This window comes from Aegilops tauschii, chromosome 3, assembly GCF_002575655.3.
Source record: "Aegilops tauschii subsp. strangulata cultivar AL8/78 chromosome 3, Aet v6.0, whole genome shotgun sequence".
Taxonomy (NCBI): domain Eukaryota; kingdom Viridiplantae; phylum Streptophyta; class Magnoliopsida; order Poales; family Poaceae; genus Aegilops; species Aegilops tauschii.
The window spans coordinates 372,553,374-372,625,462 of NC_053037.3; the positions used below are offsets into that span (position 1 = coordinate 372,553,374).

The following is a 72,089-nucleotide window of genomic DNA, read 5'->3' on the forward strand; positions in this document are numbered from 1 at the left end:
CGCATTAATGGATGGACGGACGTGGAATTTTCTTGGTGATGTCGCTTGCATGCATGGAATTCCATTCTCTTTCTACTTGTTTTTTTTCTGTTAGCGACGCCCTGCCGACCAGGCGGATACATATGAACAGCCTCCATTACGACGGAAAATACACTGGAGCTCCTGGTGCTCCACACCTTCATATAAATATTAAATTAAAAAAGGAAACTCAATTCAATGTTTTTTAGAATTTGGGGATATCAAACCTGGGTGTCCAATCTACTCACGTGTGAAGTTTCCTGAAAAGATATCAGGAAATGTATCCATGTCGAAGAAAATACAGTCCGGCCTACGATCCGTCCAAACAATATTTTTTCTATACGTTGGATTATTTTTGTCTTTTCATCGAGAATACATTTTCTGATATTTTTCACAAAACTTCACATGAGAGTAGATTGAACACCTAGGTTTGATATCCCAAAATTTCAGTTTTTTTAATTTCCCTAGTTTGTTGTATGAATTTAATACTCATATAGGGGGTGGAGCACCCGAGTGCTCCAACTCCTCTTCCCCAATACAACACTATTTCACATATTAAGAACTGAATTACACATCTTTCTAGGTTAAGACAAGATTATTGCATTTTAAAGCTTGACATGAATAAAATAGAGTAAAATAACACTAAACATCATCTTTCCAGGTTTTAAGAGAATGACTAACCTAGCGGACCATAGATACATGTCCGTAGTTTTTAGAAGTCTCGAAACGAACGCAGTGGAACAATGACAAGAAGAGCTCAAGCACATCCATGGAGTCAACAAAGACATACTTCAGCACCTCTTGCATCATCCCCTTTCGCGCTTCCCTGAAGTCTTACGGCCAAGACATGCACATATGAGATACTAAGCCCTTATTCTCTTCAACCCTATAGGATTCTTCAAAAATCATATTCCCTCCAGCCCATATTAATTGTCGCTCAAATGAATGTAGCACTGAAATAAATCTAGATACATATGTTTAAGCGACAACTAATATGGATCAGGGAGTACTAATATGCTATCTAGTAACCATACTAAACGGTCTATCTTGAAAATGGTGAACCCATCGGGAACCAACCATATTTCAAATCCAACATATAGGAGAGGTTCTCTTCCTACCATCTTCACTAGCCTTTCTCCCAGGATGATGCAGGCTTGTGAGTGGTGGATATGCAACATTCGCTCCCTTTTGAATGCTCGCATGAGCTGCCCAATATGATTGTGATATATTTTCGTGTAATGATCATATTAGCTGCTGAACATGATTATGATATTGTGTCTTGATGGTTATTGAAACATCAATATCTTTAGATATAGTTACTTGATTTGATATTAATTTTGTTAGATGTGTGTTGGATCCTTGTTCATGTAAGTAATCAAGGCATGAGTATTTCAATCTCTGCTACAATATGTGAAGGTCATGTACACTGAAACCAAATAGGCAATGGATCATCAACAAGGATCTAGGATCAAAACTAGATGCCTATGAACAAAACAATTTATTAGCATGGGTGGGTGGGAATTAAGTTATGTTGCCATCTCTCGGCTAATATTCATGAATTCCCACTAACCAAACATGGAATAAAGATATCTCTCAAATTCTCATGTGTAATACTCAGTCGGCACCAAACAGGGGATTTAGAATAAAATGGCCTTCCCACGTCTAATCTCTTCATATAACTCCCTCCTCTAAATTCCTCTACCCCTTCCCAAAGGTTACCGAACATGTTGTAAGGGTCACCTCTTTTGACCTTATGTTTTTTTTTCAGAAACAGGCTTATGGAAAGTGGTGGAAATAAGCACCGGTAAGAGGAAACCTCATGAAACTACTTTTCCTGTTCTTTCAGCTTAAGAAATTTTGGATTTTATCTATGTTAAGCTTTGCAAAGCCTCTAATACCCCTCGACTTCAACTATGTGTTGATTTATAGATAATATATTAGCAATTTATCGTTATTATACCGCATAAATGAGCAAAAAAAGAATCTCAAACATCATTTATATCATGAGTGCATTTTGTGTCATGTTTTTCTTAGCTTTTTTTGCATCATAGTCGCATGATGTTTTGTATTTTACCACGTTTGCGCATACCTTTTTGCCAGCTTTCGCCAGGACTACAAGGAAGCAAGAGATTTGGAGCATTGAATGGGGAACACCAATGTTTGGTGTAAATTATGCTAATTAGACGTCATAAAAGCCTACCATACGAAGAGATAAGCACATGGGAAGAAACCAGGTTGCATTCTCCACTCAAGAAGAGTAGAAGATATTCATACGAGTCGACAGCTCGTACAACAACGGTAGTATCGTTCAGATCTCGGATGCGATGAATGGATAGACTCCAGCCCGCAAAACAAAAGCAAAAAACCTCACTTCTAGAAGACATCCGGAGGGGGAATTGGTAGAAGGGCACCACCTCGCCACACCTTCGATCATGAAGTTCACACCATAAATCATCATCAACATCATCCACATCCTAGACATCAACTCCTTCATTCATCTCGTTGTAATCCCAAACATAGTGTGAATTTGTATGCATATCACATCAATCATTGATCTTCTATTGACATGAACACATCGATGATGTCTTGTGTCTCTATGTCTGATTAATTCCCTAGTTCTCATGGACACGGACGAACCTTATCATTTATATGATATGAACGCCAGTAAGATATATGATCCTCGTAATACGATTCTGGTAATATTCTTCTTTATATTGTGTGTTTGTCGATTGCACGACATTTAGCCCATTGGGATTTGAAGGATATTATTATCTTTGTGATGTGGGGTTAGAGATAAAATGGTGACAAAGGCTACCCATCTTCTTAGAGGATCATTGGTATGTAAATAATGGTGACCCATGTGTTTTATGCGGCGTCCACAGGGACACCCTTATTGATCATCGTACTCCGTCGGTAGGTATTGGAGGGATAGTGTTGGCGTCTGTGACGCGGAGTTGCGGTAGTATGCACATAGCCCACACAATACACATATAACATGGATTACATATGTCAATCAAAGATTGTGTTTCTACACAATCAAGTACCATAAATACAAGTGGTGAATCTGAACTCCCTGAGAACGCCTTTAGCCTTAGATGCAGTTTTCATCATTTCCATTACTCTCTTGTTCTTGATTACTATCCTTCTGCACTTTAATTCTTGCTCTTGCACATAGACTCTTGCAATATTTCCTTCTTCACATCGCTTTTGCTTGGGATCAAATATAACTTGCAAACACACTCGGGTAAATCTCTATAAGGGGCAAAAGACCAGTTCCTTGGCCCTCTGTGGGATCGACACTCTTATGTTGAAAACAACTACAACTAAATTATGTGCAATTGCAGGACATCAAGCTATTTTCTTGTTTCATTGTCGGGAAGCTCTCATTTGGTCATTGTTACAAGTTGAAAGTGTATTTATCTCTAAATGGTATTTTGTGTGATGATAATGCGGTTAGTAGAAGTAATGACGGTTGCTAAGATTTATCTCAGGTCATTGGTTCCTTGGATATTTATCGTGGAGATGGTTCAACACCCTCCCCCCCCCCCCCCCACTTCAAAAAAAATCAAAGGCATATCCCATGGGTTGTCCTGGTTGTCCAAAGAGATATGCGCCCACCGAACTACTACCTGATATCCAAGCAAATCTACCAAGGACAGATCTGCCGGGGACACACCTCCACATGCCCACCGACGATGCTAGACACATTACCGGGATGGGGGCTAGGCGGGGAGAACCTTATTCCATCTTCAGGGAGCCGACGCCTTCTTGTCTCCCTGAGCAGGACACAAACCCTAAAAAACTCAAAGGGACATCTAAAAACATAGCCCTCCTGCTGGCAAGGGCCGGGATCCACCGCGCAGCCATGACCCTAAGGCCACCGGAGACGAGGTGGACCGGCGCCCTAAGCTTTTCTTGAGGGAGGAGGCGGTTTCCTGAGAACTTTTGATCTTTGTATCATGAGCTTTGTTAATGGAGTTGGATCTTGTGATGCCCATCTATCCTCTTTTTTTATTGAATTGAGTCTTGCTCCTCTATGAGTTTCTTTATGTTGATAGTATCTTTTAGGAACGGTGGGCAGAAGGGAAATTCGCAGGAGCACGCACCTGCCAAGCCCTTGTCCGACTGCTCGATTGCCTCGCGATTCGTGAAGTAGTTCAATCCTACACAAGGGCACAATAAGTTTTAAGTTTTTGTCGTTGAAACTTATGCTTTTTTATCTGAAACTTGCGATTTTCTCGCTCTGTTTTACAAGTTTCATAGATAAATTTTTTAAGATATTTTTTTGTTGATCGTAGGCACAAAAATCATGATTTTATCGTTTGCACGTACTAAGTTTCAAGAGTTAAAACTTAACACTTATTTTTTGATGTTAACTCTTATTTTTTAAATTCATCAAAACGTATTCAAAATGGATCTTATTTGAAAGTCCTAGTCACGAGAAACACGAATATGAAAACATAACTTAATTTGGACTTTATATTCAAAAGATATAAAAAAATTAAAATCAAAAGACGAAAAAAAGCATGCGCAAGGGACTCGGTGCCCCCCGCACTTGCCTGTCAGAAATCCTGTCCCGTGACCACAAGCATGCTACAAGCCGGTGGCGCTTGACCATAGCCCCTCCTAGGGCGCCGGTGTGGGGGTCACGGTGGAGGCTTCAGACTCAATTCTCAGTAGCAAGGTGGCCGGAGCATGGTGCCGGGCGGCTAGAGTGCAGGTGCTAGGGCGTTCCCACTAGGAATCGTGGAAGAAAATTTTGACGCTCGTGGGTTTGGCTGAATCTTTTGGGATGGAGGGGCTATATTTAGGCTCACTCCAAAAACATTTTGGGATTTGAAAGCCTATTCGCGATCAGTCAGATGGATATAGTGACAATTAACCAGAAGAAAAAAAAAACTGTCTACCTACCATAATCTGCTAAGGGCAAAACTGTCGCTGGCTAGCATGCAAAGCCGGGCTTTGTTGAGGATTTATCCCGTTTAACTTCAAGGGTAAGACTACAATGATGTTCAAAATCACTCTACCTACTTGCTACAACCTCTAGGATAAAAGGTGCAGTTACAAAGAACAGGGGTCACAGATCATCAGGAACTTAACAATATACTATCAAGGTTCTACCCCATGTTAAAAGCAATATCTGAACAATCATCCTGAGAATTATCTTGATAGCCTAATATATGATATCTACTTCCTATATTGCGAGGAATATATTAAGTCGGACCTGAAAGGTCTACATAGTACCTCAGGTTTTCAGGTTCTATTGAAAACACATCAGATATTTAGCAACCATCCTATTCATGTTAGTAATCCGTTATTGCTGTCTACGACCAACCTCCATGGAACCTAGCCCTTGTCTCTAGTCCATCAGGACCTTCAAACGAACCGGTCCGCACCGAGTTTTGGCGATCCATCACTGTGGGTTGCACTTGTGTGTCCCCCTTCCGGGTTATCAATGTGCCGGATGTATGCGTGAGGCCATAGACCTGTCGTTGAAGAATGTAAAATCATCAATAATCTTGACAAAGATAAAAGAAGATAATGATCCTAGCTTTCCAACAGAGCAAATTACAGTAGAGTATGAGATAGCCCTGCTACATCAAACTCCGGTCTTGAATTACCTAGTAGTTTATAATATATCCCCCCACAATAAAAAATACATCAATATAAGCATTTCTCGCCATGTGCATAGCACATGATTAATATAAAAAATTGGTGTGAAGGGCACCCGTTGTCAATTGTGGTGAAAAAACATAAAGATTAGTTTGAGCACTTCAAGGGATATCGTTGAAGAGTTTGTTACCAAATTATGTGATGAACTGGAAATTGGACACAAAACCTCCACGTTATCTGTTTTCATACATGCTACTGTATCATCAGTGGTGCATAACAACCCAAGTATATTACAGAACACACAATGAAAACCTTTGCTCTGATGATTTTGTACAAATGAGTATGTGGTTATAATGCCTGAAGGCTAGACCTTGATGCCAATTTTCACTATTGCAAAGCACTTTCCAATTAACACCAGTGGTTTCTAAGAACTATTCCCTAACTCAGTGGAGTCTTGCGAGTTACCCTAAAAGAAGTATGAAGCATACCATTTTCATCAGACGGCAGTGGAAAAAATTGCAGGTAGCACAAAGAGGCAACCACCAGTCCTGCAGAATTTTAGTTAACACATTAGATTATCAAGAATTACATGTACAACACTTTTAAATTCTATCTTTATTTGTTTTGCAACGTAATCTTTAATAGATAACCATGTCAGACCTACCCAGAACTCCACCAGTGCACACATCTTGCCAATGATGCCGGTAGTCGTCTACTCGAGAAACAGCCACTAAGGCTGCACCAAGCAGAGGGAGAAAAATAATGCAGAGTTTTGCAACATGGCCTCTTCGATCAAAAACTTTGATTTTTCCAGCTAGATACCATGAGAGGAACCCGAGGCCAGCAAAAGACACTGAGAAACAGAAAATTTGTGAGTCGTTCACCTCAAGAACAGGTAGCATGTAAAAGCTCTTGCAGTTTAGAGTATCAGCAGTCATAGTTTTTGCATTGCTGAGGTAAAAGGGAACTGACGAACATGCTTTCACTTACAAGAAGTATGACCACTTGGGAAACTCTTGTGACCTTCTTTGATATCACTCGCTTTACCATGACACAGGACGCCCGTAGTAAAATTGTCATAGGCCTGAACATCAAGCAAAGCCAGAAGTTGCATAGAAAGGTCAGATGAAATCGTGCGAAGGGCTCCACTCAAACAATCATTGAAAGATCAACCAAAGGTGAGCACATTACAGGTACTCCGTCAGGAAAACAGCGCCAAAAGAAATCTGGACGTGGCCGACCAACACCATCCTTAATCGCATCAGTTAAAACTGCAGTTATAGCCACTGAAAAGAGGAGACCTGGTAGGACAAGCTAGATTTCTTATTAATTGCATAAGAATAAGATATCACAAACTTGCATGGAAGAATATGAACGAACCTAGTATGGCATGATGCAAATCATAGATATTCCTCCTCTTGATGTATATACTGGTCATGATAATCATAGGTCCAATGATACCATATATCTGCATAATCACGATAATTCAAGACAATGTAGGAGGTTCATGAAAATAAACAGGATAGAACTAAGAGTTAAAAATATATACCGGCACCGTCCAAAATGGCACCGTGTTGTCTTTCATGGGATATCGGAGATCCGTGAGCATGTCCGATCCAACAAATCGATGGAATGGTTCTATTTTATTTAGTACTCCATCCACCACAACTAGAATAACCAGCACAATCCAGTCATACATATGTAGCCTTGCAATTTTAGCTCCATGCGATGTTACATAGGGTGGTGGAACTGCCACACGAATAGGTGCTGATGGAGATGGCATCGCTTCCTGAGTTTTGATCTGTCAATCCATCCACCGAATAGATTTAAGAAACTAGTAAATAAATTATAGCAAACATGCCTATTTGTCAAAGAAACAATAAACTTTCAATCACCACATTCAAGAACCTTGAGCATCGAAGAGATGGTCAAGGCAATACTTGCACCTGTTTCTATGTTGTAGACTAGCAACCCAGGAACAAGGGTTCTTTAGCATCAGCTAAGTTATGAAATTTGACTATTTGGGAAAATATACAGTTTGAGTGAGAATCTTGTTAGGGGATGAAAATCTAAACTGATTCATTTTTGTTACTCTTACTCACAGAACATGCGCCCTGTGTGCTGTAGATGTTCAAGGGAGATATAGTGTCCTAGAACAGTCACGTGATTGTAAGTGATAACATGGGCTGCAGCAAACATAACAAAATAGAACAAACATAACAAAATAGGACGAGGCAAAACTAGAACAATCTGTCATTATCAGCACACAACAGAAGGTACGAACAGAAATAGAGGTCCTCGATTAAACTATATAGCACTAATAAGTAAACAAACTAACTAAACATGGTGATGCCAATAATCAACAATTCACCAGACATCACATTTCTTTTGCTTAAACAGTGTAGTAAGTGATAAGATGGGCTGCAGTAAAGATATGTGTGACACTGCGCCACGGCAGACAAGGGGAATGCCGTGCAGTTATGTTGCAAAATTGTTGCAGGTTCAGTATCAAGTGGAAGTTGCAAGAACAAAGGAGGAACAGAAACTCCTTCGCGTTATTTGCAACCCTGCCTAGTGCAATCAGGGCATGGTGGCTTCCATTGGTGGCACAAACACAGTGCGCACAAGGCGCTCGACTATTTGACGCCCCCAGCCACCGAGGCCTTGGCCTTCATGGTGCGAAATTAGTCACCACAAGTTCACGAGAGGAACGCGCATACACATCAGATCCGGGATAAGATCGAACCTGTAGCAAAGCTAGCTCCTCAGAAAAGAAGCACCGATTTGCCTGATCGCCTCCTCCCCTTCCCTCGGCACGGCTGTGAGAAAATAAGAAGGCGAATCAACCACCATCCACAGGTAGTCATGCCATTACGCAAAATGTGGAGAAGGGGTGTGTAACCAACCTGCGACCCCACGATCTTTCCACGTTCGTTTCCCTCTTCTTGCAGCGGTTGACATCAGGCGATGCGGCGAAGGGAAGAAGAAGAAAGGGTCTCCGGGAATTCGTCGTTGGCTGGCCATCTCGATGTTTTCCATTGGCGAATTTCTTGACCAACGACAAACGTGGGCGCGCAGGGAAGGAGGGGGACGAGGAGCCCGCCAGGGGGCAGGCGCTGATGAAAGACTCGCGAAATTTGGGGGGTGCCGGCGGGCGGCAGTTGGAACTTGACCGGTATAGGCGGAGAGCTCGGTTCCGCGTCCGTTAACAGATCCGCATCCTACTCCCTCCATTCAGAAAAGAAGGATAAAAAACGCGAGCAAGACGTTATTTAAAAAAAATTCTAACTTTTTAGTTTTAAAAAGTCTAAAAAAATACACGTGTGTACATAAGGATGGATGTATCGTACGTGTGTTAAAAATTCATGCTGAAATACTATGAATTTGCGAGCTGCACAAAAGAACAAATTCGTTGATTTTAAGACTGAATAGTTAATGAGCTGAAAGCTACAAATTTGTTTGATTCTTCTGTAGCCCGCAATCGAACAAATTCACCGTCAAAAATTTACACACATGTACATGACATTCCTCTGCATATATGGATTTTTTTTCTTCATAGTATTTTAAAAGAGTAAAGTACACCACAAGTTCTAAATCTATTTGAGGGGTGTCAAGTTAGTCCTAAATTATCATGCTTTTACCCAAGATTGTGGATGTTGTTCGGATTGAGTAATTTAGACCCATCTACCTGTTGAATGTTAGTTTTAAAATCTTCACAAAGATGGGCACTAATAGATTGTCTACTATTGCTCATATGGTTTTGCGCCCAACACAGACTGTCTTTATGCCTGGTCACAATATTCTTGAGGGAGTGGTTGTCCTTCATGAGACGGTCCATGAGCTCCACGCTAAGAAACTTGATGGAGTTTCATTTAAGGTGGACTCTGAAAATGCATATGACAAAATCAAGTGGCATTTTCTTTAACAAGCCCTCCGCATGAAAGATTTTGCGGCTGAATAAAGGAAACAAGTGGCTTCCTACGTTCAAGGCAGGAGTGTTGGGGTTAAGGTGAACGATGAAATCAGTCATTATTTCCAAACCCGGAAGGGACCGAGGCAAGGTGATCCCATGTCACCAATCTTATTTCATATTGTAGTGGATATGTTGGCTATTCTCATAGCAAGAGCTAAGGAGGATGGTCGGGTTGGGGGGCTGAAAGAGCATGGTGCCCCATGTTTGGTTTTGTTAATTGATGACAATCTCTATGGACTAATGGTTGTCTTGAGTTATATTTGAAGGGTTTGTCCATATGCTTTTCTCGAAGTCCATTTGTTGGTTTCAAGGAGTTTATGTGTTGACCAAGGTGCTATTCAAGGAATTATCCAAAGAGTGGTCATATAGAAGACATGATTCAAGGTTCATCAAGACTAAGTCAAAGAGTGAATCAAGTCGATCAACACACAAAGCGTAGAAGATGTACCGAGAGGTATCAAGTGATCCCATGCTATGGTAAGTATTGTCCATTACGCTTTGTGTACTAACCCATGTCTACGTGAGAATTCTATATGGGGTTAGATTGCGGTGTGCAAGTTCAAGTGGAGCAACACGAAGAGATCATGCTTGAAGCTTGCCATCCATTGTGATAACAATGGACTTGTGAAGATGTGCAAAGAGTGACTCACCCATAGTGGAGTATGAGGGAGCAATCAACTAGTCTTCACCGAGCCAACGCAATCAAGAAAGGTGGTCCAACTTAAGGAAGTCAAGATCGTCATAATCTAACTCAAGTGGACTATGTGCAAGGCAAAGGTTTGCCCTTGAGAGATTTTCTATTTTTACCTGTCTCATGGTGGTAGTGAACTATGTGCAAGGCAAATGTTTGCCCTTAATAGATTTTCTATTTTACCTGTCTCATGGTGGTAGTTGGGAGACCAGGTTATAGGATCGATTATCGTACTATCAAGGGGGGCTCTCAAGTTAGTAGCTTGATCGTATCGTTCGTAGAGAGATCAAACCATTGCATTCTTGTATCATCTTTCTTGGTTCTTGTTTGGTGTTTCTCTTTGTGAGTTTTAGAGCTTATGCTCATCTTCATGAGAAGCTTGAGTTCATAGAAAACGGAGTTCATATGCATCTTCTATGATGTTTTCGATGTTGGAGTTTATGTCGGTTCTTCACTGATGGAGGTTTCACACCTCTATATCATAGGCATACTCCCCATGCCACTTCTTACTATAACTAGTCGCTGTTGGATACTACTTGTTGTCTTCTATCCAACAAGCTAGAGTTTGCTGATTTCGAAGTCTGTTTGCAGGAGTTATAGCAATTTCAGTTTTGGAGCTTCCTTCTGTTTTGCTTGGGCAGTTTCTCAGTTTAAGTGGTAGTACGGCTCCCCCGAGCGGTACTTCTGCTTCCTTCTACTGCAACCACTTCTGCTTAATTTTATGCTTCTATTGCCCAAACTGCTCGAGCGGTAGTGCCTCTCTGGCAGAACTACCGCTCTTGTTTTTCTGTCTCGTTGGGCTGTTAGTACCGCTTGAGCATGACTTGTGGGCATAACGGTTGGATTGGGGGGGGCTTCTTCCCCAATGGTCCCTATCCTTTGAGCTCGTGTTTGCCACCCATTGTTGACCTTCTTTGAGCTTGCTACCTCTCAATCCCTCCCATGGTTCTTGCTAGTTTTTGAGGGAAAAGAGAGAGGAGGTCTAAATTCACATTTCCAACAATCATTTTCTAATGAGGACATCAATACCATTGTGACACCCACACCCCCTACTGCTACATATACTGGACCAATTACTAGAGCTCACGCACGCCAATTAAATTATGAGGTACTTCCGTTTCTTGGTAATGATTCTAATGTTCATGAGAATATGATGCTGCCTAAATTGGATACATTTGTTTTGCTTACAAATGAAGGGCCTAGCATGGATAAGAGGGATGAACACTGGAGCAAGACCAAGCATGGAGATGATGGCATGCGCAAGGGGAACAAGAACGGAGTTACAAGTGATGATTTCAGGACTTTGAAGCCACCAAAATCAATCTAGACCCCGTTCCGGCACCCTATCGGAGGGGGAAATCATCACCGGTGGCCATCTTCATCATCCCGGCGGCCACCATGATGAGGAGGGAGTAGTCCACCCTCGGGGCCGAGGGTTTGTACCAATATCTATGTGTTTAATCTCTCTCTCTCTCTCTCTCTCTCGTGTTCTTGAGATGTCACGATCTTGATGTACCACGGGCTTTGTTAATATAGTTGGATCATATGGTGTTTTTCCCTCTCTATCTTGTTGTGAATTGAGGTTTCCCTTTGAGATTTTGTTTTATCGAATAGAATACTTGTATGGATTTGAGAGCACTTGATGTATGTCTTGCTATGAATACTCGTGGTGACAATGGGGGTATCATATTGATTCACTTGATATGTGTTTTGGCACTCAACTTGCGGATTCCCGAGGTGACATTGGTGTAATCTATGCATAGGGATTGATGCACGTTCTCATCTTTGTTTCTCCGGTAGAAATCTTGAGGCACTCTTTGAGGTTCTTTGTGTTGGATTGGGTATTATGAATCTGAAATTGTTTGATGCATATCATATAATCAACTCACGGATACTCGCGGTGACATTGGAGTATCTAGGTGACATTAGAGTTGGTTGATGTGTATCATATGGTGTTATTTTAGTACGAACTCTTGGTTAGATCGGTCAGAAAGAATAGCTTGGTGTTATTTTAGTTCGAACTCTAGGATAGATTGATCAGAAAGAATAGCTTTAATGTGGTTTCGTACCCTACAAACAATTTCTTCTTATGTTCTCCGCTAGATAGGAACTTCGGAGTGATTCTTCATCGCACTTTGAGGGATGGGTATATGATCCAATTATATTAGCATTGTTGAGAGATTGCCCTAGCGAAGGTACGCACCCTAGGCCTCATTTTCAAGCATTGCAATACCATTTGTGCTCACTTTTGTTACTCGCTACCTTGCTGTTTTTTATTGTTACTATTACAAAAATGAATATCTACTATCATTACTACACTTGTATCACCATCTCTTCGCCGAACTAGTGCACCTATACAAATTACCATTGTGTTTGGTGTGTTGGGGACACAACAGACGTTTTGTTATTTGGTTGCAGGGTTGTTTGAAAGAGACCATCTTCATCCTACGCCTCCCACGGATTGATAAACCTTAGGTCATCCACTTGAGGGAAAATTGCTACTGTCCTACAAAACTCTACGCTTGGAGGCCCAACACGAGTCTACAAGAATAAAGGTGTGTAGTAGACATCAGGCTTACCCCGCATCTGGTTGATGGAGGTGTGTCTATCCTCTAGTATGCAGACGACACAATCCTTTTTATGGAACATAACTTTCAAAAAGCAATAATATGAGGTTGATTATGTGTCTCTTCAAACAACTTTTGGACCTCAAAATTAATTTCCACAAAAATGAGCTCTTCTATTTTGGTATGGCCAAAGAGGAGGAGAGTCGGTACAAACAAATATTTGGCTGCGAGGTGGGATCCCTTCTTTTATCATATCTCGAGATTTCATTCATCACCGTAAGCTCACCAACAAGACGCTCAACAGTTGGAAGGGCAAGCTCTTGTCATATGAGGGACGACTTACCCTCATCAACGTTGTCCTTACTAGTCTACTGATATTCATGTTATCCTTTTTTAAGATACCTAAAGGGGTCTTGAAAAGGCTAGACTTTTATCGGTCCAGGTTCTTTTGGAAATGCGAAGACAAGAAGCGGAAGTACATACTTGCTAAAGGGGAAATTCTGTGTAGGCCTAAGGGTCAAGGTGGGTTGGGCATTGAGAGTCTCAAAATAAAAAAAAACAAGTGCTTACTCAACAAATGGTTGTATAAGCTACTTAATGAGGAATGTGTTTGGCAAGAGTTGCTGCATAACAAATACCTGAACTCCAAAATGTTATCCCAAGTAGATGCTAAGCCTATTGATTCATTGTTTTGGAGGGGCTTGATGAAATCAAGTCATCCTTTTTCAAGACATGTTCCTTTAAGATTGGTGGCGGCTAATTGACAAGTTTTTGGGAAGATACCTGGTTGGGTGACACTCCATTAGCTCTACAATACCCAACCCTGGATAATATTGTGTTCAGAAAAGAGGATTCTGTGGCTTTTGTTCTTGGGGATAGCCCTCTGAACATCCAATTTCGCAGGGCATTATTGGGCTACAAATGGACTAAGTGGATCCATTTGGTTTCTAGATTGATGTCAATTAATCTAACTTGGATGCCATATTCATTTTAGTGGAGGTTAACCACTAATGGTGTTTTTAATGTGAAGTCTATATATGAGGATCTTGTGGGTTCTAGACCAAATTTTTGCAGGGAACATATTTGGAAAACAAAGGTTCCTTCCAAGATCAAAGTTTTCATGTGGTTTTTTGCAGAAAGAGGTTGTTCTTACCAAAGATAACCTTTTAAGCGTAACTGGCATGGCAGCAAAAAATGTTGTTTTGTGGTCAGGGGAGACAATTCATCATTTTTGTTGTCATGTCCGTTTACAACATTAATCTGTTGCATGATTCATGTTACATAAAATTTAGCACCACAAACGAGTATTTCAAATCTGTTTGGAAACTGGTTAGGTGGCGTTCATCATAAGTTGAAGGGCCAAATCCGTGTAGGCGTTTGTGCACATTCTTTGAGCAATATGGAATTGTTGGAATGGTTTCATCTTTAATACATCATCTTCTCCAAATTTCTTGCAGGTTATCTACAGAGCTACAACTTCAATCCCTATGTGGTCATCACCAACAGTGTGTGGACGCGCGAGCGATTATGTCCTTTGGGTGTAGTGTTGGGAAACGTTGCATGGAAAACAAACAAAATTCTATGCACACGCAAGATCTATCAAGGATATGCATAGCAACGAGAGGGGAGAGTGTGTCTACGTACCCTCGTAGACCGTAAACGGAAGCGTTTCACTACGCGGTTGATGTAGTCGGACTTTCTTCGCGATCCAACAGATCTAGTACCGAACGTACGGCACCTCCGCGTTTAGCACACGTTCAGCTCGGTGCCGTCCCTTGCCTTCTTGATCAAGCAAGACGTCGAGGTAGTAAATGAGTTCCGTCAGCACGACAACGTGGTGACGATGATGATGAAGTGATCTCCGCAGGGCTTCGCCTAAGCACTACGAAAATATGACCGGAGTGTAAATGGTGGAGGGGGGGCGCCGCACACGGCTAGGCAATTGCCTTGGGTGTGCTAGGCGCCCCCTCCCACCTATATATAGGTGGGAGGGGGAGGGGAGGCAGCCTGGCGCACCAGATAGGTGGCCGGCCGGCCCTAGGGCTCCTGCCCTGGCCGCGCCCCCCTGCTTTGTATTCCCAAGGGGGAAGGAAAGAGGAGGGAGAGGGAAGGAAGTGGGAATCCTAATCCACACTTTCCTTTCCCTTCCCCCTTTCCTTCTCCTCATTAGACTAGCCTGCTATGGGGGCGCACCAGCCCCTTGTGGCTGGTGCGTTTCCTCTCTTGGCCCATAAGGCCCATATCTTTGCCGGGGGTGCCTGAAACTCCTTTCCGATGACCCGATAAGTACCCGGTACCCCCGAAACACTTTCGGTGTCCGAATACTATCATCCTATATATAAATCTTTACCTCTCAACCATTTCGAGACTCCTCATCATGTCTGTGATCTCATCCGAGACTCCGAACAACATTCGGTCACCAAATCACATTACTTATATAATATTATATCATCAACGAACGTTAAGCATGCGGACCCTACGGGTTCGAGAACTATGTAGACATGACCGAGACACCTCTCTGGTCAATAATTAATAGCGAACTTGGATGCCTATATTGGTTCCTACATATTTGGTAACCCACAAGTATAGGGGTTCGCAATAGTTTTCGAGGGTAGAGTATTCAACCCAAATTTATAGATTCGACACAAGGGGAGCCAAAGAATATTTGTAAGTATTAGCAGCTGAGTTGTCAATTCAACCACTCCTGGAGATTAATTATTTGCAGCAAAGTGATCATTAGCAAAGTAGTGTGATAGTTTTCATAGTAGTAGCAACAGCAGTTGTAACGGTAACAGTGATAGCAATGATTTTGTAGCAAGTGCAACAGTAACAACAGCAGTAGTAACTTAGCAAGATCAATATGTAGGAAAATCATAGGCATTGGATCGGCGATTTGTTGGATGATATTCATCATGTGACAGTTATAACCTAGGGCGATACGGCACTAGCTCCAGTTCATAAATATAATGTAGGCATGCATTCCGTAAATGGTCATACGTGCTTATGGAAAGAACTTGCATGACATCTTTTGTCCTACCCTCCCGTGGCAGTGGGGTCCTATTGGAAACTAAGGGCTATTAAGGTCTCCTTTTAATAGAGAACCGGAAAAAAGCATTAATACATGGTGAATACATGAACTCCTCAAACTACGGTCATCACCGTGAAGTGTCCCGACAATTGTCACTCCGGGGTTGCCGGATCATAACACGTAGTAGGTGATAACTTGCAAGATCGGATCTAGAACATAGATATAATGGTGATAACATAAACGGTTCAGATCTGAAATCATGGCCCGGGCCCAAAGTGACAAGCATTAAGCATGGCAAAGTCATAGCAACATCAATCTCAGAACGTAATGGATACTAGGGATCAAGCCCTAAAAAAACTAACTCGGTTACATGATGAATCTCATCCAACTCCTCACCGACCAGCGAGCCTTCGAAGGAATTACTCACTCCCGGTGGGGAGCATCATGGAATTGGTGATGGAGAAGGGTTGGTGATGACGAAGATCGAAGATCCCCGTCTCTAGAGCCCCAAACGGACTCCAGATCTTGCCTCCTGATGAAGAACACGAGATCGCGGCGGCTCCGTCTCGTGGAACCTGATAATTCTTTCTCCCTGATTTTTTCTGGAAAAATGCGATTTTATAGCGTCGGTTTCAGGGTATGCGGGGCCACCAGGTGGGGACAGCTCACCTGGGCGCGCCTGGAGGGGGTGGCGCGCCCTAGTGGGTTGTGCCCACCCAGGTGCCCCCCTCCGGTGGTTCTTGGCTCCAGAAATTATCTTTTATTGTAAAAAAACCCCCGCAAAGTTTCGTTCCAATCCGAGAACTTTTATTTCTGCACAAAAACAACACCATGGTAGTTCTGCTGAAAACACGCCAGTATGGGTTAGTTTCATTTAAATCATGCAAATTAGAGTCCAAAACAAGAGGAAAAGCGTTAGGAAAAGTAGATACGACAGAGACGTATCAACTCCCCCAAGCTTAAACCATTGCTTGTCCTCAAGCAATTCAGTTGATAAACTGAAAGTGAAAAAGAAAAACTTTTACGAACTCTTTTGCTCTTGTTTGCATAAATAAGTGTCACGCCCAAGATGCGATTCTATCCCAATCACGTGATGAATTCATGATCGGGGCACAATCGCATTTCGAGCGCATAGCAAGGTGGATATCATGAATGACAAACAAGACATCCCCGAATCAGCATAGCCAAGGATTCTTTAAGACACCTCACGACCACTGTAAATCGACCGTGAAAAACAAACCACTAGACGTTGGACCCCAATATCAAATCATACATCTGTGGAAAAGAAATCTTAGGTAACTACTTGAATTCCCACCTATTAACTCCCGAAACTTTCTGGTTATGCAATCCAGTGTTGGGGATACAGGGAGGCACAAATATCTCACACAACTAACAAGCCCTATGCTCCAACTGTATCAATCCTTCAACACATAACCAAGAAACCTTCGGAAATTGTGTACCTCAGACCTTCGAAAACATCCGATATACTAGTTGTGGCAATACATCTGATCACTCTCCCCAGTACTGGGTGTCGTCAAACTACTCTCACCACAAAGAGTATAGAAGCGTTTTCGATGCCGGCGACCTCTGGTATTCCAGAACTGAAACGATAAACACTGTGACAAAAACACATTGGAGCTCAACTCCCTAGGACACTGCCACAACCCCTAAATGTCAGGAGGCACCAAGACAGAATTCCCGTCACAATGATATCGCAACGATCCAACAATACCCGCGTGATCCTAAAAAAAAGTTTTGAGTGAAAAGGAGGAGAGTGAAAGTCAAAACATCTACGTCAGGAGTCCTCACCAGAGCGATGAGGGGGATAAGGAATAAAAAGAATTCCTACTCTCCGATATAACTAGACTCAAAATTGTTTTTTCTAGACTCAACAATGGTAGCGGTTCGATCAATCAAGGGGGCTCCTAAGGTCGGTAAGGCTCTGATACCAACTTGTAACGCCCCGGACGATCCCGCCAGGAGTAACGACTACCGGCGGGTGCGTCCGGGGCGTTACAATAAGCTTAAACAACACCCAGGTTTTCATCCAATATTATAACTAACCATGTCGACAATAACTCTTAAAAATTATATTAACTCATATCAATGACATAGTCAGCTAGCGAGCAATAATAAGAAATCTCAAACAACAACACGTTGTCAAAACAACCATGATATAATATGACATTAGTGGTATCTCGCTAGCCCTTTCTGAGACCGCAAAACATAAATGCAGAACACCTCCAAAGTTCAAGCAACGACTAAACATTGTAATTCATGATAGAAAAGATCCAGTCATGATGCACCCAACATTAGCTACACACAATGCATAAGCATGACATCAGTGCTCTCAGGTTCTGGCGCTTATTTTAGAAGGTGATGACACAACATAAAAGTAAATAGATAGTCCCTTCACAGAGGGAAGCAGTGATTTGCAGTGGTGCTAGAGCTCAATTTTTAAAACAAAGGTAAATGATCTTTTGAGAAATGCACCCTTCTTGTTTACTTCGCAACCATCAATTATCAATATCTTCCATGCTAAACACATTAGCGGCGGTTCCCAAGCGATAAAGTAAAGGTTATTGCTCCATAGAAGTTTTTGTTTGATTAATTGTAAGCTCTTTTTGCAATTTGGCACTGGGCATCCCTATTACCGCCCCCTTCTCGTGCAATGGCGAGTAAATAAACACCCAACCTGGGAATAACCCACTTAGCATGAAAGATACCGACTACCTCCTGTCACTCTATGAACAATCCAGGCACACAAAAAGGATATTTATTTGAAGTTTTTAGAGGTGGCACATGCAAATTTACTTAGGATGGCAGGGTAATACCGCATATAGGTAGACATGGTGGACTCATCTAGAATAACTTGGGTTTCAGGTTTTGGATGTACAAGCAGAATTCCCACTTAGTACAGGCGAAGGCTAGCAAATAGGTTGAGAAGCTATCGGCCAGCTAGAGTGTAACAGCCTGGATTTTGGCCCTTTTCTTTTTCTTTTAATTTAATTGGTTTTTGCTCTGTTTTTCTTTTTGGAGTGGTTCTGTGGCCTTGTCACCTGGGAAATCATCCTCTTTTTCCCTCCCAAGTGGCTCATCATTCTCAAAACCTTGCCAAGATCATGTCACTCCACTGCTTGACCAAACCCTAATTTCTTTTTCTCAGGAATATTCCTTTTTCTATTAAAGGAATAACCCTGTCTGCCCTAGGTTGTGAAGCAACCTTTATTTCCATCACTCCTAAAATTCCCAAATAATTCTCAAAAATTGTTTGGATCATATCTTTCTCAAATATGGCAAAATATTTCATTTGTCATGTTTATCATCATGCTCAAATAATTCATTTCCTATTCTGCCCTAAATGGCACATTGTGAAGCAAGTGCTATTTTAATTTTCCCAATTGATCTCCAACTCCTTGGACACCTTTTCCTGTCCATATAATTCCCACATGCCAAAATGCAACCTCATTTGCCTAGTAATTATTTAATTATGATTTTCCAAAGTTTCTTCCCAAAAAAAAGCTTTGTGAAGGAGGTGCAAGCTAGGAATATCAAAATGAGTTGCCATTTTGCATGATCCCTCATATCATCGTATCATAGCCCTCCACAAAGTAGAGCTCATTTCATGCCTCCATGTGAGCTCATATTCAATTCTTTGATTCTACCCAAAATTTCAGTTTGTGAAGAAACTATATTTTATCTTGCTCCATTATGGCTTTCAATTTTTCTAGGCCTTCTATTATCCATATAACCTACCTCCACCCATTTTGGGGATAGTTCATCAAGCCATTATTCCTCTAGAATTTTTGCAAGTTTCTGGTCAGAAAGGATGTTTGTGAAGCAAGTACCATTTTGGTGAATCCAATTGGTATGAAACTTATACAGCATCTTTATATGATCAAATAATGAAGGATTGCCAAACTTGAGCTCAATTGGCCACACCATTTGAGTGCATCATCCAAATCTCATTTCTGGACCATTTTGGTCAGTTGCAAAGCAACTATGATTTATATTGATCCAATTATTCTCCAAATTACCAGGATGAAAGTCCTTCTTTACCTAAACCTCTCAGACAACTCCATTGGATCCAAAACCCTTCCTCTTGATCACTAGTGCTCACCCAAGTTTACTGCAGTAAACTTCAGAGGGTTCTTACCGTTTAACAAGATCACTTTTAACCAATCTACCACCGTAGAGGAGACCTACCCTGGATGAACTTACCACTAGACATCATGTTCAAGCCTGTCGCCCCCGCTACATGCCAGTGCACGCGCTCTGTGTGCAGTGGCCGCGCCCAGTGGCTGTTTGTGCTTCGACCCCTCCTCCTCTCATCGTCTTCGCGCGCGTGAGCATGTCCAAGAGTTTTACCGCGTCGTCGCCGTCGTCCTTGACCTCTCTCCCTCTTAGTAAAACCGCTCACCGACGCTCGCCGCCGAACGCCCACGAGAGCACAGTGCTCCGTTTGGCTCTGCTCGTTGCCGTCGTCATCCTCCCCGTGCTCCCTTGGCCGCCTCTGCCCCGTGAGAGACTCCACTGTGCCTCCCTCGTCGCCTGCCTCCGAGCTCATGCGCGTGGGCACGCGTCCGCGGCGCCGGCCACGCGTCCGCGGCGACGCCAGCACGGCTCCCCCTCCCGTCGGCTATATAAGCCACCCCGAGCTCCCTAGACCGCACCAGACTCCTCACCTCTCCCCTCTAGGCCTCCCCGACCACCCAAACGAGCTCGCGGAGCTCTCGTTGCCCTCCCATGGCCGAAGCTTCGCCGCGGTGCTCCGCTCAAATCCGGCCGACCCGAGCCACCCCTCCACTCCCTGATCTTACCCTAGTATTCCCCGTGCTCCTGCGAGTCTCCTCAACCCCAAGCCTTGCCGCCGGAGCAGCCACATCGCCATTCCCGCATCTGCCCGAACCGCCGTCCGCCGGAGTTCATGTCGTCGTCGCCTCAGTCCATTCTGGAGCCCGTGACCTCCACCTTCGGGTGCGGCTCCTCCTGCTGAGCTCGCCCATAGGTCGAGCGAGGCGAGGGATGGCCGGAGCCGGCCGGACGAGCCCCCGCGCCGGCGACGTCCCTCTGCTCCGCGGGCGCGAGCGAGGTAGATGAAGACGACGACCCCCCCTGCGAACTGGCCGCGGGCCCCGCGCGTCAGCCCCTCAGCCGTTGACCCGCCAGCCATGTCAGATAAGTGGAGACGAATTTCCAGCTTTCCGTTTTCTCCTTCCAAAAGCGTATTTCGCCTCTATTTCAGCTAAAATACGCTTCCCTTATCTGAAAGCGTATTATGTATCTGTTTCAGCAAGGAATACGTTTTCCCTGAAGCCAAGGCGTATTCTTTAAAGTACGCTTTCCGTTTTTCTGCCCAGGCCCAATTTGTTAAGATTTTTCTTACAGATAGGCCCCTGACAGAGAAACAAGTGTATCTTTTTACTCCTAGCTCCGAATCAGGTGAATCCAAAGCTCACTTCTTCGTTTCGTCGAGCCCGTTCTGATGGAATCATTTTCAGCATGTTTTGACATTCTGAAAATGACCATTTTGCCCCTGCCTTATTTAGCCCCCTCCGAGAGAGAACGTTTTCGACGATCCTTTCCGCGAGCTTCTCGCACTTCTTTTCGGTGATTTCTTCCACCCCAGGCAAGCCACACCCTCCATTTGCATGATTGCAATGCAGTGACATGGTTTCTTTATTTAAACTTGTTTAAAATATTGTGTTAGCTAGGTATGATTTGTTCATGGCATTTCTCGGAGTATTGTTTGATCTTGATATTGCCATGATATTGCTTGGAGTTCTAGGATTAATATTTTGATGATTATGTGGATGACATGTGCCTTCGGATTCTTAGTGGTTATTATGATTATTTTTCATGATGGTATCTGGTGATATTTTGGAGTATTACTTTGGATACCATGCTGCCTTTGGATTATTAGTGGTTAGTATGATTATTTTTCATGATGCTAGTTGACGTTCTGTTGCTTGGAGTATTATTTTCGGAGATGATGTTTACATGTGGATCTTAGCCGAATAGCTTTATTCTTGTTATTGGAGTAGTAGGATTATTGATTTTCGGATTCATCATGACAGTAGTGTTGTGCTACCCTTGGAGTATTTTGAGATGAGGAGATTATGCTTGGATTATTTGTTGGATATTGCTATGACTTGGATTATAGGTTGATAGATGATATTGGAGTATCAATTACCACAGTTATATTTTTGGGGATAAATTCCGTCATTAAGTTGGTCAGGTGCCACCGAACCGGGCTTTTCCAGTGCAACCACATTTGCCTTTATGGGAAGGCCCTAATGCGGTCTATTGTCATGTCTCTCGCCGGTGCCTCCAACGAGGGAAGGTTATGGGCGTGCGTACCCTGGCCCGGTAAGCAGACATAACCTTGTGTGCCCGTTGTTGTTGTTATGGATCTGGTCCCCGTGAGGGACGTTTTGGCCACGACAGTGGTCGGTGTGTCTTTGGTAGACACGGGGCCACCCAGGACCAAACCCAGAAGGGATGTTGGTCGGAGTGGCCGGGAGAGTGTCATGGCAGTAGATCGGTTTTGTCGGAACGCCGTTGGTCCACCCGAATGGGAGTACGAGGTCATGGGTTCTATGGTGTGGGTACAATGTGCTACCTCTGCAGAGTGTATTAATCTATCGATAGTCGTGTCCTCGGTCATGGGCATGGGTTCGTACTAGGTCCCACCGTTTGATCAACACTCACATGACGGAATGACTTATAGGTGATTTATATGATGATATATTGTGAGCAGTAACAGTTTGGCAGGATGTTGATGATGATGTTGGAGACCAAGTGTTGGTCATGGTTGTGATCGCCGGAAAGATCACAGTTTGAGACCAAGTGTTGGTTATGGTAGTGATCGCCGGAAAGATCACCGTGTGGTTTTGATCATGAGTTGATCGAGATGGTATATTGCTTGGCCGGTTAGCTAAGAGAGATATGGTTATGGAGATCTAAGATGGCGATTTATCAGCACCGTATTAGTTTCATCTCATGCTTAGTAGTTGCTTCATCATGGTAGTTGTTAATCAATTAACCTGTTAATGCTATGTTATTGTCTTGCCTTGATGTTTATGGTTTTTGTGAGCTTGCAAGTACATTCAATGTACTGACCTGGTGTGTCATGCCAGATTGCAGGTGATGTCATGATTGCTTGATTGCTTGTCGAGGTTGCCGTGCGTGCGAGCTAGATCGTGTCCCAGCCAGAGTCCCTGCGGAGTGGAGTTCACCACCTTCGTCGTTGTTCCGCTGCTAGAAGTATTCCGCTGCTACGAGTTGTTCCGCTGCTAGCATAGAGCAAGTATAGTATCGCAGGCGTGGTGTCGCAGTGCTGATGTGCTTCTTTGTAACATCAGACCCTTCTAATTTTTATTCTTGTAATAAGAGATGATTTGTTCTATGTCAAGCAGTGCCGTATTCCAGAGACTTCTCCTCGATCTCTGGGCTGGAATACGGGGCGTTCCGGTTTCTCTGAGCCGGGGTGCCACATAGAGAGCAACAACGGTCATGAAGATGCATTATGCGTAAGTAACATTGGATACTAGCATGAGTAGGATATGAACACAATGAACATAAATATCATAGAGGCTATGTTGGTTTTGATTCAACTACATGCATGAACATGTGCCAAGTCAAGCCACTCGAACATTCTGAGGAGGATACCATATCATCATACTACATCACAATCATTTTAACGCAATGTTGACATCCAAGATAAATCATTATCCACACCTAGCTACTTATGCATGGCATGAGAAACTATAATCTCTAATGGTCATTGCAAACATGTTTAATCATAATAGGCTGAATCATGGATACTAGGTTAAACATATTTACAAAAACAGAACAAGTCGAGTTCATACCCGTTTCTCTCTGCCACGACCAGTTCATCAAATATCGTCATTATTGCCTTTCACTTGCACGACCGAATGATATGAAAATAATAACAGTGCAAGAGTGCCATGGACTAAGCTGAAATCTGCAAACATTTTATTCAAAAGAAGAAGACAAGGTAATATGGGCTCTCTGTTAGATCAAAAATAATGCATATGAGAGCCACTCAACATTTTCATCATGGTCTTCTCCTCGGTACGACTCAATAAAAAGAAAAGATATTAAGAGAAACACACTGAAATATTCTCGGAGTTTTTTGGTTTTCTGAAAAAAGGAACTGAAAAAGAAAAAAAAGAAAAACGAGAAAAACTATTTACACGGGAAAGCTCCCAACAAGTAAAAGAAGAACAAGGAAATCTTTTTGGGTTTTCTTCTTTAATTACTACAACTAACTATGCTAGAAAGGAAACCGAAAAGAAGCAAGCAACATATTTTTGGGTTTTCTCAAAGTTTATAAAACACACAAGAAGAAAGCAAGAAAATAAATTAAACATGGATTATACAATGAAAAAGTGTGAACACCGACAACTGAAATGTGTGAGCATGAATGTAATGTTGGTGAGAAATACGTACCCCCCCAAGCTTAGGCTTTTGGCCTAACTTGGTAATCAGTCAGTAGCCTGCATAGTGATTGGAGTAATAGCTCACGGAGGCTCTCGGTGCGGATGCCTCAGCCTGTCTTGCGGCCACAACCGCCGCGTTATGAGCTCGGGCCTCGCTCTCGAGAACAAAATATCTTCCCCTACTGTGAACATCAAAGAGAGTAGGCGCAGGCAAATATGTGTGCACACCAGAAATTTGATTAAACAAAAACTTATAGGTGAAATTATGGGGCTCACCTCTAGGGATCTTATGACGTTTCATAGCATGAAAGTCTAAATACTGAGTGGGTAAATGTTGGGGAACGTAGCATGTGATACGTCTCCGTCGTATCTACTTTTCCAAACACTTTTGCCCTTGTTTTGGACTCTAACTTGCATGATTTGAATGGAACTAACCCGGACTGACGCTATTTTCAGCAGAATTGACATGGTGTTATTTTTGTGCAGAAACAAAAGTTCTCGGAATGACCTAAAAATCATCGGAGAATTATTTTGGGACATATAAAAAATACTGGCGAAAGAATCAAGGCCAGGGGGCCCACACCCTGTCCACGAGGGTGGGAGGCGCGCCTGCCCCCTGGGCGCGCCCCCTGCCTCGTGGGCCCCCCGGAGGTCCACCGACCTCAACTCCAACTCCATATATTGGTGTTCGGGGAGAAAAAATCAGAGAGAAGGATTCATCGCTTTATTACGATATGGAGCCGCCGCCAAGCCCTAACTCTCTCGGGAGGGCTGATCTGGAGTCCGTTCGAGGCTCCGGAGAGGGGATTCCGTCGCCATCGTCATCATCAACCATCCTCCATCACCAATTTCATGATGCTCACCGCCGTGCGTGAGTAATTCCATCATAGGCTTGCTGGACGGTGATGGGTTGGATGAGATTTATCATGTAATCGAGTTAGTTTTGTTAGGGTTTGATACCTAGTATCCACTAGGTTCTGAGATTGATGTTGCTATGACTTTGCTATGCTTAATGCTTGTCACTAGGGCCCGAGTGCCATGATTTCAGATCTGAACCTATTATGTTTTCATGAATATATGTGAGTTCTTGATCCTATCTTGCAAGTCCATAGTCACCTACTATGTGTTATGATCCGGCAACCCCGAAGTGACAATAATCGGGACCACTCCCGGTGATGACCGTAGTTTGAGGAGTTCATGTATTCACCATGTGTTAATGCTTTGGTCCGGTACTCTATTAAAAGGAGGCCTTAATATCCCTTAGTTTCCAATAGGACCCCGCTGCCACGGGAGGGTAGGACAAAAGATGTCATGCAAGTTCTTTTCCATAAGCACGTATGACTATATTCGGAATACATGCCTACATTACATTGATGAATTGGAGCTAGTTCTGTGTCACCCTATGTTATAACTGTTGCATGAATAATCGCATCCGGCATAATTCTCCATCACCGATCCAATGCCTACGAGCTTTTCACATATTGTTCTCCGTTTAGTTACTTTTCCGTTGCCACTGTTACAATCACTACATTACTACTATTGTTACCTTTGCCACTGTTACCGTTACTTTCATACTACTTTGCTACTAATACTTTGCTGCAGATATTAATTTATCCAGGTGTGGTTGAATTGACAACTCAACTGCTAATACTTGAGAATATTCTTTGGCTCCCCTTGTGTCGAATCAATAAATTTGGGTTGAATACTCTACCCTCGAAAACTGTTGCGATCCCCTATACTTGTGGGTTATCAAGACTATTTTCTGGCGCCGTTGCCGGGGAGCATAGCTCTATTCTTTGAGTCACTTGGGATTTATATCTGCTGGTCACTATGAGGAACTTGAAAGACGACAAAACTAAAATTTATCCCTCAACTACGAGGGGAGGTAAGGAACTGCCATCTAGCTCTGCACTTGATTCACCTTCTGTTTTGAGTAAGCTTGCGACATCTAAACCTGCTTCTGCTATTAATTCTGATATGTCGCATGTTATTGATGATGCCACTTCTGCTATGTATGATACTTATGATGAAACCACTTCTATGCTTGATACTACTGTGCCACTTGGTGAATTTCTTGATGAACAACTTGCTAGGGCTAGAGAGAATGAAATTATTGAAACTGATAATATAGATGAAAGTGATGATGAGGATTCTCCCCCTAGATATGAATTGCCTGTTGTGCCTGAGGGTTATGTTATGGATGAAGAAACTGCTAGAGATTTTCTTGCTTGCAATGATAGAAGTGATCTTAAGAAATTATTAGCTAAGCTGAAACAAAAATCTCTGAATGCTAGAATGAAATATGATCCTGCTTATGCTACTTCACCTATCTTTTTTACCGATAAGGATTATGAATTCTCTGTCGACCCTGATATAATTACTTTGGTTGAATCTGATCCTTTCTATGGCTATGAATCTGAAATTGTTGTGGCACATCTTACCAAATTAAATGATATAGCTACCCTGTTCATTAATGATGAGAAAACTCGCTACTATTATATCCTTAAATTATTTCCGTTCTCATTAAAGGGTGATGCTAAGATATGGTTTAATTCTCTTGATCCTGGCTGTGTGCGTAGTCCCCAGGATATGATTTATTACTTCTCTGCTAAATATTTCCCTGCTCATAAGAAACAAGCTGCTTTAAGGGAAATATATAATTTTGTGCAAATTGAAGAAGAAAGTCTCCCACAAGCTTGGGGGAGGCTTCTCCAATTACTTAATGCTTTGCCTGATCATCCTCTCAAGAAAAATGAAATAGTTGATATCTTTTATAATGGACTAACCGATGCTTCCAGAGACCACCTGGATAGTTGTGCTGGTTGTGTTTTCAGGGAAAGAACTGTCGATCAAGCTGAAATTCTATTGAATAATATGTTGACTAATGAAAATAATTGGAAACTTCCTGAACTAAGTCCTAAGCCAACTCCGAAGAAAAGGGGTATTCTATTTCTCAGTCCTGAAGATATGCAAGAGGCAGAGAAATCTATGAAGGAAAACGGTATTAAAGCTGAAGATGTTAAGAATTTACCTCCTGTTGAAGAAATACATGGTCTTAATTTACCGCCTGTGGAAGAAACACATGGTCTTGATAACCCGACACAGGTAGTAAAGGTAAATTCTCTCTATAGATATGATAAAGCTGAAATCCCTCCTACTAAGTTTGCTAGCCAATGTTTAGATGAGTTTGATATTTTTATGGTTAAGCAAGAAGATTTCAATGCTTATTTTGGTAGGGAATTAAAACGCAATGCTTATATGATTGAACACTTGAGTGATTACATGTCTAGAGTTAAAGGTGAACTTAAACTCATTAGTAAACATGCTTCTGTGGTTACCACTCAAGTTGAACAAGTACTTAAAGCTCAGAATGATTTGCTCAATGAATTGAATAGTAAGAATAATGACTTTGCTGTTAGAGTTGCAACTAGAGGGGGTAAAGTGACTCAGGAACCTTTGTATCCTGAGGGCCACCCTAAGAGAATTGAGCAGGATTCTCAGAGAAATAATGTTGATACACCTAGTCCTTCTAAGAAGAAGAAAAAGAAAAATGATAGGACTTTGCATGCTTCTAGTGAACCTGTTGTAGACACACCTGAGAATCCCAATGATATTTCTATTTCTGATGCTGAAACACAATCTGGTAATGAACATGAACCTAGTGATAATGTTAATGATGATGTTCATGTTGATGCTCAACCTAGCAATGATAATGAAGTAGAAATTGAACCTGCTGTTGATCTTGATAACCCACAATCAAAGAATAAACGTTATGATAAGAGAGACTTTGTTGCTAGGAAGCACGGTAAAGAAAGAACCATGGGTTCAGAAACCCATGCCTTTTCCTCCTAAACCATCCAAGAAAAAGGATGATGAGGATTTTGAGCGCTTTGCTGAAATGATTAGACCTATCTTTTTGCGTATGCGTTTAACTGATATGCTCAAATGAATCCTTATGCTAAGTATATGAAAGAAATTGTTACAAATAAAAGAAAGATACCGGAAGCTGAAATTTCCACCATGCTTGCTAATTATACTTTTAAGGGTGGAATACCTAAGAAACTTGGAGATCCAGGAGTACCAACTATACCATGCTCCATCAAAAGAAACTATGTTAGAACTGCTTTATGTGATCTTGGAGCCGGTGTTAGTGTTATGCCTCTCTCTTTATATCGTAGACTTGATTTGAATAAGTTGACACCTACTGAAATATCTTTGCAAATGGTTGATAAATCAACTGCTATACCTGCCGATATTTGTAAGGATGTGCCTGTTGTGGTTGCAAACGTTACTATTTTAACGGACTTTGTTATTCTTGATATTCCCGAGGATGATAGTATGTCTATTATTCTTGGAAGACCCTTTTTGAATACTGCAGGGGCTGTTATTGATTGCAACAAAGGCAATGTCACTTTTCACGTTAATGGCAATGAGCATACGGTACACTTTCCGAGGAAACAACCTCAAGTTCATAGTATAAACTCTATTGGAAAAATTCCATCGATTATTTTCGGAGGTTTTGAATTTCCTCTTCCTACTGTCAAGAAGAGATATGATATTCTTATTATTGGGGATGTGCATATCCCCGTTGAGGTAACATAGTGTTATTCGAAATTTCTCCGGTTCCATGTTATTCGGAATGAGTTTGTTAACAAGACTTGATCAACCTTGTTAGTGGATTCCTTTTGATGAGCATGAGATGGATGAAGTTAGAAAGCACAACCTTCTGTACCCTCCTTTTACTTTCTGTTATTTAGATTAAATAAAGCAAAAATAGTATTTTCTGTCTGTTTTCTGAATTATCCATGCAATAAAAAAATGCCCCAAAAATAAAAGTTCTCTAAATGCCCCGAAATTGAAATATGATTTTTTCTGGAATATTTGAGAATATCTGGCACTGAGAACACAGCAGGGGGAGCAAGCACCTGGCCACGAGGGTCCAGGGCGCGCCCCCTGCCTCGTGGGCCCATGGTGGCTCCCCTCCACTTATTCCTGCACCCACACACTCCTTCTTCCTCCCAAAAAATCACCAACTAGCTCAAGCACGAGTTCTAGCTCATTTTGCTGCGATTTTCAATCTCCTTGCTCAAAGCTCCACTCATAAAACTGCTTTGGGGGATTGTTCTTTGGTATGTGACTCCTCCAATGGTCCAATTAGTTTTTGTTCTAGTGCTTTATTCATTGCAAATTTTTTCTGCCTAGGCGACCCTGTTTTTGAGCTTGCATGTCAAATTTATATGGTCCCAAGTAGTTCTAATGCATGATATGGCCTCTAGGCACTTGTGGGAGTAGTTACTATCAATTTTGTTGAGTTTGGTTCACTTTTATTTGAAGTTACTAATAATTTCAGAAATTTTCAAAAAATGATGAAGAGATTTTTGAGGGGCTCTTCGAGCCGAAGCTCGAAGGATAAGCAAAGTGTAGAAGAAGAGAGGCCCAAATATAATCTCCCTCGCACCGCGGAGGTTCGGCCGTGTGAATGGCCTTGTGATGATTTATTGAGAGTAGCCGGGATTTATGATGATTTTTATGAGTTGGCTGAGAATGCAGGAATCACCGACTTCCTCAACGACCAACGCGAATAGTATCTCCTTCTCACTAATATTTTTGTGCAAAATTTTCATTTCCATGCTAGGAGGTCACCACCTTCGGTGGATTTCTATTTATATGATGAGTATAAGGAGATGGCCCTCTCCGAATTTTGTGAGGTTTGCAAACTGCCCTTTTTGGGCAGCGTAGAGGAACCACATCGTAACGATGTGGAGGGGTTTATTGATACAATTGCTGTAGGGGAAACTAGGAAGGTTTCTGATGCAAGAATTACTAGCATCCATTTTCCTGTTCTACGTTATTTTGCAATATTTGTTAGTAGATGCTTGATTGGTCGCGGAAACTGTGGCAACCTAAGTGCCCCTGATATTGTTCTTTTGTGCCATGCCCTGTTTCGTGATGACACATTTAGTATGGGCGCTATTGTTGCAAAGAGGTTAAATCTTAACCGTACTAAGGGCCCCATCTTGGGAGGCATCTTCGCCTCGCGGCTCGCTGCGTACTTTAACATACCTATCAGGCATTATGAGAAAGAAGAAAAGTTGTTGCCTACTGTTTTTCTAGACTACAAGAGTATGGTTGAACATGATTTCATTGTTAAGAACAAGAAAAAGGAGCTTAACTATAGACTGATATTTGATAAAAATCACCCTGAGACTATTACTTTGCCTGCTCCTTCCTTGTTTAACTTATCTGTAGGCAAGTACCTTGTTCCGCTAGAGGCCATTCACGCCTACCGAAACCCCACATCAGCTACAGAGCCAGATCCGGAACCACAATTTGTTCCTTCACGCCAGTATGTTTACCAGTGGGACCCGGAGGAGATGGCCAGCTAGTGGCAACCCCGAGGCTTCATCTCAGTATGACCCCAACTACAACTTTGGATATCCGCCAGGCCAGCCGTGGCAGTAGACCAACTTAGGCCAAAAGCCTAAGCTTGGGGGAGTACGTATTTCTCACCGACATTACATTCATGTTCACACACTCATTGCTAGTTGTCGGTGCTCATACTTTTTCACTGTAATATCGATGCTAGTTTATTTTCTTTTTCTTGCTTTCTTCTTGTGTGTTTGAAAAACTTTATGAAAAACAAAAAAAATAGTAGTAGCTTTTAGCTAGTTTACTTTCTTGCCTGTAGTAGTGATAATTAAAAGAAAACCCAAAAAGATTTCCCATTCTTCTTTTGCTTGTTGGGAGCTTTCCCGTGTAAATAGTTTTATTTCTTTTCTTTGGGGGTCGAGAGGAGAAGACCATAATGAAAATGTTGAAGTGGCTCTTATATGCATTATTGTTGATTTAACCAAGAGCCCATATTATCTTGTCTTCTCCTTTGTATTGAATGCCTGCAGATTCCAGCTTAGTCCAATGCACGTGCACTATTATTATTATTCACATCGTTCGGTCGTGCAAGTGAAAGGCAATAATGACGATATATGATGAAATGATTGAGATGAGGGAAGCTGGTATGAACTCGACCTCTCTTGTTTTTGTAAATATGATTAGTTCATCGTTCCCGATTCAGCCTATTATGAATAAACATGTTTGCAATGACAATTAGAGATTATAGTTGCTTATGCCATGCTTAATTAGCTAGAAGTTTATAATGGTTTACCTTGCGTGCCAACATGCTATTAAAATGGTTGTGATGTGGTATAGTAGGGTGGTATCCTCCTTTGAATGATTCAAGTGACTTGACTTGGCACATGTTCACACATGTAGTTGAAACAAAATCAACATAGCCTCCATGATATTTATGTTCATGGTGGATTATATCCTACTCATGCTTGCACTCAATGTTTATTAATTTTAATGCATGTTCATGACTGTTGTCGCTCTCTAGCTGGTCGCTTCCCAGTCTTTTTCTAGCCTTCACTTGTACTAAGCGGGAATGCTGCTTGTGCATCCAATCCCTTAAACCCCAAAGTTATTCCATATGAGTCCACCATACCTTCCTATATGCGGTATCTACCTGCCATTCCAAGTAAATTTGTATGTGCCAAACTCTAAACCTTCAAATGAAATTCTGTTTTGTATGCTCGAATAGCTCATGTATCAACTAGGGCTGTCTGTATCTTCCATGCTAGGCGGGTTATTCTCAAGAGGAGTGGACTCCGCTCCTCACTCACGAGAAAATGGCTGGTCACCAGGATGCCCAGTCCCATGCTTTATGCAAATCAAATCGAAATAATTGCAAATAAAACTCCCCCGGGACTCTTGCTAGTTGGAGGCACTCGTTGTTTCGAGCAAGCCATGGATTGATGCTTGTTGGTGGTGGGGGAGTATAAACTTTACCATTCTGCTTGGGAACCGCCTATAATGTGTGTAGCATGGAAGATATCGCCATCTCTCGGTTGTTATGCTGACAATGAAAGTATACCACTCAAAATATTATTTATCTCTATTTCAAAAACCAAGCTCTGGCACCTCTACAAATCTCTGCTTCCCTCTGCGAAGGGCCTATCTATTTACTTTTATGTTGAGTCATCACCCTCTTATTAAAAAGCACCAGCTGGATAGCACTGCTGTCATTTGCGTCCATTACTGTAATTTATATTGAGTATGACTATGACTGGATCTCTTTTACCATGAATTACAATGTTTAGTCAGTCCTTGATCTTTAAAGGTGCTCTGCATTTATGTTTTGCGGTCTCAGAAAGGGCTAGCGAGATACCATCCAGTTATATCATATCATGATTGTTTTGAGAAAGTGTTGTCATCCGAGATTTTTTATTATTGCTCGCTAGTTGATCATGCCATTGACATGAGTAAACATGAGACCTAAGTGTTATTGTGAATATGGTTAGTTCATAATCTTTGCTAAAAACTTGAATGCTGGCTTTACATATTTACAACAACAAGAGCAAACAGAGTTTGTAAAAGTTTTTCTTTATCACTTTCAGTTTATCAACTGAATTGCTTGAGGACAAGCAAAGGTTTAAGCTTGGGGGAGTTGATACGTCTCCGTCGTATCTACTTTTCCAAACACTTTTGCCCTTGTTTTGGACTCTAACTTGCATGATTTGAATGGAACTAACCCGGACTGATGCTGTTTTCAGCAGAATTGCCATGGTGTTATTTTTGTGCAGAAACAAAAGTTCTCGAAATGACCTGAAAATCAACGGAGAATAATTTTGGAATATACAAAAAATATTGGCGAAAGAATCAATGCCAGGGGGCCCACACCTTGTCCACGAGGGTGGGAGGCGCGCCTGCCCTCGGTGCGCCCCCTGGAGCTCCACCGACCTCAACTCCAACTCCATATATTCGTGTTCGGGGAGAAAAAAAATCGAAGAGAAGGATTCATCGCGTTTTATGATACGGAGCTGCCGCCAAGCCCTAACTCTCTCGGGAGGGCTGTTCTGGAGTCCGTTCAGGGCTCCGGAGAGGGGAATCCGTCGCCATCGTCGTCATCAACCATCCTCCATCACCAATTTCATGATGCTCACCGCCGTGCGTGAGTAATTCCATCGTAGGCTTGCTGGACGGTGATGGGTTGGATGAGATTTATCATGTAATCGAGTTAGTTTTGTTAGGGTTTGATACCTAGTATCCACTATGTTCTGAGATTGATGTTGCTATGACTTTGCTATGCTTAATGCTTGTCACTAGGGCCCGAGTGCCATGATTTCAGATCTGAACCTATTATGTTTTCATGAATATATGTGAGTTCTTGATCCTATCTTGCAAGTCTATAGTCACCTACTATGTGTTATGATCCGGCAACCCCGAAGTGACAATAATCAGGACCACTCCCGGTGATGATCGTAGTTTGAGGAGTTCATGTATTCACCATGTGTTAATGCTTTGGTCCGGTACTCTATTAAAAGGAGGCCTTAATATCCCTTAGTTTCCAATAGGACCTCGCTTCCACGGGAGGGTAGGACAAAAGATGTCATGCAAGTTCTTTTCCATAAGCACGTATGACTATATTCGGAATACATGCCTACATTACATTGATGAATTGGAGCTAGTTCTGTGTCACCCTATGTTATAACTGTTGCATGAATAATCGCATCCGGCATAATTCTCCATCACCGATCCAATGCCTGCGAGCTTTTCACATATTGTTCTCCGTTTAGTTACTTTTCCGTTGCCACTGTTACAATCACTACATTACTGCTACTGTTACGTTTGCCACTATTACCGTTACTTTCATACTACTTTGATACTAAATACTTTGCTGCAGATATTAAGTTATCCAGGTGTGGTTGAATTGACAACTCAACTGCTAATACTTGAGAATATTCTTTGGCTCCCCTTGTGTCGAATCAATAAATTTGGGTTGAATACTATACCCTCGAAAACTGTTGCGATCCCCTATACTTGTGGGTTATCAGCATGCAATTTCAAAAAAAATCCTATGCTCATGCATAGCGACGAGAGGGGGAGAGTGTGTCCACGTACCCTCATAGACCGAAAGCGGAAGCGTTAGGTTAACGCGGTTGATGTAGTCGAACGTCTTCACGATCCAACTAATCCAAGTACCGAACGTACGGATCCTCCGAGTTCAGCACACGTTCAGCTCGATGACATCCCTCGAACTCTTGATCCAGCAGAGGGTCGAGGGAGAGTTCCGTCAGCACGATGGCGTGGTGACGGTGATGGTGATGTGATCCGTGCAGGGCTTCGCCTAAGCACTACGACGCTATGACCGGAGGAGGAAACTGTGGAGAGAGACACCGCACACGGCTTGGAACAATTGTTGTGTCGCCAAGGCGCCCCTTCTTTTCCTTCTCATGGAGGGGGGAAGGGGGAAATGAGAGGGAGTAGGAGAAGGAAAGGGGGGTGGCGCCCCCTTTCCTAATCCAATTCGGCCTCCTCCCTTGTGGGGGGCGCACCAGCCCCTTGTGGGCTGGTTAGCCTCCCTCCTATGGCCCATATCTTTCCCCGGGGGGTTCCCGTAACCCCTCCGGTACTCCGGTATGTACCCGATACACTCCGGAACCCTTCCGGTGTGCGAATACTACCTTCCAATATACCAATCTTTACCTCTTGACCATTTTGAGACTCCTCGTCATGTCCGTGATCTCATCCGGGACTCCGAACAAATTTCGGTCACCAAAACACATAACTCATAATACAAATCGTCATCGAACGTTAAGCGTGCGAACCCTACGGGTTCGAGAACTATGTAGACATGACCGATACACATCTCCGGTAAATAACCAATAGCGGAACCTGGATGCTCATATTGGTTCCTACATATTCTATGAAGATCTTTATCGGTCAAACCGCAATGACAACATACGTCGTTCCCTTTGTCATCGGTATGTTACTTGCCTGAGATTCAATCGTCGGTATCCTTATACCTAGTTCAATCTCGTTACCGGCAAGTCTCTTTACTCGTTCCGTAATGCATCATCCCGCAACTAACTCATTAGTCACATTGCTTGCAAGGCTTATAGTGATGTGCATTACCGAGAGGGCCTAGAGATACCTCTCCGATACTCGGAGTGACAAATCCTAATCTCGATCTATGCCAACCTAATAAACACCTTCGGAGACACCTGTAGAGCATCTTTATAATCACCTAGTTACGTTGTGATGTTTGATAGCACACAAGGTGTTCCTCCGGTATTCGGGAGTTGCATAATCTCATAGTCAAAGGAATATGTATAAGTAATGAAGAAAGCAATAGCAATAAAACTTAACGATCATTATGCTAAGCTAACAGATGGGTCTTGTCCATCACATCATTCTCCTAATGATGTGATCCCGTTCATCAAATGACAACACATGTCTATGGTTAGGAAACTTAACCATCTTTGATTAACGAGCTAGTCAAGGATAGGCATACTAGGGACACTTTGTTTTGTCTATGTATTCACACATGTATCAAGTTTCCAGTTAATACAATTATAGCATGAATAATAAACATTTATCATGATATAAGGAAATATAAAATAACAACTTTATTATTGCCTCTAGGGCATATTTCCTTTAGTCTCCCACTTGCACTAGAGTCAATAATCTAGTTCACATCACCATGTGATTTAACACCAATAGTTCACATCACCATGTGATTAACACCCAAAGGGTTTACTAGAGTCAGCAATCTAGTTCACATCGCCATGTGATTAACACCCAAAGAGTACTAAGGTGTGATCATGTTTTGCTTGTGAGAGAAGTTTAGTCAACGGGTCTGCCACATTCAGAGCCGTATGTCTTTTGCAAATTTTCTATGTCTACAATGTTCTGCATGGAGCTACTCTAGCTAATTGCTCCCACTTTCAATATGTCTCCAGATTGAGACTTAGAGTCATCTGGATTGATTTAAAAGCTTGCATCGACATAACTCTTTACGACGAACTCTTTATCACCTCCATAACCGAGAAATATTTTCTTAGTCCTCTTAGGTAACTAAGGATAACTTTGACCGCTGTCCAGTGATCCACTCCTGGATTACTATCGTACCTCCTTGCCAAACTCATGGAAAGGTACACAATAGGTCTGGTACACAGCATAGCATACTTCATAGAACCTATGACTGAGGCATAGGGAACGACTTTCATTATCTTTCTATTTTCTGCCGTGGTCGGGTTTTGAGTCTTACTCAACTTCACACCTTGCAACACAGGCAAGAACTCCTTCTTTGACTGTTCCATTTTGAACTACTTCAAAATCTTGTCAAGGTATGTACTCATCGAAAGTCTTATCAAGCGTCTTGATCTATCTCTATAGATCTTGATGCCCAATATGTAAGCAGCTTCACCGAGGTCTTTCTTTGAAAAATTCCTTTCAAACACTCCTTTATGCTTTCCAGAAAATTCTACATCATTTCTAATCAACAATATGTCATTCACATATACTTATCAGAAAGGCTGTAGTGCTCCCACTCACTTTCTTGTAAATACAGGCTTCACCGCAAGTCTGTATAAAACTATATGCTTTGATCAACTCATCAAAGCGTATATTCCAACTCCGAGATGCTTGCACCAGTCCATAGATGGATCGCTGGAGCTTGCACACTTTGTTAGCACCTTTAGGATCGACAAAACCTTTTGGTTGCATCATATACAACTCTTCTTTAAGAAATCCATTAAGGAATGAAGTTTTGACATCCATTTGTCAAATTTCATAAAATGTGGCAATTGCTAACATGATTCGGACAGACTTAAGCATCACTATGAGTGAGAAAATCTCATCGTAACCAACACCTTGAACTTGTCGAAAACCTTTTGCAACAAGTCGAGCTTTGTAGATAGTAACACTACCATCACCGTCCGTCTTCCTCTTGAAGATCCATTTATTCTCAATGGCTTGCCGATCATCAGGCAAGTCCACCAAAGTCCACACTCTGTTCTCATACATGGATCATATCTCAGATTTCGTGGCCTCAAGGCATTTATCGGAATCTGGGCTCATCATCGCTTCCTCATAGTTCGTAGGTTCGTCATGGTCTAGTAACATGACTTCTAGAACAGGATTACCATAGCACTCTGGTGCGGAACATGCTCCTGTTGACCTACGAGGTTTGGTAGTAACTTGATCTGAAGTTTCATGATCATCATTAGCTTCCTCACTAATTGGTGTAGGAATCACTGGAACTGATTTCTGTGACGAACTACTTTCCACTTCAAGAGAAGGTACAATTACCTCATCAAGTTCTACTTTCCTCCCACTCACTTCTTTCGAGAGACACTCCTTCTCTAGAAAGGATCCATTCTTAGCAACGAATATCTTGCCTTCGGATCTGTGATAGAAGGTGTACCCAACAGTCTCCTTTGGGTATCCTATGAAGACACATTTCTCCGATTTGGGTTCGAGCTTATCAGGTTGAAGCTTTTTCACATAAGCATCGCAACCCCAAACAAGAAACGACAACTTAGGTTTCTTGCCAAACCACAGTTCATATGGTGTCGTCTCAACAGATTTAGATGGTGCCCTATTTAACGTGAAAGCATCAATCTCTAAAGCATAACCCCAAAACGATAATGGCAAATCGGTAAGAGACATCATAGATCGCACCATATCTAATAAAGTACGGTTACGACGTTCGGACACACCATTACACTGTGGTGTTCTAGGTGGCGTGAGTTGCGAAACTATTCCACATTGTTTCAAATGAAGACCAAACTCATAACTCAAATATTCACCTCCACGATTAGATCGTAGAAACTTTATTTTCTTGTTACGATGGTTTTCTACTTCACTCTGAAATTCTTTGAACTTTTCAAATGTTTTAGACTTATGTTTCATCAAGTAGATATACCCATATCTGCTCAAATCATATGTGAATGTCAGAAAATAACAATACCCGCCGCGAACCTCAACACTCATCGGACTGCATACATCAATATGTATTATTTCCAACAAGTCTGTTGCTCACTCCATTGTTCTGGAGAACGGAGTCTTAGTCATCTTGCCCATGAGGCATGGTTCGCAAGCATCAAATGATTCATAATCAAGTGATTCCAAAAGTCCATCCACATGGAGTTTCTTCATGCGCTTTACACCAATATGACCTAAACGGCAGTGCCACAAGTATGTTGCACTATCATTATCAACTTTGCATCTTTTGGCATCAATATTATGAATATGTGTATCACTACGATCGAGATTCAATAAACCATTTATATTAAGTGTATGACCATAGAAGGTTTTATTCATGTAAACAGAACAACAATTATTCTTTGACTTAAATGAATAACTGTATTGCAATAAACATGATCCAATCATATTCATGCTCAACGCAAACACTAAATAACATTTATTTTAGGTTCAACACTAATCCCGAAGGTAAAAGGAGAGTGCGATGGTGATCTTATCAACCTTGGAATCATTTCCAACACACATCATCACCTTTCCCTTAACTAGTTTCTGTTCATTTTGCAACTCCTGTTTCGAGTTACTAATCTTAGCAACTGAATCGGTATCAAATAGCCCGGGGTTACTATGAACACTAGTAAAGTACACATCAATAACATGTATATCAAATATACTTTTGTTCACTTTGCCATCCTTCTTATCCGCCAAGCATTTGGGCTTCCAGTGACCATTCCCTTTGCAGTAGAAGCACTCATTTTCAGGCTTAGGTCTAGCTTTGGGCTTCTTCACGGGAGTGGCAACTTGCTTGCCATTCTTCTTGAAGTTCCCTTTCTTTCCCTTTTACTTGAAACTAGTGGTCTTGTCAACCATCAACACTTGATGCTTTTTCTTGATTTCTACCTTCGCCGATTTCAGCATCGCGAAGAGCTTGGGAATCATTTTCGTTATCCCTTGCATATTATAGTTCATCATGAAGTTCTAGTAACTTGGTGATAGTGACTAGAGAACTTTGTCAATCACTATCTTATCTCGAAGATTAACTCCCACTTGATTCAAGTGATTGTAGTACTCAGACATTCTGAGCACATGCTCACAAGCTGAGCTATTCTCCTCCATCTTGTAGGCAAAGTACTTGTCAGAGGTCTCATACCTCTTAACACAGGCATGAGTCTGAAATACCAATTTCAGCTATTGGAACATCTCATATGCTCCATGGCGTTCAAAATGTTTTTGAAGTCCCGGTTTTAAGCCGTAAAGTGTGGCACACTAAACTATCAAGTAGTCATCATACCGAGCTTGTCAAACATTCATAACATCTGCATCAGCTCCTGCAATAGGTCTGACACCTAGCGGTGCATCAAGGACATAATTCTTCTATGCAACAATGAGGATAATCCTCAGATCACGGACCCAGTCCGCATCATTGCTACTATCATCTTTCAACTTAGTTTACTCTAGGAACATATCAAAAATAAAACAGGGGAGCTATACGCGAGCTATTGATCTACAACATAGATATACAAATACTATCAGGACTAAGTTCATGATAAATTAAAGTTCAATTAATCATATTACTTAAGAACTCCCACTTAGATAGACATCCCTCTAGTCATCTAAATGATCAAGTGATCCATATCAACTAAACCATGTCCGATCATCACGTAAGATGGAGTAGTTTTCAATGTTGGGGAACGCAGTAATTTCAAAAAAATTCCTACGCACACGCAAGATCCATCTAGGTGATGCATAGCAACGAGAGGGGAGAGTGTTGTCTACGTACCCTCATAGACCGAAAGCGGAAGTGTTATGACAACGCGGTTGATGTAGTCATACGTCTTCACGATCCGACTGATCCTAGTACCGAAAGTACGGCACCTCCGCGATCTCCACACGTTCAGGTCGGTGACGTCCCACGAACTCTCGATCCGGCTGAGTGTCGAGGGAGAGCTTCGTCAGTACGACGGCGTGATGACGGTGATGATGAAGTTACCGACGCAGGGCTTCGCCTAAGCACTACGACGATATGACCGAGGTGGATTATGGTGGAGGGGGGCGCCGCACACGGCTAAGACAGTTGTCTGTTGTGTGTTCTAGGGTGCCCCTGCCCCCGTATATAAAGGAGCAAGGGGGAGGCCGGCCGGCCCTAGGGCGCGCCAAGGAGGGGAGGAATCCTCCTCGTAGTAGGAGTAGGATTCCTCCTTTCCTAGTCCTACTAGGAGGGGGAAGGAAGGAGTGGGAGAGGGAGAGGGGAAGGAAAGGGGGGGCACCACCCCCCTCCTAGTCCTATTCGGACTGAAGGGGGAGGGGCGCGCGGCCTGCTGTGGCAGCCCTCTCTCTCCACTAAGGCCCATCTAGGCCCACTAGCCCCCCCAGGGGGGGGTCCGGTAACCCTCCGGCACTCCGGTTTTCTCCGAAATCACCCGGAACACTTCCGGTGTCCGAATATAGCCGTCCAATATATCAATCTTTATGTCTCGACCATTTCGAGACTCCTCGTCATGTCCGTGATCATATCCAGGACTCCGAACTACCTTCGGTACATCAAAACACATAAACTCATAATACCGATCGTCACCGAACGTTAAGCGTGCGGACCCTACGAGTTCGAGAACTATGTGGACATGACCGAGACACGTCTCCGGCCAATAACCAATAGCGGAACCTGGATGTTCATATTGGCTCCCACATATTCTACGAAGATCTTTATCGGTCAAACCGCATAACATTGCTTGCAAGGCTTATAGTGATGTGCATTACTGAGAGGGCCCAGAGATACCTCTCCGACAATCGGAGTGAAAAATCCTAATCTTGATCTATGCCAACTCAACAAACACCATTGGAGACACCTGTAGAGCATCTTTATAATCACCCAGTTACGTTGTGACGTTTGGTAGCACACTAAGTGTTCCTCCGGTATTCGGGAGTTGCATAATCTCATAGTCATAGGAACATGTATAAGTCATGAACAAAGCAATAGCAAATAAACTAAACGATCAAGTGCTAGGATAACGGAATGGGTCAAGTCAATCACGTCATTCTCTAATGATGTGATCCCGTTAATCAAATGACAACTCATGTCTATGGCTAGGAAACTTAACCATCTTTGATTCAACGAGCTAGTCAAGTAGAGGCATACTAGTGACACTCTGTTTGTCTATGTATTCACACATGTACTAAGTTTCCGGTTAATACAATTCTAGCATGAATAATAAACATTTATCATGATATAACAAATTACAAAGAACAACTTTATTATTGCTTCTAGGGCATATTTCCTTCAGCCTCCCACTTGCACTAGAGTCAATAATCTAGATTACACAGTAATGATTCTAACACCCATGGAGTCTTGGTGCTGATCATGTTTTGCTCGTGAGAGAGGCTTAGTCAACGGGTCTGCAACATTCAGATCCGTATGTATCTTGCAAATCTCTATGTCTCCCTCCTTGACTTGATCGCAGATGGAATTGAAGCGTCTCTTGATGTGCTTGGTTCTCTTATGAAATCTGGATTCCTTTGCCAAGGCAATTGCACCAGTATTGTCACGAAAGATTTTCATTGGACCCGATGCACTAGGTATGACACCTAGATCGGATATGAACTCCTTCATTTGTTGCTTTTGAAGCAGCTATGTACTCCGCTTCACACATAGATCCCGCCACGACGCTTTGCTTAGAACTGCACCAACTGATAGCTCCACTGTTCAATATAAACACGTATCCGGTTTGTGACTTAGAGTCATCCGGATCAGTGTCAAAGCTTGCATCGAGGTAACCATTTATGACGAGCTCTTTGTCACCTCCATAAACGAGAAACATATCCTTAGTCCTTTTCAGGTATTTCAGGATGTTCTTGACCGCTGTCCAGTGATCCACTCCTGGATTACTTTGGTACCTCCCTGCTAAACTAATAGCAAGGCACACATCAGGTCTGGTACACAACATTGCATACATGATAGAACCTATGGCTGAAGCATAGGGGATGACTTTCATTTTCTCTCTATCTTCTGTAGTGGCCGGGCATTGAGTCTGACTCAATTTCACACCTTGTAACACAGGCAAGAACCCTTTTTTTGCTTGATCCATTTTGAACTTCTTCAAAACTTTATCAAGGTATGTGCTTTGTGAAAGTCCAATTAAGCGTATTGATCTATCTCTATAGATCTTGATGCCTAATATATAAGCGGCTTCACCGAGGTCTTTCATTGAAAAACTTTTATTCAAGTATCCTTTTATGCTATTCAGAAATTCTACATCATTTCCAATCAACAATATGTCATCCACATATAATATTAGAAATGCTACAGAGCTCGCACTCACTTTCTTGTAAATACAGGCTTCTCCAAAAGTCTATATAAAACCATATGCTTTGATCACACTATCAAAACGTTTATTCCAACTCCGAGATGCTTGCACCAGTCCATAAATGGATCGCCGGAGCTTGCACACTTTGTTAGCATCCTTTGGATTGATAAAACCTTCAGGTTGCATTATATACAACTCTTCTTCCTGAAATCCATTCAGGAATGCAGTCTTTACATCCATTTGCCAAATTTCATAATCATAAAATGCAGCAATTGCTAACATGATTCGGACGGATTTAAGCATCGCTACGGGTGAGAAGGTCTCATTGTAGTCAACTCCTTGAACTTGTCGAACCTTTCGCAACAAGTCGAGCTTGGTAGACAGTAACATTACCGTCAGCGTCAGTCTTCTTCTTGAAGATCCATTTATTCTTGATGGCTTGCCGATCATCGGACAAGTCAACCAAAGTCCACACTTTGTTCTCATACATGGATCCCATCTCATATTTCATGTCCTCAAGCCATTTCACGGAATCTGGGCTCATCATCGCTTCCTCATAGTTCGTAGGTTTGTCATGGTCAACTAACATGACCTCCAGAACTGGATTACCGTACCACTCTGGTGCGGATCTTACTCTGGTTGACCTATGAGGTTCAGTTGTAACTTGATCTGAAGTTATATGATCATCATCATTTGCTTCCTCACTAATTGGTGTAGGAGTCACAGGAACTGATTTCTGTGATGAACTACTTTCCAATAAGGGAGTAGGTACAGTTACCTCATCAAGTTCTACTTTCCTCCCACTCACTTCTTTCGAGAGAAACGCCTTCTCTAGAAAGGATCCATTTTTAGCAACGAATGTCTTGCCTTCGGATCTGTGATAGAAGGTGTACCCAACAGTCTCCTTTGGGTATCCTATGAAGACACATTTCTCCGATTTGGGTTCGAGCTTATCAGGTTGAAGCTTTTTCACATAAGCATCGCAGCCCCAAACTTTAAGAAACGACAACTTGGGTTTCTTGCCAAACCACAGTTCATAAGGTGTCGTCTCAACGGATTTAGATGGTGCCCTATTTAACGTGAATGCAGCCGTAAGCATAACCCCAAAACGATAGCGGTAAATCAGTAAGAGACATCATAGATTGCACCATATCTAGTAAAGTACGATTACGACGTTCGGACACACCATTACGTTGTTGTGTTCCGGGTGGCGTGAGTTGCGAAACTATTCCGCATTGTTTCAAAGGAAGACCAAACTCGTAACTCAAATATTCTCCTCCACGATCAGATCGTAGAAACTTTATTTTCTTGCTACGATGATTTTCCACTTCACTCTGAAATTCTTTGAACTTTTCAAATGTTTCAGACTTATGTTTCATTAAGTAGATATACCCATATATGCTCAAATCATCTATGAAGGTGAGAAAATAACGATACCCGCCGCGAGCCTCAGTATTCATCGGACCACATACATCAGTGTGTATGATTTCCAACAAATCTGTTGCTCGCTCCATTGTTCCGGAGAACGGAGTTTTAGTCATCTTGCCCATGAGGCATGGTTCGCAAGTACCAAGTGATTCATAATCAAGTGATTCCAAAAGTCCATCAGAATGGAGTTTCTTCATGCGCTTTACACCAATATGACCTAAACGGCAGTGCCACAAATAAGTTGCACTATCATTATCAACTCCGCATCTTTCGGCTTCAATATTATGAATATGTGTGTCACTACTATCGAGTTTCAACAAAAATAGACCACTCTTCAAGGGTGCATGACCATAAAAGATATTACTCATATAAATAGAACAACCATTATTCTCTTATTTAAATGAATAACCGTCTCGCATCAAACAAGATCCAGATATAATGTTCATGCTTAACGCTGGCACCAAATAACAATTATTCAGGTCTAAAACTAACCCCGAGGGTAGATGTAGAGGTAGCGTGCCGACGGCTATCACATCGACTTTGGAACCATTTCCCACGCGCATCGTCACCTCGTCCTTAGCCAATCTTTGCTTAATCTATAGTCCCTATTTCAAGTTGCAAATAATAGCAACAGAACCAGTATCAAATACCCAGGCACTACTGCGAGCATTAGTAAGGTACACATCAATAACATGTATATCACATATACCTTTGTTCACCTTGCCATCCTTCTTATCCGCCAAATACTTGTGGCAGTTCCGCTTCCAGTGACCATTCCCTTTGCAGTAGAAGCACCCAGTCTCAGGCTTAGGTCCAGACTTGGGATTCTTCACTTGAGCAGCAACTTGCTTGCCGTTCTTCTTGGAGTTCCCCTTCTTCCCTTTACCGTTTTTCTTGAAAGTGGTGGTCTTGTTGACCATCAACACTTGATGCTCTTTCTTGATTTCTACCTCCGCAGCCTTTAGCATTGCGAAGAGCTCGGGAATTGTCTTATCCATGCCTTGCATATTATAGTTCATCACGAAGTTCTTGTAGCTTGGTGGCAGTGATTGAAGAATTCTATCAATGACACTATCATCAGGAAGATTAACTCCCAGTTGAATCAAGTGATTGTTATACCCAGACAATTTGAGTATATGCTCACTGACAGAACTATTCTCCTCCATTTTGCAGCTGTAGAACTTATTGGAGACTTCATATCTCTCAATCCGGGCATTTGCTTGAAATATTAACTTCAACTCCTGGAACATCTCATATGCTCCATGACGTTCAAAACGTCGTTGAAGTCCCGGTTCTAAGCCGTAAAGCATGGCACACTGAACTATCGAGTAGTCATCAGCTTTGCTCTGCCAGACGTTCATAACATCTGGCGTTGCTCCTGTAGCGGGTTTGGCACCTAGCGGTGCTTCCAGGACGTAATTCTTCTGTGCAGCAATGAGGATAATCCTCAAGTTATGGACCTAGTCCGTGTAATTGCTACCATCATCTTTCAACTTAGCTTTCTCTAGGAACGCATTAAAATTCAACGGAACAACAACACGAGCCATTTATCTACAACAACATAGACATGCAAAATACTATTAGGTACTAAGTTCATGATAAATTAAAGTTCAATTAATCATATTACTTAAGAACTCCCACTTAGATAGACATCCCTCTAATCATCTAAGTGATCACGTGATCCAAATCAACTAAACCATGTCCGATCATCACGTGAGATGGAGTAGTTTTTTTCAATGGTGAACATCACTATGTTGATCATATCTACTATATGATTCACGCTCGACCTTTCGGTCTCAGTGTTCCGAGGCCATATCTGCATATGCTAGGCTCGTCAAGTTTAACCTGAGTATTCTGCATGTGCAAAACTGGCTTGCACCTGTTATATGTGAACGTAGAGCTTATCACACCCGATCATCACGTGGTGTCTCGGCACGATGAACTTTCGCAACGGTGCATACTCAGGGAGAACACTTGTACCTTGAAATTTAGTGAGAGATCATCTTATAATGCTACCTCCAAACTAAGCCAAATAAGACGCATAAAGGATAAACATCACATGCAATCAATATAAGTGATATGATATGGCCATCATCATCTTGTGCCTTTGATCTCCATCTCCAAAGCATCGTCATGATCACCATCGTCACCGGTGTGACACCTTGATCTCCATCGTAGCATCGTTGTCGTCTCGCCAACAATTGTTTCTACGACTATCGCTACCGCTTAGCGATAAAGTAAAAACAATTACAGGGCGATTGCATTGCATACAATAAAGCGACAACCATATGGCTCCTGCCAGTTGCCGATTACTCCGTTGCAAAATATGGCTCCTGCAAGTTTTACGTGGCTGCTACGGGCTGAGCAAGAACCGTTCTTACCTACACATCAAAACCACAATGATTTTTCGTCAAGTGTGCTGTTTTAACCTTCAGCAAGGACCGGGCGTAGCCACACTCGATTCAACTAAAGTTGGAGAAACTGACACCCGCCAGCCACCTGTGTGCGAAGCACGTCGGTAGAACCAGTCTCGCATAAGCGTACACGTAATGTTGGTCCGGGCCGCTTCATCCAACAATACCGCCGAATCAAAGTATGACATGCTGGTAAGCAGTATGACTATTATCGCCAACAACTCTTTGTGTTCTACTTGTGCATATAACATCTACGCATAGACCTGGCTCGGATGCCACTGTTGGGGAACGCAGTAATTTCAAAAAAAGTTCCTATGCACAAGCAAGATCCATCTAGGTGATGCATAGCAACGAGAGGGGAGAGTGTTGTCTACGTACCCTAGACCGAAAGCGGAAGCATTATGACAACGCGGTTGATGTAGTCGTACGTCTTCACGATCCGACCGATCCTAGTACCGAAAGTACGGCACCTCCGCGATCTGCACATGTTCAGCTCGGTGACGTCCCACAAACTCTCGATCCAGCTGAGTGTCAAGGGAGAGCTTCGTCAGCACGCGTGATGACGGTGATGATGAAGTTACCGGCGCAGGGCTTCGCCTAAGCACTACAACGATATGACCGAGGTGGATTATGGTGGAGGGGGGCACCACACACGGCTAAGACAATTGTCTGTTGTGTGTTCTAGGGTGCCCCTGCCCCCGTATATAAAGGAGCAAGGGGGAGGCCGGCCGGCCCTAGGGCGTGCCAAGGAGGGGAGGAATCCTCCTCCTAGTAGGAGTAGGATTCCTCGTTTCCTAGTCCTACTAGGAAAGGGAATGAAGGAGTAGGAGAGGGGGGCGCCCCCCTAGTCCAATTTCGACTCAAGGGGGAGGAGGGCGCGGCCTGCCCTCGCAGCCCCTCTCTCTCCACTAAGGCCCATCTAGGGCCACTAGTTCCCCGCGGGGGGGGGGGGGGGGGGTCCGGTAACCCTCCGGCACTCCGGTTTTCTCCGAAATCACCCGGAACACTTCCGGTGTCCGAATATAGCCGTCCAATATATCAATCTTTATGTCTCGACCATTTCGAGACTCCTCATCATGTCCATGATCATATCAGGGACTCCGAACTACCATCGGTACATCAAAACACATAAAATCATAATACCGATCGTCACCGAACGTTAAGCGTGCGGACCCTACGGGTTCGAGAACTATGTAGACATGACCGAGACACGTCTCTGGTCCATAACCAATAGCGGAACCTGGATGTTCATATTGGCTCCGACATATTCTACGAAGATCTTTATCGGTCAAACCGCATAACAACATATGTTGTTCCCTTTGTCATCGGTATGTTACTTGCCCGAGATTCGATCGTCGGTATCTCAATACCTAGTTCAATCTTGTTACCGGCAAGTCTCTTTACTCGTTCTGTAATGCATCATCCTGCAACTAACTCATTAGTCACATTGCTCGCAAGGCTTATAGTGATGTGCATTACCGAGAGGGCCCAGAGATACCTCTCCGACAATCGGAGTGACAAATTCTAATCTCGATCTATGCCAACTCAACAAACACCATTGGAGACACCTGTAGAGCACCTTTATAATCACCCAGTTACGTTGTGATGTTTGGTAGCACACTAAGTGTTCCTCCGGTATTCGGGAATTGCATAATCTCATAGTCATAGGAACATGTATAAGTCATGAAGAAAGCAATAGCAAATAAACTAAACGATCAAGTGCTAGGCCAACGGAATGGGTTAAGTCAATCACATCATTCTCTAATGATGGGATCCCGTTAATCAAATGACAACTCATGTCTATGGCTAGGAAACTTAACCATCTTTGATTCAACGAGATAGTCAAGTAGAGGCATACTAGTGACACTCTGTTTGTCTATGTATTCACACATGTACTAAGTTTCCGGTTAATACAATTCTAGCACGAATAATAAACATTTATCATGATATAAGGAAGTATAAATAACAAATTTATTATTGCCTCTAGGGCATATTTCCTTCATTGAATGGTGAACATCACTATGTTGATCATATCTATTATATGATTCACGATCGACCTTTCGGTCTGAGTGTTCCGAGGCCATATCTGCATATGCAAGGCTCGTCAAGTTTAACCCGAGTATTCTGCATGTGCAAAACTGGCTTGCACCCGTTGTATGTGAACGTAGAGCCTATCACACCCGATGATCACGTGGTGTCTCGGTACGGCGAACTGTAGCAACGGTGCATACTCAGGGAGAACACTTATACCTTGAAATTTAGTGAGGGATCATCTTATAATGCTACCGTCGTACTAAGCAAAATAAAATGCATAAAGGATAAACATCACATGAAATGAAAATATGGGACATGATATGGCGATCATCATCTTGTGCCTTTGATCTGCATCTCCAAAGCACCGTCATGATCTCCATCGTCACCGACTTGACACCTTGATCTCCATCGTAGCATTGTTGTCGTCTCGCCAACTATTGCTTCTACGACTATCGCTACCGCTTACTGATAAAGTAAAGCAATTACATGGCGATTGCATTTCATACAATAAAGTGACAACCATAAGGCTCCTGCCAGTTGCCGATAACTTTTAAAACATGATCATCTCATACAACAATTTATATCTCATCACATCTTGACCATATCACATCATAACATGCCCTGCAAAAACAAGTTAGACGTCATCTACTTTATTGTTGCAAGTTTTACGTGGCTTCTACGAGCTTCTAGCAAGAACCGTTCTTACCTACGCATCAAAACCACAACAATATTTCGTCAAGTGTGCTGTTTTAACCTTCAACAAGGACCGGCCGTAGTCAAACTCGATTCAACTAAAGTTGGAGAAACAGACACCCGCTAGCCACCTGTGTGCGAAGCACGTTGGTAGAACCAGTCTCATGAACGTGGTCATGTAATGTCGGTCCGGGCCGCTTCATCCAACAATACCGCCGAATCAAAGTAAGACGTTGGTGGTAAGCAGTATGACTATTATCGCCCACAACTCTTTGTGTTCTACTCGTGCATATATCATCTACGCATAGACCTGGCTCGGATGCCACTGTTGGGGAACGTAGCATGCAATTTAAGAAAATTTCCTACGCTCACGCAAGATCTATCTAGGATATGCATAGCAACGAGAGGGGGAGAGTGTGTCCACATACCCTCGTAGACCTAAAGCGGAAGCGTTAGGTTAACGCGGTTGATGTAGTCGAACGCCTTCACGATCCAACTGATCCAAGTACCGAACGTATGGCACCTCCGAGTTCAGCACACGTTCAGCTCGATGACGTCCCTCGAACAATTGATCCAGCAGAGGGTCGAGGGAGAGTTCCGTCAGCACGACGGCGTGGTGACGGTGATGGTGATGTGATCCGCGTAGGGCTTCGCCTAAGCACTACGACGCTATGACCGGAGGAGCAAACTGTGGAGAGAGACGCTGCACACGGCTTGGAACAATTGTTGTGTCTCCAAGGGGTGCCCTACCCACGTATATAAAGGAGGGAGAGGGAGGAGGCCGGCCCTAGGGGCGCGCCATAAGGGGGGAGTCCTACTAGGACTCCGAGTCCTAGTAGGATTCAACCCCCCTTCTTTTCCTTCTCATGGAGGGTGAAAGGGGGAAAGGAGAGGGAGTAGGAGAAGGAAAGGGGGTGGCGCCCCATTTCCTAATCCAATTCGGCCTCATCCCTTGTGGGGGCGCACCAGCCCCTTGTGGGCTGGTTAGCATCCCTCCGATGGCCCATATGGCCCATATCTTTTCCCTGGGGGTTCCGATAACCCCTCCGGTACTCTGGTATGTACCTGATACACTCCGGAACCCTTCCGGTGTCCGAATATTACCTTCCAAAATATCAATCTTTACGTCTCGACCATTTCGAGACTCCTCGTCATGTTCGTGATCTCATCCAGGACTCCGAACAAACTTCAGTCACCAAAACACATAAGTCATAATACAAATCGTCATCGAACGTTAAGCGTGCGGACACTACGGGTTCGAGAACTATGTAGACATGACCGAGACACATCTCCGGTCATAACTAATAGCGGAACCTGGATGCTCATATTGATTCCTACATATTCTACGAAGATCTTTATTGGTCAAACCGCAGTGACAACATACGTCATTCCCTCTGTCATCGGTATGTTACTTGCCCGAGATTCGATCGTCGGAATCCTTATACCTAGTTCAATCTCGTTACCGGCAAGTCTCTTTACTCGTTCCGTAATGCATCATCCCGCAACTAACTCATTAGTCACATTGCTTGCAAGGCTTATAGTGATGTGCATTACCGAGAGGGCCCAGAGATACCTCTCCGATACTCGGAGTGATAAATCCTAATCTCAATCTATACCAAACCAACAAACACCTTCGGAGACACCTGTAGAGGATCTTTATAATCACCCAGTTACGTTGTGACGTTGGATAGCACACAAGGTGTCCCTCCGGTATTCGGGAGTTGCATAATCTCAGAGTCAAAGGAATATGTATAAGTCATGAAGAAAACAATAGCAATAAAACCTAACGATCATTATGCTAAGCTAACAGATGGGTCTTGTCCATCACATCATTCTCCTAATGATGTGAACCCATTCATCAAATGAAAACACATGTCTATGGTTAGGAAACTTAACCATCTTTGATTAACGAGCTAGTCAAGTAGAGGCATACTAGGGACACTTTGTTTTGTCTATGTATTCACACATGTATCAAGTTTCCGGTTAATACAATTCCAGCATGAATAATAAACATTTATCATGATATAAGGAAATATAAAATAACAACTTTATTATCGCCTCTAGGACATATTTCCTTCAGTAAAATAGGGTCATATGGCAAAGGTGAAACACTCAGCTCGCTTGCTAAGCGTGTGGCATAAATTCCACCATAGAAATAACCACTACTTACATTGTGTTGCAACCTGCGTGCAACAATCGCTCCAAGATTATAACTTCTGTCACCAGTGAGAGCGGTACGTATGAGGCTCAAGTCCGGAGCACAAAGTGTACTACAATCTTGTTTGCCTACAATACATTTTCCATTAAATAATGCAAAGTACTGAATTGCGGGAAAATGAATGCTCTTTATTCTACCTTGCGTCACTCCCCTAGTCTCACCATAGCAAAGACTAGTCAAGAATGTCTGAAACTCAGATCTTGGTGGTTCGTCAAGCGAACCCCAGAATGGGATTTTGCAGTGGTGAGCAAATCTCTCTAAAGATATGGTAAATGGATTTTCATACAGTTTAAATGACACCTTAGACTCACAGGGATGGAATTTAAATCCTTTGACAAATGATTCAGTGAGAGTGAGGTGTTGGTTACACTTATCTGCAATGTAGGGACCGAGCTCGACATTGTGAACATATTGCTCAAATTCTTCCTTAATGCCCACACTCACCATATAATCGTTGCATGGCCATAAGCATGTTTTGGTGGCGCCATCTCGTATGGAACTTTCACTTTGTTCAACATAAGAACGACAAGCGGAGCTGCTACTAGAAGATGCCTCCGAGGTTCTCCTCCTCGAAGAACTCCTTCCAAATAGGTTCATCATATTCACGTACAATTTTCTGAAAAATTTTGGGTCACAAAAATTTATCAACAAAACTTTACAAGATTGACAGCGACTACTCATAGATATGCATAGAGGCCATAGCAAGCATTCAAACTACTTAGAGCTCTAAGAATTTAACATGTAAGCTCATCTACAGTAGCACCAAGAGCGACTAATTAATCAAAATATAAACCACTAAAGCAAAAACTAATTGGACAAACGAAGGAGTCACATACCAAGCAACAATCCCCCGAAACAGTTTCAGAAACGGAGCTTCGAGCAAAGAGATCGAAATCCGCGGGTTTGAGAGCAAGAACACAGGAGAGATAGCAATGGAGAATTTTTTCTGGAGGTAAGTGATGATGTGGGATCAAGAGATAAGTGAGGGGGCCCACGTGGGGACCACAACCCACCAGGGCGCGCCTGGGGGTCCTGGCGCGCCCAGGTGGGTTGTGCCCACCTGGTGCACCTCCCTCTGATATTATTTGCACCAAAAATTCTTAAATAATCAGAAAAAGTCATATTAAATTTTCAGAGCATTCTGAGAACTTTTATTTTTGGGTCATTTTTTTATTGCACGAGAAATTCAGAAAACAGACAAAACATGGCATTTTATTTTATTTAACTAATAAAAACAGAGAACAAAAGGCAGGGACAGAAGGTGGTGCTTACTAAATTCATCAACTTCATACCTCTCAAAAATGATCCATTAATAAGGTTGATAAAGTCTTATTAACGACCACTTTCGATTAGCATGAAACCGAAGAACTTTCGTAAATCACTAAGTTAACTCAACGGGGATATGAATTTCCCCAACGATAAGCATTTCATATTTCTTGTTGACAGTAGGTAGAGGTAGTTGAAAACTTCCAATAGTGATTGTCGGAGATTTTTCAATAACATTAATACCATTCACTTGGAATTGTTTCTTCAGAAAGTGCACCGTATGCTCATTACCATTGATATGAAAAGTGACCTTGCTTTTATTGCAATCAATAACAGCCCCTTCAGTATTCAAGAAGGGTCTCCCAAGGATAATCAACATGTTGTCGTCCTCGGGCATCTCAAGTATAACAAAGTCAGTCAAAATAGTGAGATTAGAAACAACAACGGGCACATCCTCACAAATACCGATAGGTATGGCAGTTGATTTGTCAGCCATTTTCAAAGATATTTCAGTAGGTGTGAGTTTATTCAGATCAAGTCTTTTATATAAATATAAAGGTATAACACTAACACCAGCTCCCAAATCACATAAAGCAGTTTTCACATAATTCCTTTTGATGGAGCAAGGTATAGTTGGTATTCCCGAATCTCCAAGTTTTTTAGGTACTCCATCTTTAAAAGTATAATTAGCAAGCATGGTAGAGATTTCAGCTTTCGGTATTTTTCTGTTATTGGTGATGATGTCTTTCATGTACTTTGCATAAGGAGGCATTTTCAAGATATCAGTCAAGCGAGTACGCAAAAAGACTGGCCTCAGCATTTCAGCAAAGCGTTCAAATTCTTCATCCTCTTTCTTTTTAGCTGCCTTAGGTGGAAAGGGCATAGGTTTCTGAACCCATGGTTCTCTTTCTTTACCATGTTTTCTAGCAACAAAGTCTCTTTTATCATATCTTTTATTCTTGGGTTGTGGGTTATCAAGATCAACTGTTGGTTCTATCTCAACATCATTGTCTGGTTCTTTATTATTTGTTTTGAGTATCTTCATGAACCTCACCATTATCTTTTTCATTATCAGAAGGTGGGTGTTCACTACCAGATTGAGTTTCAGCATCAGCGATAGAAACTTCATTATCATTACCAGGAGGTTTTTCTACTTCAGGTTCACTAGAGGCATGCAAAGTCTTATCATTTTTCTTCTTCTTTTTCTTTTTAGAGGGACTACGATAATTAGTGTTAACCCTTTGAGAGTCTTGTTCAATTATTTTTGGGTGTCCCTCAAGATAAAGTGGTTCCTGAGTCATCCTACCTCCTCTAGTCATTACTATAACAGCATGATCATTGATATTATTATTCATTTCATCAACTCTCTTTGAGATTTAGCAACTTGTTCTAACTGAGTTTGAACCATAGAAGCATGCTTACCCATGCCTCTAACATCATTTGAGAATCTAAATAACAAGTCACTCAAGCGAGCAATCATATCAGAATTGTATTTCAGCTGTTTCATAACATTTGCATTGAAGTGATCTTGCTTTCTAATATAATTTTCAAACTCATAAAGGCATTGGCTAGGGTGCATATTGTGAGGATTATAATTATCATTGAATGGTGGTGTATTAAGCCCATGTATTTCTTCAATAGGAGGTAAATTTTTGGCATCCTCGGCTTTAATACATTTTTCTCTCATAGATTTCTTTACCTCTTGCATATCTTTAGGACTGAGATATAAGATACCCCTATTCTTCGGAGTGGGTTTAAGTGGTGGTTCAGGAAGAGTCCAATCATCATAATTCTTCAACATGTTATTCAATAATTCTTCATCTTGCCCAATAGTCTGTTCCCTGAAAACACAACCAGCACAACTATCGAGGAAATCCCTAGAAGCATCGGTTAGTCCACTATAGAAGATATCAAGTATTTCATTTTTCTTAAGAGGATGATCAGGCAACGCATTTAGCAATTGGAGAAGCCTCCCCCAAGCTTGTGGGAGACTCTCTTCTTCAATTTGCACAAAGTTCAATATTTCCTGTAAAGCAGCTTGTTTCTTTTGAGCAGTATTTTTTTTCAAAGAAGTAATAAATCATATCCTGGGGACTACGCACACAACCAGGAGCAAGGGTATTGTACCAAGCTTTAGCATCACCCTTTAATGAGAACAGAAATAATTTGAGAATATAGTAATAGCGAGTCTTCTCATCTTGAGCAAAAAGGGTGGCTATGTCATTCAACTTAGTAAGATGCGCCACAACAGTTTCAGTTTCATAACCATGTAAAGGATCAGATTCAACCAAAGTAATTAACTCTGGGTCGACAGAGAATTCATAATCCTTATCAGCAACAAAGACAGGTGAAGTAGCAAACTTAGGATCACATTTCATTCTTGCATTCAAAGATTTTTCTTTATACTTGCATAGTAATTTTTCCAAGTCATCTCTATCCTTACAAGCAAGAATGTCTCTAGTTGTCTCCTCGTTCATAACATAAACTTCCGGTACTTTTGGCAATTCATATCTAGGAGAAATAGTTCTAATAGGTGTTTCAAGATTTTTAGTTTCAAGCTCATTATCAGTTTCAACAATATCATGCTATCTTACTCTAGCAATTTGTTCATCAAGAAATTCACCTAGTGGCACATTATCATCAAGCAAGGTACTAGCATCATCATAAGCATCATTCATAGCAGAAGTAGCATCATCAATAACTTGCGACTTATCAGGATTGATAGCATGTGGTGGTGTTGCAAGTTTAATTATAACAGAAGGTGAATCTAAAGCAGAGCTGGATGGCAGTTCCTTACCTCCCCTCGTCTTAGAGGGAAAAATATTGGTATTAGCATCCTTTAGATTCTTCATAGTGGCAATTTGATAATAATCCCAAGTGACTCAACAAATATAGCTATGCTCCCCTGCAACGACGCCAGAAAAAGGTCTTGATAACCACAAGTATAGGGGATCGCAACAATTTTTGAGGGTGGAGTTTTCAACCCAAATTTATAGATTCAACCCAAGGGGAGCCAAAGAATATTTGTAAGTATTAGCAGCTGAGTTGTCAATTCAACCACACCTAGGGATTAATTATCTGCAGCAAAGTGATGAGTAGCAAAGTAGTATGATAGTTTTGATAGTAGTAGCAACAGTAGTAGTAACGGTAACAGTGATAGCAATGATTTTGTAGCAAGTGCAACAGTAACAGTAACAGTAGTAACTTAGCAAGATCAATATGTAGGAAAATCGTAGGCATTGGATCGGTGATTTGTTGGATGATATTCATCATGTGACAGTTATAACCTAGGGCGATACAACACTAGCTCGAGTTCATAAATATAATGTAGGCATGCATTCCATAAATAGTCATATGTGCTTATGGAAAGAACTTTCATGACATCTTTTGTTCTACCCTCCCATGGCAGCGGGGTCCTATTAGAAACTAAGGGATATTAAGGCCTCCTTTTAATAGAGAACCAGAACAAAGCATTAACACACGGTGAATACATGAACTCCTCAAAATACGGTCATCATCAGGAAGTGTCCCGACTATTGTCACTCCGGGGTTGCCAGATCATAACACGTAGTAAGTGACTATAGCTTGCAAGATCGGATCTAGAACATAGATATAATGGTGATAACAAAAACGGTTCAGATCTGAAATCATGGCACCCTGGCCCAAAGTGACTAGCATTAAGCATGGCAAAGTCATAGCAACATCAATCTTAGAACATAATGGATACTAGGGATCAAGCCCTGCCAAAACTAACTCGATTACATGATGAATCTCTGTAGCGACCAGACCTCAAATGGCCTGTGCTGCTGTGCACCAGTGTCATCCCTGGATCAGTAATGCTGCACGCACAGTACAAATGGAGGATTTATAACAGAGTAGCAATCACACACTTATTACATCGAATATCTCCGAAGAGATTAAGTATAAACTTGGCTTAAGGCCATCTAATAACGATAACAGCGGAAGACTTGGAAGATAAGTGAGTCCATCAACTCCAGCGGCATCACTGAGTATAAGACCACGACCTAAGGCACCTTACTCGTCGTCTGAAAAGTCTGCAACATGAAACGTTGCAGCCCGAAACAGGTCAGCACATAGAATATGCTGGCAAAGTAACACATAGAGAGCAATGAACAATAATAATGCTATACTATATGCATTTATGGCTGGTGGAAAGGCTCTATGGTTACAGTTTTGCGAAAAGCCAATTTTATCCTACTGCAAAGGAATAAATTTTATTTAACTATCATGGTGGTTGAAACATTGAGAAGGTACCTCCAACTCAATCCCAATTAAGTGTCATCATTAACCCAACAAAATTAATTATAAGTATCACGGTGATGAGATTCAAATGATAATCCAGATACTAGATACTCAAGTTGTCCATAACCGGGGACACGGCTAATCATGATCAGTTTGTACACTCTGCAGAGGTTTGTGCACTTTTCCCCACAAGACTCGATCGCCTCCGCTTGATTCTCGCACTGCATGATGTTTGAGAAACGGATGAACGAGACACAGTCTTTCAGATACAGTCACTCCCTACTCTGGATGGACCGGTACACCTACTTTCCCCTACATCTGCTAGTCCACATCTTCAAGAGATCCTGTAACCTACTCAGCTATGCTAGAGCCCATAATAGCTTCTGGCTGCACACGGAAGTTTCTAGCATGAATAATCTTATGATCCCTTTGAGCCTGGGTGGCGGACCTTATACATACAGACAACACTGGGTTCTCCAGGTGCCTCAATCCACCCAGATGTGAGTTTTAGTTGCCACCTTAAGTTGAACCATTATTAAACATCTCACATCTGTCATGAATATCTCTCAACCCAATCCACGTCTACGAGCATAGCATGGCAATATAATAGCAACGTAGAAGTAACTCCCAAGGGTTTGATAAATAAAACAGGTAATAGGTACTACCTCAACTACTTCCCAATACCCACAGTTTGATTAGATCCTAACAATGCAATGTGTTTGAGGAAAACAGATCTAATGCAATAAAACTGGGTATGAACGGGGTATGATCAAAGTGTTACTTGCCTTGCTGATGATCCGCAAAACCTAGCGAGTCGAAGTAACAAGCGGCACACTCCGGGTACTCTATCGCAAACAAACAAGCATACAATCAGTACTCATCTAATGCACAGGTAAAACTCGAATAAAAGATCCAACCAGAAAGTTCAACTTAAGAACTCCGGTTTGCAAAAAGAATCAACTCGAAAGAAGCAACGAAAGTCAAACGGCGAAAGAAAGAAACTTCGTTTGCTAATCTGGATCTAGGTCAAATTTTACTGTAGCAAAAACTTGTTTGAGTAGGTTAAACGGAAAGAGAATTTCGAGACGAAACTCTAGGCGCTTGAATCGCCTGATTCCGATAAACGAGCGAGAAGTTAAACAGATTCGAAAATTCGATCAGAAATCGAATCTGAGAAAACAACGAGAAAATCCGACGAAAAAGAAAAACGGACGAACGGTTAAATAACAGACGTTCGTTAACAGAGAAAAACCGACGAACGCGTTCGTTAAAACGAACGGTTCGGTGAACGCTCGTGAAATAAGAAAACCGAAAAAAAAACCGATCTAGGGTTTTTTTTTAAAACAAAAGGTTTTTTTTTTACAGAAAACGGTCAACACGAGACGACCGCCGGCAGTACCTCGGCAGCGGCTCGGCGAGGGGCTCCGGTGGGCGGGGCTCGGGCGGCGAGGGGTGCGGGCTCAGGGGGGGGGTGCTCCGGCGGCGAGGGGGCGGGGCTCCGGCCACTCCCGGCGACGGCGGCGAGGCAAAAAGGCGGCGGCGGCGGGGCTAGATGCGGGCGGCGGCGGCGGGCTCCTCCGGCGGCGGTGATGAGGAAAACGGAGGGGGTGGGGTATTTATGGAGGGGGGGTACGGGCGGCTTGGGGAAGGGGCAAACCCGAGGCGGCGGCGGCGTCGTGGCGTGCTCGGACTCCGGCGGCGGCGGGCGTGCGGGAAGACGAGAGGGCGACGGGGCGGGCCGTCGGCTGGGCTCGGCCCAGTCGGCGCGGGCGCGTTTTTTTTAAATAAGTTTCGCGGAAAATATTGCATAGAAAAATAAATAAAAATCAGAAAAATATGAACTAAATTTTCCCCGTCTAGTTAGAAAATCTAGAATAGGGTGAACATTTTTAAAATCAAAAATAAATATTTTGAAAACATGCATATTTTTTTAAATGCAATAAAATTGCAAATAAAATCCAATTAAATTCCAAATAATGATTTTTAACATTTTTCCTCCAGTATTGCAATGTTTTGGAGAAGTCATATTTTCTCCTCTCGTTTATTTAAAATTGAAATATTTTTCCGGAGAGAAAAATAATTAAAAATCCCAATCCTCGTTTGAAAAATCAAATAAGAAAATTCGAGAAAATCCCCAACTCTCTCCGAGGGTCCTTGAGTTGCTTAGGATTTATCGAGGATTTGTCAAAATGCAACAAAACTTGATATGCAAATGATGATCTATGTATAACATTCCAAATTGAAAATTTGGGATGTTACAAACCTACCCCCCTTAAGATGAATCTCGCCCTCGAGATTCGGTTTGGCTAGAAAACAGGTGGGAGTGGTTTTTCCGTAGATCTTCCTCTCGCTCCCAGGTGGCCTCATCTTCTGTGTGGTGACTCCACTGGACTTTCCAAAACTTGATAACCTTGCTGCGGGTAACACGGCTGGCATACTCGAGAATCTTAACGGGTTTCTCCTCATAAGTCAAATCACTTTCCAGTTGAATTGCTTCCAGTGGCACGGTATCTCTCAGTGGTATCTCAGCCATCTCTGCGTGGCACTTCTTCAACTGCGAAACATGAAATACATCATGAACTTCAGACAATCCTTCGGGCAATTCCAGCTTATAGGCAACTTCTCCCATACGTTCCAACACTCTGTATGGTCCGATAAAACGGGGCGCTAACTTTCCCTTAACTCCAAAGCGCTTCACTCCTCGAAGTGGCGATACTCAAAGATACACTCTGTCTCCGACTTCGTGAACTATCTCCTTTCGTTTAGAATCAGCATAACTCTTCTGTCTGGACTGGGCTACCTTGAGCCTATCGCGAATCAACTTTACTTTCTGTTCAGACTCCTTAATCAAATCTGGTCCAAACAACTGACGGTCTCCAACTTCGTCCCATAACAACGGTGTTCTACACCTCCTTCCGTACAAAGCTTCGAAAGGGGCCATCTTCAAACTGGTTTGATAACTGTTGTTATACGAAAACTCCGCATATGGCAAATTGTCGTCCCAACTAGATCCATAATCTAGCGCACATGCTCTCAACATGTCCTCCAAAATCTGGTTGACTCTCTCGGTCTGTCCATCTGTCTGCGGGTGAAATGCTGTACTAAATTCCAGCCTGGTTCCCAATGTTTCATGTAACTGCTTCCAAAACTTCGAGGTAAATTGGGTTCCTCTGTCTTATACAATGGTCCTCGGAACTCCATGCAAACATACAATCCTGGTCATGTATATCTTTGCCAACTTAGCAGTGGTGTAAGTGGTCTTCACTGGAATGAAATGAGCCACTTTCGTCAAACGGTCGACTACAACCCATATCGAGTCATAGCCTGTACGAGTCCTGGGTAATCCCGTGATAAAATCCATGCCTATTTTATCCCACTTCCATTCGGGTATCGGCAATGGCTGTAGCAATCCTGCTGGCTTCTGATGCTCTGCCTTCACTCTCTGACATACATCACAAACTGCTACAAACTCCGCAATATCCTTCTTCATTCCGGTCCACCAGAAAGTATTCTTCAAATCCAAATACATCTTGGTATTCCCTGGGTGAATCGAGTACGGTGAATCATGGGCTTCTTGCAAAATCAACTTCCTGATCTCCGGATCATTTGGCACATATACGCGGTCCTCGAACCATAAGGTATCGTGCTCATCCTCACGAAATCCCTTGGCTTTTCCTTTGCTCATCTTCTCCTTTATCTCTTCAATCTCCTTGTCTGTCTTCTGAGCTTCCCTGATCTTTTCCATCAAGGTAGACTGAATCTCCAATGTCGCTAAATAGCCTCTAGGGACTATCTCCAAACATAGCTCACGTATGTCCTCGGCTAACTCCTGAGGTAACTCTCCTGTCATGAGGGTGTTGACATGACTCTTGCGGCTCAACGCGTCTGCTACTACGTTAGCCTTTCCAGGGTGATAATGCAATCTCATATCATAGTCTTTGATGAGCTCCAACCATCTCCTCTGTCTGAGGTTTAACTCCTTCTGGTGAAAATGTACTTCAAACTCTTGTGATCCGTGTACACCTCACAATGGTTTCCGATGAGAAAATGTCTCCATGTCTTCAATGCATGCACCACGGCTGCTAATTCCAAATCATGCGTAGCATAATTCTTCTCATGGGGTTTAAGTTGTCGTGAAGCATACGAAACAACTCTTCCTTCCTGCATAAGCACTGCTCCAAGTCCTCGACGAGAAGCGTCGCAATAAACTTCATAATCCTTGCGTTGATCTGGCAGAATCAACACTGGTGAGGTAACCAATCATTTCTTCAACTCTTGGAAACTAGCTTCACATTCCTCAGTCCAATCGAATTTGGTGTCCTTCTTCAATAGCTCAGTCATGGGCTTAGCAATCCTTGAGAAATTCTCGATAAATCTCCGGTAGTATCCTGCAAGTCCAAGAAAACTCCGGATTTCTCCAACTGTAGTGGGCGATTCCCAACTTGTCACTGTGTCAACCTTGGCAGGGTCTACTGCTATTCCTTCTCCAGAAATAACATGTCCAAGGAATCCAACTTCCTTCAACCAAAACTCACATTTGCTGAACTTGGCATATAACTGATGTTCTCTGAGCTTCTCAAGTACCAATCGCAAATGATCCTCATGCTCTTCTTCATCCTTGGAAAAGATTAAAATATCATCAATGAACACCACGACGAACTTATCCAAAAACTCCATAAACACTTTGTTCATCAGGTTCATGAAATAGGCCGGTGCGTTAGTCAGTCCAAATGACATAACGGTATACTCATACAATCCATATCTGGTGGTAAATGCAGTCTTGGGTATATCCTGCTCTCGAATCTTCAACTGATGGTATCCTGATCGTAGATCGATCTTGGAAAATACTTTAGCTCCTTGCAGGCGGTCAAACAAATCATTGATCATCGGCAGTGGGTACTTGTTTTTGATGGTCACTTCATTCAATCCTCGGTAATCAACAACCATCCTTAGTGATCCATCTTTCTTCTCTACTAGAAGTACTGGTGATCCCCAAGGTGACGAACTTGGGCGAATATAGCCTTTATCCAGTAACTCCTTGATCTGCTTCTTAATTTCCTCCAAATCCTTTGCGGGCATCCTGTACGGTCTCTTAGATATTGGCCCTGTGCCTGGCAAAAGTTCAATTTAGAACTCAATGTCTCTATCTGGTGGCATGCCTGGTAACTCTTCTGGAAATACATCCGGATAATCCTTCACCACTGGTACTTCCTCCTGTACAACTCGTGATAAGGAATTCACTTGAGTCCTTTTTGGCATATGCCTGGATACATATTTGATCCTTTTTCCTTCCGGGGTGGTAAGCAAAATAGTCTTGCTGGAACAATCGATGTTTCCTCCATACAACGATAGCCAATCCATTCCCAAAATCACATCCAAGCCTTGCAATTCCAAAACAATGAGGTCTGTGGGGAAAACATGCCTTCCAATGGCCAACGGTATCTGAAAACATCCTTGGGTGGCCATATACTCTGCTCCTGGCGAGGTTACTAACATGGGGCTTTTGAGAACTTGGGTGGACATCTTAAACTTGTTTACGAATCCCCTTGATATGTATGAATGCGATGCACCAGTATCGAAAAGAACAGTTGCAGTAAATGACTTAACCAAAAACTTACCTATTACTGCATCAGGCTGAGCTTCAATCTCCTCCACGCTCACGTGGTTCACATGTCCTTTGTTGAACGGGTTCGGCTTCTTCCCAGAGCTTCCATTGCCATTTCCATTTGGGCTTCGGGACAATCAGTTGCATAGTGTCCAGTCTTCTGGCACTTGAAACAAGTAATGTGACTTAGATCCCTCTTGGTTCGGGTAGATGGGTTGGTGCGGTTCTGTCCGTTTCCTCCTCCATTCCCATTACCATTCTTGGAGCCATTATGGTTGTGCGAGCTACCTCCTCCATGGGTATGCTGAAACTGTCCTCCCGGCTTCGGGGTAAAACGGGGCTTCTGCTGGGCTCCAGAATTGTACTTCCCTTGTCCATACTTCCTCTTGCGGTTTTCAATCTGCTGTTGCTTCCCTTCAATCATGAGAGCTCTATCTACCAGCTCCTGGTAGTTGTTGAAAGTTGCTACCATCAACTGCATACTTAGCTCATCATTCAATCCTTCCAGAAATTTCTCCTGCTTAGCAGCATCTGTAGCAACGTCATCTGGTGCATAACGTGCGAACTTACTGAAATCCTCCACATACTGGCCTACGGTGCGTCCTCCTTGGCATAGGTTGCGAAACTCACGCTTCTTCATAGCCATAGCTTCTGCTGAAACATGAGCTGTACGGAAAGCTTGCTGAAATTGGTCCCATGTGACAGTGTCAATAGGGTGCGTGGCTGTATAATTCTCCCACCATGATGTTGCGGGTCCATCAAGCTGATGTGCGGCAAAACACACTCTTTCCGCATCTGTGCATCCTGCAGTGGTCAACTCCCTTCCAACTTTGCGGAGCCAATCATCTGCTACAATCGGCTCGGTGCTACTGGAAAACACCGGCGGGTTTAGCCTTAAGAAACGGGCTAAGTGATCAACAAGTGGTGGTGGCGGTGGGTTGTTGTTGTTGTTGCCTTGGTTCTGAACTAACACTTGCATCAGGGCATTCTGTTGCTGAATCAACTGGGTGATCTCTGGCGGAAAAACAAATCCGGTGTCGCGTCTCGGAGGCATCTGATAGGTTTAGAAAAGATGAGATTTAAGAATAGAATGAGGTCTAGAGGGAAAACACTACCCATATGCTCATGAGACAAATTCAATCAATATCACTCAATCAATCCAAACAAGGCAAAACAATCGATCTAACTAGCGTTACAAAGTGCTTGAGCTATACTACTAAATGGGGGAAAACTACTACTGATATGGTGGTCTACTAAAAATTCTGATCCGTTGAAGACTCCATGATGTCTGCTCCAGCTTCATCAATCCATTCGTCTTCACTTGGTTCCGAGTCGGTGTCGTCGATGATGATGTAGTTATCCAGACAAGTGCATTCGTCGACTTCTGCTTTTGGCACTGGATTTCCCACGAATGCTCCAATCTTATTCTCCAGGTCGTCAATCTTCCCTACTAGTGCGTTGATTTCCTCCAAATAATCTTCGCGGGTAGCCTTGAGTTCTCCTTGGAGTTCCTTGATCTTCGTGAATGCCTTCTTCAGTTCTTCCTTGTCCGTGCATATCTGATTCTCCTGGCGTCGAATATGTTGGTTCTGCTCCTGGATGAAAGCTGCAATTGATCCATCCTTCTTGGTCTTGATCATCTCCCATTGCGCGTCTCGACGTCCACAAATCTGATAAATTGTATCCTTAAGCTCCTGGTGATAGACTTCTCCAATGCGTCCCATGGCGATATGTGCGGCCATGCTCTTCCCTAAACTCCAAGTTGGTGCTTCGAAAACCAATCTCATGGCACTAAACATCCTTCCTGGAATGATAACTTGAATCTTCCAGCTCTCCTCTTTAGGTAAGGTGGCGTTGTAGGTTCCGGTGACGCTTGGTATTGCTATGTTCAAGTACTTGGTGACTTCCTTCAAGTGTCGTCCAAACGGCGTGTCTTCATCTGGTTGCATGAACTTGCTCCTTGCATTCGCCATTCCTAAAAGAGTAGAAAGTGGAGAGGGGTCAGAAATGAGAAGAGAGAAGTTTTCTAGGGCTTAAGCTTAGTGGTCGTGTCCTATAGTCAGCGTGTGCTCTGATACCAACTTTGTAGCGACCAGACCTCAAATGGCCTGTGCTGCTGTGCACCAGTGTCATCCCTGGATCAGTCTGACACGCACAGTACAAATGGAGGATTTATAACAGAGTAGCAATCACACACTTATTACATCGAATATCTCCGAAGAGATTAAGTATAAACATGGCTTAAGGCCATCTAATAACGATAACAGCGGAAGACTTGGAAGATAAGTGAGTCCATCAACTCCAGCGGCATCACTGAGTATAAGACCACGACCTAAGGCACCTTACTCGTCGTCTGAAAAGTCTGCAACATGAAACATTGCAGCCCGAAACGGGTCAGCACATAGAATATGCTGGCAAAGTAACACATAGAGAGCAATGAACAATAATAATGCTATACTATATGCATTTATGGCTGGTGGAAAGGCTCTATGGTTACAGTTTTGCGAAAAGCCAATTTTATCCTATTGCAAAGGAATAAATTTTATTTAACTATCATGGTGGTTGAAACATTGAGAAGGTACCTCCAACTCAATCCCAATTAAGTGTCATCATTAACCCAACAAAATTAATTATAAGTATCACGGTGATGAGATTCAAATGATAATCCAGATACTAGATACTCAAGTTGTCCATAACCGGGGACACGGCTAATCATGATCAGTTTGTACACTCTGCAGAGGTTTGTGCACTTTTCCCCACAAGACTCGATCGCCTCCGCTTGATTCTCGCACTGCATGATGTTTGAGAAACGGATGACCGAGACACAGTCTTTCAGATACAGTCACTCCCTACTCTGGATGGACCGGTACACCTACTTTCCCCTACTGCTAGTCCACCTCTTCAAGAGATCCTGTAACCTACTCAGCTATGCTAGAGCCCATAATAGCTTGTGGCTGCACACGGAAGTTTCTAGCATGAATAATCTTATGATCCCTTTGAGCCTGGGTGGCGGACCTTATACATACAGACAACACTGGGTTCTCCAGGTGCCTCAATCCACCAGATGTGAGTTTTAGTTTCCACCTTAAGTTGAACCATTATTAAACATCTCACATCTGTCATGAATATCTCTCAACCCAATCCACGTCTACGAGCATAGCATGGCAATATAATAGCAACGTAGAAGTAACTCCCAAGGGTTTGATAAATAAAACAGGTAATAGGTACTACCTCAACTATTTCCCAATACCCACAGTTTGATTAGATCCTAACAATGCAATGTGTTTGAGGAAAACAGATCTAATGCAATAAAACTGGGTATGAACGGGGTATGATCAAAGTGTTACTTGCCTTGCTGATGATCCGCAAAACCTAGCGAGTCGAAGTAACAAGCGGCACACTCCGGGTACTCTATCGCAAACAAACAAGCATACAATTAGTACTCATCTAATGCACAGATAAAACTCGAATAAAAGATCCAACCAGAAAGTTCAACTTAAGAACTCCGGTTTGCAAAAAGAATCAACTCGAAAGAAGCAACGAAAGTCAAACGGCGAAAGAAAGAAACTTCGTTTGCTAATCTGGATCTAGGTCAAATTTTACTGTAGCAAAAACTTGTTTGAGTAGGTTAAACGGAAAGAGAATTTCGAGACGAAACTCTAGGCGCTTGAATCGCCTGATTCCGATAAACGAGCGAGAAGTTAAACAGATTCGAAAATTCGATCAGAAATCGAATCTGAGAAAACAACGAGAAAATCCGACGAAAAAGAAAAACGGACGAACGGTTAAATAACGGACGTTCGTTAACAAAGAAAAACCGACGAACGCGTTCGTTAAAACGAACGGTTCGGTGAACGCTCGTGAAATAAGAAAACCGAAAAAAACCGATCTAGGTTTTTCTTTTTAAACAAAAGGTTTTTTTTACAGAAAACCGGTCAACACGAGACGACCGGCGGCAGTACCTCGGCGGCGGCTCGGCGAGGGGCTCCGGCAGGCGGGGCTCGGGGGGGGGGGTGCTCTGGCGGCGACGGGGCGGGGCTCCGGCCACTCCCGGCGGCGGCGGCGAGGCAAAAAGGCGGCGGCGGCGGGGCTAGATGCGGGCGGCGGCGGCGGGCTCCTCCGGCGGCGGTGATGAGGAAAACGGGGGGGGGGGGGGGTACGGGCGGCTTGGGGAAGGGGCAAACCCGAGGAGGCGGCGGCATCGTGGCGTGCTCGGACTCCGGCGGCGGCGGGCGTGCGGGAAGAGGAGAGGGCGACGGCGCGGGCGCGTTTGTTTTTTTTTTTTAAAAAAAAGTTCCGCGGAAAATATTGCGTAGAAACATAAATAAAAATCAGAAAAATATGAAATAAATTTTTCCCGTCTAGTTAGAAAATCTATAATAGGGTGAACATTTTTAAAATCAAAAATAAATATTTTGAAAACATGCATATTTTTTAAATGCAATAAAATTGCAAATAAAATCCAATTAAATTCCAAATAATGATTTTTAACATTTTTCCTCCAGTATTTCAATGTTTTGGAGAAGTCATATTTTCTCCTCTCGTTTATTTAAAATTGAAATATTTTTCCGGAGAGAAAAATAATTAAAAATCCCAATCCTCGTTTGAAAAATCAAATAAGAAAATTCGAGAAAATCCCCAACTCTCTCCGAGGGTCCTTGAGTTGCTTAGGATTTATCGAGGATTTGTCAAAATGCAACAAAACTTGATATGCAAATGATGATCTATGTATAACATTCCAAATTGAAAATTTGGGATGTTACAATCTCATCCAACTCCTCACCGACCAGCGAGCCTGCGAAGGAATTACTCACTCCCGGTGGGGGGCATCATGGAATTGGCGATGGAGAAGGGTTGGTGATGATGAAGATCATTGACCCCCCCTCTCCGGATCCCCAAATGGACTCCAGATCTGGCCTCCCAATGAAGAACAGGAGACGGCGGTGGCTCCGTCTCATAGAACGCGACAATTCTTGGAAAAAATGCAATTTTATAGCGTCGGTTTGAGGGTCTGCGGGGCCACCAGGTGGGGATAACCCACCTGGGCGCGCCTGGAGGGGGTGGCACGCCCTGGTGGGTTGTGCCCACTCAGGGGCCCCCCTTCGGTGGTTCTTGGCTCAAGAAATTATCTTTTATTGTATAAAAAATCCCCACAAAGTTTCGTTCCAATCCAAGAACTTTTATTTCTGCACAAAAACAACACCATGGTACTTCTGCTGAAAACAACGTCAGTCCGGGTTAGTTTCATTCAAATCATACAAATTAGAGTCCAAAACAAGAGGAAAAGCGTTAGGAAAAGTAGATACGACGGAGACATATCAATATTCTACGAAGATCTTTATCGGTCGAACCGTTATGACAACATACGTAATTCTCTTTGTCCATCGGTATGTTACTTGTCCGAGATTCGATCGTCGGTACCTTTATACTTACACTGGTACATGTCGGTCCCAAACAAACGGTTTTTACCCCTTTCCGCGACGGCATTTGGAACCGTCGCCAAGTGAGTGTGTGCGATAGGGTGTCCTTCCCACACGACCTAGAAATCGTCAGGGATAGGCCCTCCTGGGACCCAGGCTGGGGCCGTGTGCGATCGGGCGAGGCATCGAAACCCAATCATTTTCGTAGGTATGTACATCCCACACGGTAATCCGAGAAAATCATTTCCGTAGGTATGTACATCCCACACGGTGAATCCCAGAAAAACATTTCCGTTCGTATGTATATCACAGACAGTCAATCCAAGGAATACGTTTCTGTTCTTATGTACATCCCACACAGTCAATCCAGGGAAAACATTTCTGTTCGGACGTAAATCCCACACAGTTTTATGTGTAGGCTCGTGTGTGAAAGGTGTAACTATCACACACGGTCTTCCTTGGTTAACTGTTTGCTTTTATCAACTATATCACACACGATTTGATGAAGAAAACTGTGTGGCATTGGGCTATCCATCGCAAGCGCTTTTACTGCTAGAACCGTTTGCAAAGGTCCATGACACATTTAGCAGGTTTATTAGTTTACAATTAATAATTCCAGTATTACGCAAATTCACATTTCATATCGAACAACTGTTTGCCAATTTCATATCAGGCACATAAATTTATTATAACATCACAATATGGTAGCTACATGAAAACAACACAGTACAACATATAGCTAGTTCAACTTCATAAGAACAATATATTCATTTCCCTAATCGAGATCATCGTGGCTCATCTTATCCACCTCTGCTTTCAGTTCAGTAAGAACCCGTTTTGCACGGGCCAACTGGGAAAGTGCCTCCTCCTTCGCCAACACCATCTTAGCAAAGTCTGATTTAAAAAAATCTGAGCTCATTCTCCACCTTCAACTTTTTATCCTGCATCTTGAAATATGCTTCAGCGTTGACAAGACTTTCTCTAAGCCTACTTGTGTTCACTTCCTCATACATGCTCCAGAGCTTCGTTAGGCACATCTTCAAAGACTGTGGCCACTCTTGATCAGCCCACTCCAAGTAAGAACACTTCCGTTCATCCTATAATATTTAAAACTAGACCAGTAACAATTGTAGGGGAAATGGGTTTATAGCAACATAGAAAATCACCAATGCTTATTTTGAAAAATTGAAGAAACATGTTAATTATGACATATCTTCTCAAAAAGATCAATGTGCAAATGAAATAATTGGTACTGAGACAACAACCAAATTCTGGAACATCAGAAGCTATAATTAATTACAACGACACTACAAGTTCTTACTCATGTACAATAAATAAAAAATTGAACATTTTATGAGGAAGGTAAATATAACTGGAACATCATAGTGATAGTGTTTGGATGACAACAAATTGATACTAACAGGTGTGTACATGCACAAATTTAGTAACATAGAACTAATAGCACTAAGGCCGTCCACTATGTATGCCAAAACTGGTGTAAAGACAACTGTTGCTACATCTCGCACCGGTGCCCTGAACTGGCGAGCTGATGCAGCGGAAAAAAAATCAGGGACCCGGACTCCGGAGCACGTAGTTGCTCCGATGCCCATTTCCTTCGTTCCATAAAGATTTAGTATTTTACTGCTTGGCTGCTCGGATGTGTGGACCAAAGTTGGCTGCACAAACTGTTGAAGCGGTGCCAAATAATTTTCTAATGGCACCGCTGATGAGATGGCAACAATTTAACATACTAGGTAGAAACTGTGACACAGCCTTAGGATGCGTTTGGTTGAAGGTGTGGTATGAATGGGTTGGGACCGTGACAGTGTCTGAATCACATCTAACAAATGATTTGTAACAATGGAAGAGGGTCTAACCTTCTCTGCACATGCCAGAAATTTCCTCCCACTGTCCACAGAATCAAACGCAAGTAGCTTCACGCATGGAGATTGATGGTGACAATGAGCAGATAGATCTTCAGCCACCCCGCTCCATTCGTTGCCACTGATGGTCTTAGGGAGCTACAAGAGGAAGAAATGACTCAAATCGACCTCCGGGTAAAAATCCTTCATTCCAAGTCATAGCCCGAGAGAGAGAAGAGAGGCATACCCGGGTGGTGAAGGAGTAGTCGCCGGAGGAGGAACCGCTGGAGATGTCTTTGAAGAAGACCATGGCGACCCCGGCGGTAGGATGCGAGACGGCGAGAGCGAGGAAGCGGCTATAGCTTAGCAAGGAAGGAAGGAAGGAGGAAATAGGGGAAATGTGACTTGTGGTCGGGGAGAAAAGGGGGTGGGGAAGGGGGCGGGGCTAGATATTTTGGCGATAGGCCAAAATTTTGGAAATGTGGAGGGAAACTTTGCGCGCGGTGCCGCCAGACCATTCACTTTGAACAATTGTGTGCATCGCAAACGATTCTTCTGCTTTACGCGCATGGGATGAGTTTGATAATTCAAATTTTGGTCTCAAGGCATGGGCACATTCACTTTGAATGTGCGCGGTGCCGCCGGACCATTCACTTTAAACGTCTGTCTGCATCACAAACGATTCTTCTGCTTTACGCGCATGGGATGAGTTTGATAATTCAAATTTTGGTGGAAATTTCCCCGGGTACGTCATTGCACAATTTAACATTGCTTGCTAATTTGGGCACACAAAAGAGCGTGCAGCATACAGACCACACTTACTGAATCGAGCAATTTTAGTAATTACACAGAGCCAGTTGACCTAAACCTTGCTCTAACAAAAGACCAGCATTAAAAACAAAGCCTAAGTACGCATAATTAAAATTCCGCCGCCGCGCCGGCCTATGCATCGCCGGTGCGAGATGAGACATCGATGACTTGTCCTGGCGACATGCCACCGTTGGTGGACTCCGCGTCCCCCTGCTGAAGTCGACCGCGTCCTCGTCCTCGGCGCCGCCCTCAAGGTTGTAGTACTCGTAGTAGTGGCTGCGCCAGAGCTCGCGTTGGTACTCCACCGCCGATTCCTCGACGGACAGACTCTTCTCTACCTCGACCTCGGCCACGCGCAACTCCTCCTCCCGGCGCTCCTCGATCTCCGCCGCCTCCTGCATCTCCAGCTCCCGCTCGGCGACCTCCTGAGGAAGCAGGTGATCCATGGCCACCGCCGCCTTTTCAGACATGGGTTGCATGCTGGAGTCCGAGGTGTCCTGGAATATCTTGGCGCGTGCATCCTCGATCTTGGCGTGGATGGCCACGACCTGGGCCAGGACGACATCAGCGGCACGGACAGCAGCTCGAGCACTCTCAGCGTTTGTAGCCACCGACGCAGTAGCAGCTGCAGCTGTCTCGGCTGCTGCAGCTGCCCTGTCGGCTGCCACAGACACCCTCTCGGCGAAAGCGGACGCGCTCAATGCGGCTGCGGCGGCACTCTCGGCTTAGGCGGCCGCGCACTCGGCTTAGGCGGCGGCGCTAGGGGGGCATATTACGGGCCTTCACGAAGCGTTTCCATGGTGTCATCTTTGCAAGAAGGGGGTGCGAGAATGGGGATCGGGATTCGCGGATTCGGGGGTTGCCGCCACTAGAGCAGACGAGCTGGCGAAGCTTAAGGAGGGAGACTTAAATAGACCCAGATATTTTCATCGCAAACGGTTCCTAGAAAACAACTGTGTCTGATGTTGTAGATATTTTTTATTAGTTGTGAAAGACGAATTTGGAATAAAGTGCCAACGGATGGTTTTTTAAATGGACGAGAAATTTTGTAGTACTAATACAACTGTCATATCAAATTTTGGAAAATTTCAAGGGTCATTTGACCTTCTAAGACATTTAAGTGATTTTCTAGCCATTTAGTGACCTTAATTGAAATTTGAACTACATGTACATGCAACAGCTAACCATAACGGTTTGAAAACTCATATTCCGTGTACTTGTGTGCGATTTAATTCCATGTGCAGTAAATTGGAAGGAATTTTCAAACATATTGGTCTAACGGCTATGACACAATTAAGCATGGAATGACAAGGCATTTTAATTCCAAAAAATTATAAAAAATCAGAAACACATGAAACCTTGGTTGATGTAATGTCATGCCACCAAGATGATGTGGTAAAAAAAGTTGGCATGTTTGTCCAAAGTTTGGACACACACCCCTCACAAACTGGAGCAACTCACTAGAAGGCTCATGGTTCCGACAGGGAACAATGCATGTTTGATGACGAACGTGAGATAGCTTCCTCTTACGGCCTTTAATTTTTTTTCTACGTCTAATGTGCACTACTACAACTGTAATGTGAATTTTTTGAAAATTCTAGA

At 42.9% G+C, this 72,089-nt stretch overlaps 1 long non-coding RNA gene and 1 pseudogene across 1 annotated transcript; one reads left to right on the plus strand and one right to left on the minus strand.

The window, feature by feature from the left end:
• Positions 1-5,105: 5,105 nt before the first annotated feature.
• LOC109756802 (lipid phosphate phosphatase 2-like) lies at positions 5,106-8,783 on the minus strand (annotated as a pseudogene).
• Positions 8,784-20,348: 11,565 nt separating this feature from the next.
• LOC141042415 (uncharacterized) lies at positions 20,349-23,298 on the plus strand. Its single transcript, XR_012205110.1, has 3 exons — positions 20,349-21,332; positions 21,440-21,519; positions 23,030-23,298. It is a non-coding gene; the product is annotated as an uncharacterized lncRNA (long non-coding RNA).
• The last annotated feature ends 48,791 nt before the right edge of the window (positions 23,299-72,089 follow it).